At 36.3% G+C, this 72,089-nt stretch overlaps 3 protein-coding genes and 2 long non-coding RNA genes across 10 annotated transcripts; 1 reads left to right on the top strand and 4 right to left on the bottom strand.

Moving 5' to 3' along the window:
* Positions 1-34,240: 34,240 nt before the first annotated feature.
* Positions 34,241-35,386, bottom strand: LOC130712914 (protein FAR1-RELATED SEQUENCE 5-like). The gene has a single exon (XM_057562729.1). The coding sequence runs from the start codon at positions 35,384-35,386 to the stop codon at positions 34,241-34,243; it is 1,146 nt and encodes a 381-aa protein (XP_057418712.1).
* Positions 35,387-36,529: 1,143 nt separating this feature from the next.
* LOC130712017 (bifunctional dTDP-4-dehydrorhamnose 3,5-epimerase/dTDP-4-dehydrorhamnose reductase-like) lies at positions 36,530-38,040 on the bottom strand. Its single transcript, XM_057561836.1, has 2 exons — positions 37,488-38,040; positions 36,530-37,174 (listed from the first exon to the last, which is right to left on the bottom strand). The coding sequence occupies exons 1-2, from the start codon at positions 37,941-37,943 to the stop codon at positions 36,725-36,727; spliced, it is 906 nt and encodes a 301-aa protein (XP_057417819.1). The 5' UTR covers positions 37,944-38,040; the 3' UTR covers positions 36,530-36,724.
* Positions 38,041-56,010: 17,970 nt separating this feature from the next.
* LOC130711698 (uncharacterized) lies at positions 56,011-57,392 on the top strand. Its single transcript, XR_009010744.1, has 2 exons — positions 56,011-56,564; positions 57,007-57,392. It is a non-coding gene; the product is annotated as an uncharacterized LOC130711698 (long non-coding RNA).
* An 821-nt stretch (positions 57,393-58,213) lies between these two features.
* On the bottom strand, positions 58,214-63,454 carry LOC130711699 (uncharacterized). Of its 3 annotated transcripts, none has more exons than XR_009010746.1 (6): positions 63,335-63,454; positions 63,103-63,156; positions 62,803-62,996; positions 59,378-60,408; positions 58,514-58,981; positions 58,214-58,349 (listed from the first exon to the last, which is right to left on the bottom strand). It is a non-coding gene; the product is annotated as an uncharacterized LOC130711699 (long non-coding RNA). The 3 variants fall into 3 exon arrangements; XR_009010747.1 differs by having other exon boundaries at positions 59,378-59,791; positions 63,335-63,440; XR_009010745.1 differs by lacking the exons at positions 62,803-62,996; positions 63,103-63,156; positions 63,335-63,454 and having other exon boundaries at positions 59,378-62,489.
* Positions 63,455-63,772: 318 nt separating this feature from the next.
* LOC130712051 (uncharacterized) lies at positions 63,773-67,168 on the bottom strand. 4 transcript variants are annotated; one of them, XM_057561879.1, is made up of 6 exons: positions 66,750-67,168; positions 66,602-66,643; positions 65,720-65,863; positions 65,270-65,387; positions 64,996-65,149; positions 63,773-64,760 (listed from the first exon to the last, which is right to left on the bottom strand). In XM_057561879.1, exons 3-6 carry the CDS (start codon positions 65,746-65,748, stop codon positions 64,105-64,107), a joined length of 957 nt encoding a protein of 318 aa, XP_057417862.1. In that variant the 5' UTR covers positions 65,749-65,863; positions 66,602-66,643; positions 66,750-67,168; the 3' UTR covers positions 63,773-64,104. The 4 variants fall into 4 exon arrangements, with proteins under 4 accessions (XP_057417862.1, XP_057417865.1, XP_057417863.1 ...); XM_057561882.1 differs by having other exon boundaries at positions 65,008-65,149; XM_057561880.1 differs by lacking the exon at positions 66,602-66,643.
* Positions 67,169-72,089: the final 4,921 nt, after the last annotated feature.

Below are 72,089 nucleotides of genomic sequence, written 5' to 3'. Positions count from 1 at the left end.
AAAACAATCTCCCACTAATGGCAATCAAGCGGGGCGCTAGATCCGCCTATGACTATATTTTTTTTTTATGAATCACTTCACTATATGTTAATTCAATTCTTAGACATTAACACTTAAGCACAAAAATCAACTTTTGCTCCGTGACATTTTTTTGTTTTTTTATTTGGGCCGCAGGGACAAAAAACTGAGTTTTTTACCCACACAACCTGGGCAAAAATGGGAAGAAGAGATGAGAAGATGAGAAAGGGGACTTGTTGTTGTAATTATTACTCCTTGAGTAATAATTAATTATTACTCCTTGAGTAATAATTAATTATTACTCCTTGAGTAATAATTACATAGTGTTCTAAAATGACAAATGTGTTGCATTAAATGGATTTGAATGAAGTCCCACATAGAAAGTTGAGTAACTATTCAAAGCATTTATATATCATTAAATGCCAACCATTCAACAAAGAGACAAAGAGAGGATATAGTGTCACATGTGCATGGTTTGGTGGTCCCAAGCTTTTATGTCACTTGTTCCATTCACACGCCGGTGTCGCCAGAGGCGCTAGTGGCGGCTTGTAGACGGCACGACGCATCGACGGCGACGCGGTTGCCGTAACGTCCGTTTGTTTTTTGCTCGTTTTGAATTTGAACTTTGCGACTGTTGGGAACAAACATATCTGTTGGTAACAGACACAATATATGAAGGGTCGCAACCTTCTATATTGTTCTATTTTTTGCTTATAAATACAGTGCATGTTCAGAATTCCATACACAATCATATCCTCTGTTTTTTTCCATAAAACACTTCGCTGCATTTCGAACTTTCATTAGTCTTGTGCAAACTCGAAGCAAGGCTGATTATCCTGGGTATTCTTGCATCCAAACTCTAAGACGAAAAATCAGAGAGTGCTTGAAATACTTTAAGGAAAGTGATTTCATCACGATCAAGCCTATTCAATTTCGTAACACTTGTGAGGGAGAGGGGGAGAAAAAAGAAGCAAGGAGAGGGATATTTACAACAGAAAACAGAGCTATGCAAAGCCCTCAGCAGAACAAAATGAACCAGCTAAAATACAAAGCCATCAAATTATTTCCAAGCAAACCAGAGGCTGCGTTTTTCATTCCACTAGAGAGTAGGAAAACCCCTTTACCTTAGCTTTAAGCCAAGACCATGACTTAGTTTGAATCAATTCCACCACCTTCTGCAAATCAAGCGGTTCCCCTTTAAAAATCAAAGAATTCATGATCTGTGTATGTGTGTTTGCTAATTGGGGGTTATCTGGCATTTCTCATTTGACCCATGTCTCTTTCTTTTCTTTTCATTTTATCAATTTTTTTTAAACATCTTCAATAATTAATTTAATGGGCTTAAATTTTATAAAAAAAATTCTTAATAGCATACGATCATACATTATATTCAACCAATTCAAATGTTATTCATTAATTATCATTAATTTAGTTTAGAAACTTTAATATTAATAAAATGTGATATTAGTTTGAATCTCAAGTATATAATTTTTTAATGTGGTAAGACTATCTTTGGCATCTCTTTGTTATACACCATCTTTGAATTTTTGAAGTAAAGTTTAAGTTTAAATCAAATTATATATAAAACTGACTCTATATGCCTCCTCCGTACCACTTACGTTACAAGTCGTGTATCGCATACTCATACTCGTACCACGTATTGGAGCATATGGCGAACCTGATAACTATGGACTATACCTATATGCTTAAGTTAGGTATTTAATTGAGAATGAAACGTATTTGCCATTGCAACAGTCTATTCACGCCGCAATGTCCGTACCCGCAATTTAAAATTTTGAATCAAATGTCAGGTTGGGTGGTTAGGTTTATGTTTAACTGTTTAGCCTTGCCCAGACTCCATAAAAATCCTGGCTCCGCCACTGTATATAGTGAAGTGAGGCAACTTCGATTGCCTCTTGTGAGTCGAATCTCAAACACAAGCACAAGCACAAATATGAATCATTCACAATACTCAAAATCTCTAGATTCAATAACAAAAAAGAATAACAACATTATCTTTCAAGATCAAGAATTTATAGCAACATAATCATGGACACCAATAAAGCAATATGTCTTGGAACTTGTCTTCTTTCTTTCATCAGGTATTCATATTTTAGTCAAATACCCTCGCAAGTATGAGGAATAACATTTATGCATTGGGTAGCTCATATGGTTTAGCTAAGGGTAATTGCAGGTGAATGGTCAGGGTTCGAACCCTGAGAAAGTATAATTTGTACTAATTTACTAACTACTAGCATTTGCCTATAAAAAAAACTTAGAGAGTTTTCACAATTTTTACCAGAAACTCTATAAAGAATATAACAATCATTTAAGATAGCTTCCACCCACATATTATTATACATACTAGCTAGAATCTATAAATATATATATATATATACATATATATATATATATATATATAAAAGTTTTTACAACTTTAAGGGTAAGATAGTAATTTAATATATCAATGCACATGAGTGAATATTTTCTTATGGGCATATATGTAAATTTGGGAATATTTAATTATGAAATCAATCTTAATTGTTGATTGCTTCTAATCCTAACCGTTCATCATTTTCTTACAAAACCCTTTGAGTGGCCTTTTCACATTCTTGGCCGTTTTCTTTGTTGCTTTTATAACTCTTGAGTCTGAGTCTCTTCCTTTTTCTGCCATAAATTTATTAAGTTTTGACTCTTTCCATTCCTGTTTCAAATTTTTTTTTATCTTTCTCATCTTGATCTCCATAACTTCTATTCTTATGCAAGAAATCTCTCCATTCTGGATTCTCCAACAACACCGTTTCTGCACAAGATCTTTATCAGGTTAGAAAAATTTCTTCTTCATCTCTTCATCTTCTTCTTCATCAGCCACTTCTTCTTCATCATTTTTCACTCTTAAGGCGTCGATGTTCTTCTCCATCATCATTGTCAATCCGGTGAGGGTCCCTTTTTTTTCGTCTTTTTCTCCTATTTGATTTATTTATTTTATTTCACCATCATTTCTTCTTCACATTTCATTCTCAAGCTACATTCTTCTCAACGGGTCTTCTTTTTCGCATTCATCCTTCTCATTCCTCATCTTCTACTGCGGTAAGACTAAGTGTTTATCCATAATATGCATGTTATTATAATTCAATCGGTAAAAATTACCCATTTTATTGTACTTTCGTCATTGATGTCTGTTTTGTTCTTCGCTCGGGATTATTACCATTATTATGATCTTTTATTAACTTCTATTCCATTTTAAAAATATTTTTTCTTCGCTTCAAGTTGCAATATTAAACGGTTAAAGTCATCTCCTTTATAATTTCTCTAATTGTATTTCACTATTTTTCATGCACAATTTTATGATGTTGCTTCCCTAACCAAATGATTGTCTTTTCTTTTAATCTAATACAATAAAGCCTTTGTTCTCCTTTTACATTTAATTGATTTCGTTTCAATTTTTTCTTCTTTCAGATTTTGCCGATATTGTTTCCATTCTTCCAATGTACTATCTTAAAAATATGTAAGTTTCTTGCATGTTATGTACCGTTTATTGTTTCATTGTCAACTTAGTTGACTGAATGAGAGTTTTCTTTATCTTATTTCACAACTTTATGCGGTGTTGTCATTTTCATCTTTGTTCTTCTCTTTTAATACCTTAAGTTTAATTCAATTTACGTCATTTTTAGTTGTCACTTAGCCAATGTAGCACTAATTTTACATTTTTTTAATTTTAGATTTTTTCCTATCTTTTAATTACTCTATCAACTCTATTGAGTGGGTGTACGTCATTTCTGTTTATTTTCCTATTGAAATCAAATCCTTAATTTTTATGAAAAAATTGAAGGATTCATGACATTCAAATTAAATTATTTAATTCTTATTTTTTTTATTCTATAACTCAATCATAAGAATAAATTAAAAGTTATTTAAATACTTACTTCCGGTTTCAATTCAAATGAATTCCTCCATCTTTATAGTTTTAATAACTTTAAAAATCAACTTTTTTTTTATGGTTATTAATTTTGCTTGATGTTTCAGTTTCAATTTAAATGTTTGTTATGCAGTTTCATTTTTAATTTTTAGTTAAATAATATTAATATTAATATTGACCCAAAAAAAAACTTTCAAAAAAAATATGACCCATAAAAGCTAAAGGTGGTAAAAATAATATTAAATATGATATCAATGAAAAAAAAAACCTTCCCACCATCCTTTTTCCCCGCAACTTTATAAATATTAAATTAAATTGTTTTAATTTTATAAAAAAAATTATTATTTATCTAGAAATTTTTGTAAATGGGTTTATTACCATTTAGCTCATCACTATTTAGTTCATATGAGTCAGGGCATTCCATAGGACACATGGGGATTCCATAGGAGAAATTTAATTAGTTTTTATACAGAAAATTATTAATTAGTTAATAGTTAATATTAAAGTTAATCCTTAAAAGTTAAAGTAGTTTTAATACTAATATGATACCACTCCGAATATAAAATTTTCACTAACTCTCCCCACAACTATTTAAATTAGTAGCTTATACATTTCACATTGTCTATGTTGAGGTATTTGCATTGGATTAAGGCACGAACTTTTAGTTATTTTGCAGGTACATATACCTAAGTGTTTGATTCTGATGTACTATCTCAAAATGTCTAAATGTGCTATAAATTTCTCCTTGATTTTCTAATGATTTCCTCTTTGATTCCATCTCAGTTTATATTGGGTGGTTTCCATGTATAACTGAATCTTCTTAATTTGTCATGGTTACAAATACGGCTTTTGGGTTTTTTCACGGTAAAAGAAACTTTAAAATTTATGATTTCTTATACCTATCATAAATTTTATTCTTTTAATTCATTAACTTTTTGTAATATAAATAACAAAAATAACACATATACTGAGAAATAACAGGGTATTAAAAAAGTCAATATTATATGAGGTTATTGCTACAAAGGGGCCTCATTCATTTTCAAATATAAGAAAAGTATATGAAGTTACATATGATACATTCAAGGACGCGTGCTATGCGATAGAATTACTTGAAGACAATAAAGAATACATTGATGGAATAATAGAAGCTTGCATTGGAGTATTGCAAATAATCGTAAAAGAGTTTTTGTTATTTTGTTGTCTTTCAAGGGAAGAATTTGTTTGGAGGAAAACTTAAGAGTATGTAAGTGATGATACTTTGCATAGACAAAGACTTCTCATGTAATGTAGTGGTGAATACATTTTGAATCAAAGCTCATAAAAAAATATGGACAAAAACCACAAATAAATAAAATAATTGCGCTTCTACAAAATAAAAACAAACACATTCATCACAGAAAAAAAACTTCAAATTTTATGTTTGCTTATATTTAAAATTTATTCTTTTCTTTTAGTTCATAATTTTTCTTTCAATAAACAGAACAAAAAATAACATATTTAAATAAAAATACACATGATAAACAAAAATGAACACCCCGTGCACGGGTCACAAATACTAGTTAAGCCATATAACAACAATCAATTATTAATTTTTATTTTAATTTGATCTGATTGTTTTTTACTTCAACCTTTATATGGAAAACATAATAACTCCAATTTCACCTTTAGATATTAATAGAAAAACAATGGTATAGCATGAGTAATCATAACATGAACCTGGTTTCTCGTCCACCATTTTAATTGCAGTCATTTTTCAGTATGTTCCCAGCATCACCGCTCCATTATTTTTCCTCCAAAACAGATCAAACAAATTATTAGGCATATGAGCAAGTAAATGGCATCATTAGCCAATTTTTTTAAATTTTTCATAGAGCTCCAGCCTATTGGCAGCATTAGCCACAACTTTAGGATCGACATTATCACCAACGGAGGAGAGGAGAACCCTAAGAGCATAAACCTGAAATTGACAGAGGAGAGGAGAACCCTAATCGCACAAGCTGAAATCGACGGAGGAAGAACCCTAATCGCACAAGCTGAAATCGACGGAGGAGAGGAGAAGTGAGATCCAGAAAAGGAGGCTGGGGTGGAGGAGAGCGGTGCATGGAGGAGAGCAGCGCGGTGGAGGAGGGCGGCGCGGTGGAGGGTGGCGCGGTGGAGGAAGGCGACGGTGGCGCGTCAGTGGAGGAGAAAGAATCGAGTGGGGTGAAGAATGGGGGAGAAAGTATCGATTGAGTAATATATACGAGATTTAACGTCGGTTTTGACCGACGTTAGTATTTTTTAAAAATTTTATGAATTTAACGTCGTTTGTGACCAACGCCAGTCATTAATTTAATTTAATTTTAAATATGTCATATATTTAGCGGCGGTTATAACCGACGCCATTCATATCCAAACCGCCACAAAAACTTAGCGTCGCCCGTGCAACCGACGCCAAAGTTCAATTTAGCGGCGGTGGAGATTAACCGCCGCTAGACCGCCGCTGCTAGACCTCCGTTTTTTTGTAGTGAACAATAACCGTTTGTAAATGAGGTCACCTAAAGGCTTAAGGCGAGAGAGATAGGCAACACGTTTACCAGTGGACAATAAGCATCTGCCTTATCAAATGGGTAGAGATCTTGATCCAAACGCAACTAGTAAACTTCTTTACTGTTAGTGAGCAATAAGCTAGATGCCTTATCCAAATAGTCATTGCAATTTTTATTTAGCATGTTTTATATTGTCGCCCCTCACAATTTTCCCGATTCCACCCCTACTTTAGTAAGGTCCTTAATGGCTCATTCAATATACAACCTCTGCCTTCCCTTTTTGTAACATGCCAAGGCGACAAAGAAAGACCAAGGTAGCATATCAAATTTTCCTTTATACATTACTTGGATATGTTTATATGCTATATATTAGCTATTCTGTTGATTCTTTTCCAAACCTGTCGTTCCTCCTCCCTTTAATTAGTTTAGTTTGAACTCGTCCCAGCAACGAAAACCTTCTACAAAGGTGAGGCTCTGCCCTCCCACCAGAATCCTCTCAATTAGTAGCGGTTATCCGCACATGAGTGCTTCTTCTTTGGGTCCCTATGGCTAGTAGGGGTAGCATTGAATATTGGAGTGAGTCAATCCTTACTTTGGTTCTTTATAGCTGATAATAAAATGACATCCCTTGACCCAGAATGAGATTGGTTGGGAAGTGGAGCTTGGGCTCTCGAGTCTCGACAATCCCCATAACGCCATGGGGAAGGAGTCGTTAGCTAGTAAGAGGAAATTCTCTTGCTATATATTTCCAATTTTAATAAAAGATTGATCTCCTACATTATCTTTTTTTTTTTGGGTACATTTATCTCCTACATTATCACTAAAGAATAATCATTGTTAGCTAAGAAAGTATTTACTAACCGCCTATATAGGCTAGCTGTTGAAATATTTTACTGTTAAAGACAGCCACATCGTGGATAACATTTGTTTTTCAAATTTTTTTTACGAGAGATGTTACCGCCTCATTAACAATAAGGTAGTTGTTAAAGTCACCACATCTCATCTAATTCCAAGGGGTGGAATTAGATGAGAGGGAGGTGACTTTAACAATTACCTAACAATAATGAGTTAGTTCCTTCAATAATGCAAGATCATCAAGAGCTAGTTCCTTCAATAATCATTTTTTAGAACGGTTGGAATATAAGAGCTCTTAAAAAAAAAGTAATAGACTTGATTCTTTAGAAAGATTGATTAGAGTGTGTGACAAAGTTAGGCTAGCGCCTAGGGGCTTAAGAGTAATGGTACACACACATCTCACTTTCTCTTCCATCTCATTTTCACACATTTTTCTTCATATTTTTCTGCATTTCCTGTCACATCATAAATCATATCACTCATTTTTCTGTCATTTCAATCTTATCCCATAAGGTGGAGGTGGAATTGGTTTGTAAACTAAACATTATTATTCCTGTAATAAATTGGGTCATGGGAGATTAGATTGTTACCTTTGGAATATGCCTCCTAATATAAGGGTAATTTAATTCTAGAGGGCTCTCAACAAACTTGTGATGCATGATTTCCACCTAGTAGCCAACAAAAAGAAGCTAGGTTGATGTTGGCCAATAGTCAATATTCATTGACTTTGATTGACTTTGAATATGGGAGGAAGTAGTAATGCACGTCATAGCCATTTGCATTTGGTCCCTTCTGTGGTGTCTCCTCCCAGACGCAGGTATGGTGCCTCTACCTATTTGGACCAGTAAGAATGTGACATGTATTAAATGAGTTAACTTTTCTTTTTTTTCTGAAATGAATTAAAATAATAGGAAATGATTTTTAGAAAATATGGTTTTATAAAAATAAAATATTTATTAATTTGCTAACAGGTCCCTCAGTTAATTAGTTACCACAGTAAAAGTAATACCCTCATTTGAATTGATATGACTATTGATGTTCCCTCTGTTTTGATAACTGGTACACTTCAATATTTTCATCATTTCTCAACACCATCTTCATCCTTCCCAAAGCAGAACATTCCAGAGAAAGAGAAGTGTGAGAGACTGAGTGGCGGAGATGACGAGAGTGATCGACGGTGGAACGCGACGACGAGGACCGACGGTGGAACGCGACGACGTGAGAGAAGAAGGCGCCAGCGATCTTCGCGACTTCAACATCACGGTATGTTCTTCATCTTTTCTTTTCGTAGTTTTGATCTTCAAGTATTCTCTTCTGGGGTTTAGATCTTAATGAAAGAATGATTTTTTTCTCAGGGTTTGTGTTCTGATATCGTTCTCATATCTTTGTTTGAGTTAAAGTTTTGATGTTTTGATGTTTACGGTTATTTTTCATAACTTGTAATTACAATGATTCCGAATAGGCTGTAGATTTGAAAATCAACCTTGTATATCACATGCATGTCATTCCCCTTTCTTTGTCTGCATTAAAGGTTTGATTTTTATGTTATTTATGGTTTGTAGATTTGTTATGGAACCTTGTTTATCACATGAGTGTTCTTTTTTTGGTGGGATTGAACCATATTTTTATGTTGATATTGAATTTTAAACGTCTGTGTTCACATTCTTAATCTGTGCTTTGAACTGATTATTTGTGTTTTTGAAGAGATGAGTCAAACAAGTGCTTATGGCCCTTACACACCTGGTTTCAATACTGTGATAAAGTTAAACCTGGTAATTTTTAGCTCCTTCCATTTGTGTTGGTATAGTTATACGGTTTAAACATCAATTTTAATAAGTTTTATTGGAAAAACATTAGGATGACGTGGAAGTTCCATTAGAGTTTATTGCACAATACAAATCTATGCTGGGAAATCATGTTGTTGTTAGGGATCCTGTATGGGGGGAGTGATGACCCGAGGTTTATTCTATCTTTGTCGAGTCATTTTTCTTTCTTTCTTTTCCGTTTTGAGTCCTTTATTGAGTTGTTGGTCAAGTTAAGTCCTATTTTAGTTCATAATTGCATCTGCATTAGTTTAGTTTTTTTTAGTCTTTTTATTAGTTTCTATTAGTTTTAGTTTGGGATTAATTCTTTTGGTCAGACTTAAACTGAAACTTTGTGAAATTATGAGTGTTGATGAGCTTTTGGGGGTTTTTGTTTGCTGGATTGAATGTGGGATTGAGGAAATATCCATTAATGAGAAGTTTTCAGAAGTTACATGGTTGTTATCATAGAGTTTTTGAGATGCTTTTCAGGTTTGATAGACTCTTGATGGCTAATGATGATGGTTGAAGGCAAAATAATGAGCAATGATGATTGTGGAAAAGGAGGTTACAAAGCTGCTGAAAAACTGCTGAAGACCACGCATGTGCGCCCCTCAGGCCACGCACATGTGTGGTGGTTCTGTATGAGGAAGGGGCTGGAACGTGAAGACCACGCATGTGCGTGGTGGAGACCCCGTACATGCGTGGTAAACAGACTTAAAAGCTGCAAATTGACAGATTGGCCACGCATGTGCGTGGTGGAGACCTCGCACATGCGTGGTAAACAGACTTAAAAGCTGAAAATTGACAGATTGGCCACGCATGTGCGTGGTGGAGACCCCGCACATGCGTGGCGGGCCGCTGGAAAGTCTATAAATTAGGATTTTGTGATTTCTTTTAGGCATCTTGGTATTTTCTGAGCAAAACTTAGAGTTCTAGTTTCTTGGAGCTTGTGGGAGGCTTCTTGGCACTCTTGATTCAGGTTTTTGCTCTCTTAATTTGCATTATGAATTCCATAGCCATGCTTGGCTAGTTTCCTTTGTACTTTGGGTGAAGTGAATCTTAGCTTTGATTATGTTTTGAACTTCTGAGTTTCTTATATGAATAAAGTTTCCTTTCTATGTATCTCTTCTCTGTTTCAATATTCTCTTGAATGCATGCAAGTGTTTGGCTTTCTCCTTGCACAACGGTAGTTGGTTAGGATTAAGGGACCATGAGATTAGATTGATTTGTTTACTACCACTTAGGTATAAGGGTGAGAACTCTTTGTGTTGGCCTGAACTTATAAACTTCACTCTTCAATTGAATTGACTAGGCACTAAGGAATTAGGTTTGGCAAATGAAATTGAATGTTTTACTTGATTAAGGAATTAACAAGTAGAGGTAGAGGCTACATCACCATGGATAAGGATTCTAAACTTCATATAAGAACTTGACTTGAGAAAAATAATTGGACTAAGTGGAGATTTGCCCAGGGTACTTCTTTTCTGAATTATAATTTTAGCTTTTATTCACAAGTGTTTTTCACACAACCAAACTTCAAACATATATTGATTTTCCTTTTACAATTCTGAACATTAAAAGTCTTTGAACAATTTGATAAACAACTATCTCTGTGGTTCGAGATCTTTATATTACTTCGGGCAATCCGTGCCCTTGCGGAATTGCTATCAAGTTTTTGGCGCCGTTGTCGGGGATAGTTGAGTTTTATCAAACATTCTTGGATTGTTTTTGTTTAGAATCTTTGTTACTTGCTTGCTTGAATCTCTGTTGGGTGAATAGGTGCTATTAACTGTTTGTTAGTTTATGCGAGGTTCAGTTGATCCTAAGTCATTACTATTTGATCCAGAGATTGATCGTACTTTCCATCGCAGACTTGCACAACAGAGGAGACGCACTCAGGCTATTAACATGGCCGCTGAAGAAACACCAACTGAGATGGAAGCAAGGCTTCGTGCTGAGATCAGTGCTCAAGTTGCTGCCCAAACTGAAAGAGATAGGCAACTTCGAGAAGAGCATGAGGCTCAAAGGTCCTTGAGGGACATCACTGCACCTCGTGTGGACTACAACTTCGAGGGGAGCATTGTTGTACCTCAAGATGCTCCTCCAGACTTCCAAATCCCACCACACTTCATCACTTTGGTCAGTCAACACCAGTTTGGTGGGAGTGCAAATGAAGATGTTCATGGACACTTGGAGCGCTTTACCAGACATTGCTCCACACTGAGAAGGAATGTCAACCTGGACACTATCAGGTTAATGTTGTTTCCTTTTTCTTTTAGGGACACTGCTGAAGAATGGTTGAGGACACAACCATTGAGGAGTATTACTTCTTGGGATGATTTAGCTGAGAAATTCACAACTAAGTTCTTCCCCTACAACCGCATAAGGAAGTTGAAGCAAGAGATCAATTCCTTCATCCAGCTGGACTCTGAGAATCTCTATGAGACATGGGAGAGGTTCAAAAGACTCTTGATGAAATGCCCAGGCCACAACATCTCCACTGCTGACCAAGTGGAGAAGTTCTATGCAGCTCTCAATGACTACACCAGAGACAAGTTGGACACAGCTGCAAGCGGAGCCTTTGATGCTCTACCAACCCAACCAGCACTTGACATCATAAACAATTTGGCTGCTAGAGCTGCGCACTCAAACAATGACAGACAAAACCGGAAGGGAGTTTATGAGGTTGAGACTCTTGATGCAGTTCTTGCATCCAACAAAAAGCTTGCACAGAAGGTGGATGCCATGGTAAAGAGGCTCGAAGGTGGACAAAGGAATGCTGATGATGCTGAATTTGATGAAGAGGTGAAGGCCATGGGGAGTTATCAAAATGATCCCTACTCCAACACTTATAACCCAGGTTGGAGAAATCATCCTAACTTCTCTTTGAGGGACCAAAACAACTCAGGAGATGCTGGTGGTTCAAAGCAATTTCCAAATCAGAGGCAATACCAACTGAATCAAAGGCCTCCACCACCTCAAAATCAGGGGAATGGTAAGAAGAGTTTGGAGGAGATTGTAGCTGATTTGGCACTTACTAATCAAAGTTTCATGAATGAGACCAGGGGTTTCATGAATTAAACTAGAACCAGCTTCAAGAATCATTAGTCCTCCATAAAAAATTTGGAGACTCAAGTTGGCCAAATTGCTAAGGCCATTGCTGAAAGGTTCCCAGGTACGTTCCCCAGTGACACTCTCATTAATCCTAAGGACTCTAAATCTGAAAATTATTCTGCTGTCACTCTTAGGAGTGGCAAAACTTTGAATGAAATTGAGGAGTTAGTTGAAAAGAAGAGTGTAGAACTTGAGAAAGTGGTTGAGAAAGAAAAAGAGGGAACAAAAAGTGATGAAGCTGTAAAAAACAAAGAGAGTAAGGATTCTTTTCCTGAGAAAATAACTTTCAAGGTACCATTTCCTAAGGCTTTAGTGAAGAAAAATCTGGAGAAACAATTTTCAAAGTTCTTAGAAATTTTTAAAAAGTTGCAAATCAATATTCCTTTTTCTGAAGCCTTAGAGCAAATGCCAACCTATACAAAGTTCATGAAGGATATTGTATCTGGTAGGAAGAGATTGAGTGAGGTTAATGAAACAATTATGATGACAGAGGAGTGTAGTGCAATTGTCAAGAGAAAACTCCCCCAAAAGTTGAAAGATCCTGGGAGTTTTACCATTCCTGTTGACATTGAAGGTTTGCCTGGGGCTAAGGCCTTATGTGACTTGGGGGCTAGCATCAATCTGATGCCGCTCTCCATGTTTAAAAAGTTGAATATGGGTGAGGCCACTCCTACCTTGATGTATTTGCAATTGGCGGACAGGTCCATTAAGCACCCATATGGGATTGTTGAAGATGTTTTGGTAAGGGTGGACAAATTTATCTTTCCTGTTGATTTTGTGATTCTGGACATTGAAGAGGACTCTAGAGTTCCTCTAATTTTGGGGAGACCTTTCTTGGCAACCGGTAATGCAAAAATCAATGTTGTCAAGGGTTTTTTGTCCTTGAAAGTTGGTGATGAAAAGGTAAAGTTTTCTGTTTTTAGAACATTGAAGCATCCTAACTGTGAGGATGTGTTTAGCTGTGAAGTGATTGATGAATCTGTTTGTGAAGAGTTTGCTAAGATTTCAGGAAAGGCGGCCTCAAAAGTAAAAAAGGACAACTATGAGTTGAACCCAACTCTCATAAAGCTTGTAGGCGAGCACCAATATGGAGGTTCAGCCACAGAGAATTTTCACGCTCATATGGTACGGTTTCATCAGTTCAGTAGCACGGTAAGGATAAAAGATGTATCCGATGATGCCTTTAGGCTGAGGTTGTTCCCATACTCCTTGAAGGGTGACGCTAAGGTTTGGTTTCAATCTCAACCTCAAGGAAGTATTGTTACTTGGGAAGACCTTGTGGAAAAGTTTGGTGCACAATTCCTACCTTGCTCATGCAAAAGTTTGAGAAAGTGTGATTCTAATCCTTCTTAGCTGAAAAGGAGGGAAGTCTATCAAAGACTTTAAAATTGAGCTTCTTGGGAGACAACCCAAGTCCAGGTTTGCTTTTCTTGAATTTGAGTTTGCTTTAGTTTTGTGTTCCTCTATAAAAAAAAAAACATTTTCTTTTTAGGTAGTTAGTGCATCGAGTCTTTTGCATGTTTTGCTTTTTACCTTCGAGTCAGTATGAATATCCTTGGGTTTCTTGCTGCTATGTTGAACATGCTTAAGTGGTTTCACCCTTGACTTAGCTGTTTCTTATTGAAAGTTGATGATACTTCCATGTTTTTATCTTGTGGTCTTTGTACATGCTATTGTGATTGGAAGGTGAGGTAGCTTGATCTTACTTGCTTGAGTTCATAAGAAAGGGTGTTTCACTTCAACACCCTATTGTTTTTGTTGAGTTCTGAGTGTCTCAAAGTTTATTCCTAACATGTTTGCACACATTTAGCTCTGTTTTGAAATGCATATTGGTTGTTGCTTAGTGCTTGAATTGTTGAAGAGACTTGGTAGGACATTCTTTCTGGCCTCAAAATTTTGTTGAAATTGCACTTTTTCCCCTAGTTGCCCAAGTTGAGCCTTATAATTGAATCATTTTCCTTGGTCCCCAAACTATGGTGAATTGTGTTGTTGGTGAGTGTCTTATGGTTTTGTTTGAGCAGGTAAAATTATAAAAGGACTTTCTTCCTAACAAAGAAAAGAAGAAAAAAAAAGCTAGATGAAATGTCAAAAGAAGGGCAATTGCCTTGACAATTGAAAAAAAAAAAGAATTATGAAAAGAAGGAAGGAGTCCCAAAGTCTTAACATTCTGCTCGGGTTGTATTGAATAAAGAAGTCACTCACCCCAAAGTGTCTTGAGAGCCCCTTGTGTTATCCTTTTTCTTGGTTTCTCTACCTTTACCCTAGCCAAAGTTAAAACCATTTTCAGTCTCTCTCTGATTCTTGCTACTTTGCAACTAACTTTGATTTGATTGATTACCAGGGCTGAAGTTTTGTGCTTATATGTTAGAGCACCAAAATGTGAGGAAAGTGCTTGATATGTGAGGAAGTTGATGAGCTCTTGCTTGGAAGTCTTGCTTACTCTTGCTGACTTCTCATCTTTAGTTGTGTGCATTTGACCTTTCTTTTGTTTTATGAAGTATCTTGTTTTGAAAAGCTTAAGCAGCTGAAGAAGGGGTGATTTATTCTGTGCTTGAGGACAAGCTACCTTGAGTTTACGCTTGAGGACAAGCTGCCGTTGAGTATAGTGGTGTGATGACCCGAGGTTTATTCTATCTTTGTCGAGTCATTTTTCTTTCTTTATTTTCCGTTTTGAGTCCTTTATTGAGTTGTTGGTCAAGTTAAGTCCCTTTTTAGTTCATAATTGCATCTGCATTAGTTTAGTTTTTTTTAGTCTTTTTATTAGTTTCTAATAGTTTTAGTTTGGGATTAATTCTTTTGGTCAGACTTAAACTGAAACTTTGTGAAATTATGAGTGTTGATGAGCTTTTGGGGGTTTTTGTTTGCTGGATTGAATGTGGGATTGAGGAAATATCCATTAATGAGAAGTTTTCAGAAGTTACATGGTTGTTATTGATGACCCGGGTTTATATGATGTTTTTAGGGTTTTTACTTGTAGGTTTTCAGTCTTTTTCTTGTGTCTCATGTAGTGTTTCATGCATTCTCATGCATTTTTATCTTTTCTTGAGTCTTTGTTTTGTTTTGGTAATTTTGTAGTCTTATAGGAAATTTTCTTGCATTTTAAGTTAAGTTTAGGACTTGCATGATTTTCTTTTGTTTTATGAAGGACCTCTTGTGCTAATGAGCTCTTTGAGCTTCTAGATTCTTCCATGACTTGTTGGTTAGGTTTGGAGAGCAGAAACTGAAGGTAATAGAAGGCCAAGAAGCATGGAATTGAAGGAGGACTTAAAGAGGATTGAAAAAGGAGTTACAGAAGCCAAAGAGTCTTTTCTAAGCGAGCTGGAGCGCCTAGGCGTTGGCAGGCGCTGGGTAGGCGCCAATTAGCTCCAGAGAGCATGTTTTCAGGATGGAATTGGCGCTCAGGCGCTCTGAATTGGCGCCTGAGCGCCCAGAACAGCCCAGACTCGGGAATTTTTCCTATAAATAGGATTTTAGTCATTTTCTTTGGTAATCTTGGATACTTTGTAAAATTCAGAGGTAGAGGATCATCTAGGAGATTGAGAGAGGGCTTCCAAGCTTGTAATTCAGGTTCTTACATGCTTGGCTAATCTCTCTTCTTATGCTTTGGTTTTCATGTAAGACTTTTCATCTTTAAGTTATAATCTTAAGTTCTTTCCCACATGTTCTCCTTCTTCCCTTGAATCCCATTTTCTGAATTTCAATCTAAGCTTGTATGCATGCTTGCTTTTTGCTTTTCTATAATCAGAACGGAAGTTTGTTATAGATTAGGGAACCGATTTGGGATTACCCCTTCTATGCTTGCTACTAGGAATAAAGGAAGGGTTGGGGTTTGATGGCTTGAATTTGCATGATCTAAAACCTCATATAAATGACTAAGTACACAAGGAATTGGGCTTAGCTTTTAGTATGAGAGAATTGCTTATGTGAGGAATCAATAAGTGAGTAACTAGGCTATATCATCAAGGAGAGATTCATGAGTTCATGTGCTTAGAATGATGTGCTTAATTTGACTAGTTGAACAAGAACCCAAAGCATGTTATTTTCTGAGTTTATGTTTATTTTCCCTTTTTACTACTTCGACGTTTCTTCATTTCAATAATACAAACCTTCATACTCAAGGCTTGAACTGAATTCATTCACTCACAATCCCTGTGGTTCGATATTTAAAACCGGGTGGATTCCGTACACTTGCGGATTTACCAACAAGTTTTTGGCGCTGTTGCCGTGGATTGTTTGTGATTTTTGGTTTGAGTTACGAGTTTGAAGTATAGTCTACCTAAGACTTAAACTTAGGGCTGAATAGGAGACAACCCATGTTTTTTTTTCTGTTTTACGTTTTGTCTTCTGTTTTGTTTTTCAGGAAATAAAAACCATTGGAGAACACTTGGAAGCACTTAATCACTTGAAAGGAGGTTCTTTTCTTACTCTGAGTTTTAGTCCATGCATTTTTAACATATTTTTCTTTTATAGATTTTGTTTAACTTTTTTATCATGCATTTTGTTTTTATAGAGTCTTTCATACCTTGGTCTTTTTACCCTTTACTCAAATGACATGTTCCCAAGTCTTGCTCACTCACATGATGCTGGTTTTGAAAATGTTTTTAAGTGAATACTTTGTGCTTTCTTTTGGGGAGTGATTGTATGTTTGGGAAAGAGAGGGAGAGACTTCGGTCTTCTAAGTGTTGTCTTGAGGATAGAGTTGATGTGAGTCCACAAGGGTTCATCTTTGACCCTTCACTATATAATTTCCCTGGAGTATCCTGACTCACTTGCACTTCTTGGTTCTGTGTTTCATTTCATGGGTCCTTGAGTGTAGCTTTAGGAGACTTGCATTCTTGAGACTGGTAGGTTTTCTTGTACTTCAGAAATTGTTTTATAACATCTTTGTCCCTAGTTGACCCTTTTGAGCCTTATGGAGATTTCTTTGTTACCTTTGTTATTTGGGCTAGTTGTTTGGTTGGAAAAATGGGGAGTTGTGGTTCTTAACTCTCAATGGAGTTAGTTTATAGAAAATGCAATTGTCTCTTGCCCCAAAGAAAAAATTAAAAAAATTCAAAAGATGAACTCCATGGCCGGATGGAGTTCCAAAAAAAAGACAAAAGAAAAAAATGAACTCCATGGAATGGGTGGAGTTCCAAAAAAAAAGAAAAAATTCTGAAACAAAAGGGGGTTGAGAGACTTGTGTGCTAAGTATCAATTGCTTTAAGCTCCGGTTTTCATGAAGGACCACACTCAAATTTTGTGCAGCCTTAGTCTTCCTTAGGGACCACCTACCTTGTGCTTTACCTATCCAACATCATAACCCTTTTGAAGTCTCAATGAATAATGCACTGTCAACTTTAGTTGCTCTTGAGGAAATGATTCTCAGAACCTATGAACTTGCTTGTGTGCTCAGTGCACTAAATTATTGTCTCATGCTAGGATGTTAGTTCTAAATGCTTCTCAAAGTGGACTCTAATTCTTCTTTATCTAAGAGTAGCATGAAGTTGATTGTTGAATCTTTCTCTTGGAACTAACTGCATTTACTTGATCCCCCGGTTTTCTAAAAATGTATTCCTCTTTTGGCATATGTGTTGGGAGTAATTCTTTGTGCTTGAGGGCAAGCTAATCTTAGTGACGCTCGAGGGCGAGCTGTCGTTGAGTATAGTGGTGTGATGACCCGGGTTTATATGATGTTTTTAGGGTTTTTACTTGTAGGTTTTGAGTCTTTTTCTTGTGTCTCATGTAGTGTTTCATGCATTCTCATGCATTTTTATCTTTTCTTGAGTCTTTGTTTTGTTTTGGTAATTTTGTAGTCTTATAGGGAGTTTTCTTGCATTTTAAGTTAAGTTTAGGACTTGCATGATTTTCTTTTGTTTTATGAAGGACCTCTTGTGCTAATGAGCTCTTTGAGCTTCTAGATTCTTCCTTGACTTGTTGGTTAGGTTTGGAGAGCAGAAACTGAAGGTAATAGAAGGCCAAGAAGCATGGAATTGAAGGAGGACTTAAAGAGGATTGAAAGAGGAGTTACATAAGCCAAAGAGTCTTTTCTAAGCGAGCTGGAGCGCCTAGGCGTTGGCAGGCGCTGGGTAGGCGCCAATTAGCTCGAGAGAGCATGTTTTCAGGATGGAATTGGCGCTCAGGCGCTCTGAATTGGCGCCTGAGCGCCCAGAACAGCCCAGACTCGGGAATTTTGCCTATAAATAGGATTTTAGTCATTTTCTTTGGTAATCTTGGATACTTTGTAAAATTCAGAGGTAGAGGATCATCTAGGAGATTGAGAGAGGGCTTCCAAGCTTGTAATTCAGGTTCTTAGCCAAGCATGGCAGCTAATCTCTCTTCTTATGCTTTGGTTTTCATGTAAGACTTTTCATCTTTAAGTTATAATCTTAAGTTCTTTCCCACATGTTCTCCTTCTTCCCTTGAATCCCATTTTCTGAATTTCAACCTGAGCTTGTATGCATGCTTGCTTTTTGCTTTTCTATAATCAGAACGGAAGTTTGTTATAGATTAGGGAACCGATTTGGGATTACCCCTTATATGCTTGCTACTAGGAATAGAGGAAGGGTTGGGGTTTGATGGCCTGAATTTGCATGATCTAAAACCCCATATAAATGACTAAGTACACAAGGAATTGAGCTTAGCTTTTAGTATGAGAGAATTGCTTATGTGAGGAATCAATAAGTGAGTAACTAGGCTATATCATCAAGGAGAGATTCATGAGTTCATGTGCTTAGAATGATGTGCTTAATTTGACTAGTTGAACAAGAACCCAAAGCATGTTATTTTCTGAGTTTATGTTTATTTTCCCTTTTTACTACTTCGACGTTTCTTCATTTCAATAATACAAACCTTCATACTCAAGGCTTGAACCGAATTCATTCACTCACAATCCCTGTGGTTCGATATTTAAAACCGGGTGGATTCCGTACACTTGCGGATTTACCAACAGTTATCATAGAGTTTTTGAGATGCTTTTCAGGTTTGACAGACTCTTGATGGCTAATGATGATGGTTGAAGGCAAAATAATGAGCAATGATGATTGTGGAAAAGGAGGTTACAAAGCTGTTGAAAAACTGCTGAAGACCAAGCATGTGCGCCCCTCAGGCCACGCACATGCGTGGTGGTTCTGTATGAGGAAGGGGCTGGAACGTGAAGACCACGCATGTGCGTGGTGGAGACCCCGCACATGCGTGGTAAACAAACTTAAAAGCTGCAAATTGACAGATTGGCCACGCATGTGCGTGGTGGAGACCCCGCACATGCGTGGTAAACAGACTTAAAAGCTGAAAATAGACAGATTGGCCACGCATGTGCGTGGTGGAGACCCCGCACATGCGTGGCGGGCCGCTGGAAAGTCTATAAATTAGGATTTTGTGATTTCTTTTAGGCATCTTGGTATTTTCTGAGCAAAACTTAGAGTTCTAGTTTCTTGGAGCTTGTGGGAGGCTTTTTGGCACTCTTGATTCAGGTTTTTGCTCTCTTAATTTGCATTATGAATTCCATAGCCATGCTTGGCTAGTTTCCTTTGTACTTTGGGTGAAGTGAACCTTAGCTTTGATTATGTTTTGAACTTCTGAGTTTCTTATATGAATAAAGTTTCCTTTCAATGTATCTCTTCTGTGTTTCAATATTCTCTTGAATGCATGCAAGTGTTTGGCTTTCTCCTTGCACAACGGTAGTTGGTTAGGATTAAGGGACCATGAGATTAGATTGATTTGTTTACTACCACTTAGGTATAAGGGTGGGAACTCTTTGTGTTGGCCTGAACTTCTAAACTTCACTCTTCAATTGAATTGACTAGGCACTAAGGAATTAGGTTTGGCAAATGAAATTGAATGTTTTACTTGATTAAGGAATTAACAAGTAGAGGTAGAGGCTACATCACCATGGATAAGGATTCTAAACTTCATATAAGAACTTGATTTGAGAAACATAATTGTACTAAGTGGAGCTTTGCCCAGTGTACTTATTTTCTGAATTATAATTTTAGCTTTTATTCACAAGTGTTTTTCACACAACCAAACTTCAAACATATATTGCTTTTCCTTTTACAATTCTGAACATTAAAAGTCTTTGAACAATTTGATAAACAACTATCTCTGTGGTTCGATATCTTTATATTACTTCGGGAAATCCGTGCACTTGCGGAATTGCTATCAGGGAGTTCACCTTTCAGTTGGTTGTGGGTAATAATGGAGGTTTGCTCATTGATGCTGTGGACAAGTTTGTAAAAAGGTATGATTTGAAACGAAATCATTGGGTAGAGTTCTCCTATTGTGGAAAGAACAAGTTTTCTATCAGGATATTTGATAGAATGATGAATCAAATAAGCTATGGTGCTGGCCCTTCTGTAAGGCAACCTGATGTTGGGAGTTCATTTAAGAATGGTGAAGAGGTGGTTGTTTCTGATGTTGGTGATAAGGATGAAGTTGGTGGGGAAGTTCCAGTGGCTGATGTCGGTGGTAAGGTTGAAGTTGGTGGGGAAGTTGCAGTTCCAGTGGCTGATATTGGTGATAAGGATGAAGATGGTGTGGAAGTTCCAATTCCAGTGGCTGATGTTGGTTGGGAGATTCCAGTAGCTGATGTTGGTGGGCAGTTTATGGATGTGGATAACATTGAAGAGAATGATGTAATTATGATATCAAGTGATGATGAGGAGGATGATGGAATTGTGCAATTAAGTGATGAGGAGGAGGATGATGGAATTATACAATTGAGTGATGGTGAGGAGGATGATGGTGTGGAGAGGGTTATTCATAATTTTGATAAGGTCATTAGTAGCTTTGATTCTGGTGGAGGCCAGACAATGGTAAGTACTTGTTTTTAAATTGTAGTGCTACTTGTTTTTAAAATTTCATTTGCTGTATGTGATATCTTACAATCTAATACAACGTTTATTTTTTATTTTCAGGCATTGCCTAAGTTGTATGTGGTGAATCATATTAGGGCAAACTGGGAGAATATCGTTCTACAAACCCCTAGGGGTAGAACTTATAGTTGTCTGCTGAAAAGAAGGAATCCAAGGAAGATTGATACTCCAATCCACATTGCAAAGGATTGGTATAAATATGTGAAGGATCATGAGTTGAAGTATAGGGATATTGTGCACTTTAGGCCAGTTAGCACTCACAACAATTTGGTTAATGTTACCATTACCCGTGGGCAGCCGTAGTGAGTTTGATGTTTTGTTGATTTCCTATTAATGTTTTCAGTTTGGACCTTGTATGTTTTGTCTTTGTTTTGTGCAACTTTTGGACTGGCTTGATGCCCCTGGCTTGTTAGACCTTTTTGGATATGTTTTGTGCAACTTGGTGTTTTATGGATCTTAGTTAATCAATGACTTTATATGTTATTAAGGTTTCAATTATTTACTTATTAGTATATTTCTGTAGTGTATAATATATGGCATCTCAATCATTCTCTTCGACACAAAGAAGAAATGGGATTGCTGATGGAAGGCTCTGTACTTGCGGCCTTACCCCAGCCCTAAAGACTTCATGGTCTAGTAGTAGTTATGGATGAAGATATTTTCAATGTCCTTTGAAGGTAAATAGGGAGTTTTTTGAAGGTGCGAAAAACACTAGAAAGGGGGGGTTTGAATAGAGTTTTTGAATAAATGGTAAAGCACGCAGGTATTTTATCCTGGTTCACTTGAGATAAAAGCTCAAGCTAATCCAGTCCACCTGTGAAGGTGATTTCTTCCTTCTTCTGATGAAGGCAATCCACTAAAATCAATGAGTGTTACAACTGCACTTTGCAACCTGCTAAGTGACTAACAATACACTGATTTTCACACTAGTATCCTCTTAAGAAGCTGATCTACCGATCCTCTTAAGACTAGCTAAATACTGAATCAACCTTGATTCAGTCCTCTCAAGATCCGACCAACCTTGGTCTCTTGATGAACTTTACAATGTGATGTAAAAGGTTTCGGGTTTACAATAACTGCTTCTAACAAGCGAATAGTAAACTCAGAAGTTTAAGAACAGTGAAGAAATAATGCTAAGAGAATGGTTCGTATGTGTTGAATATTTTCAACAAAGTTTCTTGGCTTCTTTCTTCTTTGAGTAAAGTACACTCACCCCCCTTAAGGTTTGTTAGAATTACACTCCACCCCATTCTTATCTAAAATCTACATCCCACCCCATTTTATATAGAGGCAAATTTAGTGACGAAAAATATTTTTCATTAATAACTAGTTATTATTTAAATTGTTAATCAATAATTTCAAAAAAAAAATCAATATAATCCAATAAATTTAAAAATGAAAACATCACAATCCTCCTCATTCTCTCAATCGCGTTTTTCCTCCGTAAATTCATAATGCAAATTATGCAATAGCACACCTGCCCGATTTACAAACCATATCTCGAACATAGTGAAACATGCTTGTGTTTTCATATTTGGTAATAATTCAATTTTAATCAAAATAATCTCTTTATACCTCCAATTTTCAAAATTGGGTTGTAGGCCAAAAAAGCAACACAAATGGGTGAAGAAAATAGAGAAACAAAATTATGAAAATATGAAGTGGATCTGAGGTTATTAGAGCCCAACGAGGCGGTGGAGCATCGTTTTTAACAAAATCCAACAATATCTAAGACCAACAGAGCGTTCGCTCACAACTTAAAGGGGTGAAATTCACAAGAAGTAGTTGAACAAGTGGCTTTAGGGATGTGCGATTCACGTTCTGGGGTTCAGGTCGCAACAAAACTTTGAGGCATGGAGGTGCCATGGGATTTCACATTGTGGGACAGTGGAGCCGTGTTAAAGGGAGTAAAGGCTTGGTGGTGGCCGTTTGTGGTGAGAAATATGATTTGGAGATAGATGGGACGTGGACTTAACAGACAGAGTGGATGGTTTTTTTAAATTTAATTCAGTAAAGTTATTTTCATAAATTAATGTATGATAGTGTATATGCATTAAATTTATTTAAATTTTTACTAATTAGTAATTAGTTTTTAGTAGTGAGGAATTTGTTTTCGTCACTAAAATTTGCTTTTATAAAAAATGGGGTGGAGTGTAGATTTTTAAAAAGAATGGGGTGGAGTGTCATTCTTGCAAATCTTGAGGGGGGTGAGTGTATTTTACTCTTCTTCTTTCTTCAGCCTTTATATACTCCAAGACTTGTGATGTAGCCGTTGCTAGGGTTTTATCCGTTGGAGTGGCAGTTCTGTGATATCAGACTGCTAGGCTGTACAAGGTAGGTGGCGGACAGACTGAGACATGTACGACGTTGTACTGTGAAAGCGACCTGTCCTTTCACCAGTTGACTTGAGATTAAGGAGCTTCAGATGAACGTTGGTGAAGCTTCTGATCATCGTCAGATTGAAGCTTGGATTCTTCTGACCATGCAACTTCTGCTTCTGAACACGTTCCTCAGAACTTCTTATCGTCAGAGCTAGAATAGCTTGGGTCTTCAGAACCAACTTCTTGCAAGTCTTCAGAACTTGAGTCTTCTGCTTCTGGACCGTTCCACAGGAACATCTGGTCTTCAGAACTTCTGACTTGAGTTCTTCAGATCTTCTTGAGAGCTTCCATCTTCAGAGCTTCTGAAGTATTTGCCACTGTTCAGAACGAACATGGTAGGTTAATGAGCTCTCTTTTTAGTAACCCTTGGTTCTTCTTCTTCTGAACGAATAGGCTTGGGTCAGATTCAGAACCTGTTTGTCACAACTTAAAAAGACAAACGTTAGGGTACCACAATTGTTCATCATCACAAACCTTAATTGTAATCATCAAAACATAGAGACGCAACCACTGATCAAACCTTGATCTTACATTTTTGTTATGTATTCAGTTGACAACAAGGAATTTATAACTTATGAACTTAAATATACTCAGGCTTATGGGTATTATGATTGGCTTGATCCCCCTGTGCATGGGCAAGTTGTTGAAGCCCCCATGACTGCTGCTGTGACTCCTGGTCAAGTTGATGATTGCTTTGAAGGATTAAAGAGGGCAGAAGCTTTGATCTCTGACTACAAGAGAAGGGAACAAATGTATTTCATCGTTGTTGTTGTCTCTTTGGTAGTTGCTGTGCTACTTATTTTGTTTAAGTGATTTACACAAGCTTTGGATATGTAAAACCTTTTATGAGAAGTGGTCACATGTATGTGTACTCTTTTTGAATTATTAACTCTTTTATGAGAAGTGCTCACATGAGTCCTCTTTTTAAAATATTAACTTATCTAAATTTACACTTTTTAGTCTACATAGTAATTTAATGAAACTGTGTAAGTAGATGATGAGAAACCTCCAAAAATGACTATGATAAAACCATGACAAAAGAGCATACAAAAGAACCAAGAACATTTTCTCTATTAAGTGAAAACTGGTCCAAATAAAATAGTGAGTAAGTAGTGCTCTTGTCAAACTTGACTATGATTTACTATGACAAAAGATGTTACTATCGCTATGAAACATGTTTTCAACTGTTTTTAAGTGAAAATGGGTCCAAATAAGGTTGCTCTTGCCTAAGTAAGGTTGATCTTTCTATTGCTATGAATCATGTTTCTATTTTCAATAGAAAATGGTCTAAATATAATACTAAGTTGCGCACTTGTGTTCTTGTTTAAGCTATAGCTATTATTGCATTTGAAGAAAACATGATCTAATAAACATGATATAAGACAACCAACGCATAAAAATTTATAAAATTTGGCAACTAGTACCTTAACCTGATCAACAAAATTTGGCAACTAGAAGTGCCCTGAAAAAGGATTCAATGCGTCCACGCTTGCGCATTCACAAAGATAAAGCACGGAATAAAAAACATAGATTGTGTCTAACAATAACCAAGATTACAAAATCAACAAGTTTTTGGCACCCCTTTCTTCTTGTTTCCAGCTTCTGATATCCTGTTGTAGACACCAATGATTTTGATAGCATAACTCCTTGAACCAAATTATGTGAATGGAGAACAAGGTCCACAGCAAGTTTCAATCTTGTGAAGTTATCAACCTCTATCTTGTATCCATTTATCCCCATCTGGTTCATCCAAGTTGCAACAAAAACTCCACAGTCGTTTCTACATGACAGAAAACAATTTTCAATCAGTAAGTTAGGTGGTTTCAAAAGTATAAAAGAATTAAATTGTTATATGTAACTTACGAATCTTTATTTTGAACCATAAGCCCTTCTGGGATAACCATTTTGAATTCAGACACAATAGGCTTAGGGCTATCATCGATGAGATAAAATGACTGGTCTTGCAGAAGTTCTTCCAAATAAATACACTACGAGCAACAAGTTTTCTGTTAGTAACAAAATTAATAACACAAATCATGTAATCAAAAAAGTAAATTCATTATAAGGTTATACCAGTAGTTTGGTACGCCTAATTCTGGCAAGCATCCTGCCTTCTTCCGGATAGCTGTCGAGATACACTACTTGCTCATTCTTAAAGTCCAGGACTATAAGGTACCAGTGCTTATTGTCGTCGCTAACAGGAATAAATATCTGGCAGAAAGCAACCATGTAGATAAAGCTCAAACAAGCTACATTTTGAATGAAATAATATGTTACACAATTATTGAGTTACCTTTTCAAGAAGGTCTACTTTCCCCATGAAATTTTCCTTAATTAAAATCTTCATAGAATTAGGGTTTGTAGTCCATGACAATATAGCTTGCTACAGTGGAAAAGAACAACTTCAGTGAACTTTATATTTCATTTTAATTAAACAGAACTTGCCATTAAGAATGAGCAGATGATATTACCAAAACATTTGTTGGGAAAAACCATATGGGTGGATTTTGATTAAAAGACCTCTCCTTCTTGGTCAACAAGGAAGCGAGCAAATTAAGCAAATCTGTCACCAACTCTCCTTTTGGTTTCAGGCACTAGAGCACACCACGGGTTCCATCCGAGAAAGGGATTTCAGGCTTCACCAAGGCCTCTTTCCTGCCATGAACATAACATGCATATTAAATTAGCTATTCTACTGAGTATCAAAAAATAATTTAACTACGTAAATAAAAACTCAAACATTTTACCAAGCCATGTCCTCTTTATTGACCTTCTTAAAGATATAAGATGCCACAGCCGTCTCAGCATAAGATAGTTGGAATGTGTTCTCATTCTTGAATATCTTGTTCAGGAACTACAAGATACACATGTATGACAGTCAATTTAACAAGTAAAGTTCTTAATTAATGGGTCAAAATTTTGAAAAAACATAACTTACCGGTGGAACATAATGAGGGGTAACTATTTTCAGGTTTTTGGGGGATTGAAAGTCAGCATTGGTAATTTGGTTTCCTGGATTTGTGTCCTGTGACGTAACAGGTGGGCTGAAAAGCTTCCTAACAAGTGAACTGTGATTTTCTGTAGATGTTGGTGCGATCTCAACGGTTTCAGTTTGGATTTCAGTATTTGGTGTTGGTAGGTCAGCAATAGGTGTTGGGAGTTCAACCGTTGGTGCAACAAACTTTTGCATGATTTTCTCTATCGCTTCAGGTATTGGTTCAACTGATGAAGATGGATCTAACTGTGTTCCTTCTGTGGGAAGAATCTGGACACATTTGGACTTTATCATTGTCTGTGTCAACCACCCAATACTAGCCATAATAGCTTCCATGTTTGCCTCCAACGTATTAAATTTCTCTTCATTAACCACTCCCTACATTGTAAAATATAAAAAAAAAATTAAACCTTGGCTATAGGTTTCACAGCTGTAATTTAAGCAGGGATTCAAGGGTTTCCTAATTTGAATCCATTATATCAAGTTTAATTTGGCATACTACTATGGTAAGCAAGGGAATAAGATATGGAAAATTCAACTGAAGCGATTTAAGTGAAAAGTAATTCATTTTACTTCAAAACATACCTTTTTTTTCTTGTCATCTTCTTGTTGATCACCATAATATGGAAGATTCATGTTCAGCTGCAGCCCAGAATCTTGATTACTGCAAATAAGATATGAATGTCAAAAACCTACGAAACCTAATAAATAAACACGACATAATAGAAACAGAGCTTTAGATGAGTAACACTGATTACCTCGAAGATATGAGTACCAAAGAAGGGTTAGCGTTCTGATTTGGGACGGTGAAATCCAAGTCCGGCGAATTGACGGAGATGCAATCCACTTCTCGACGATTTCGCTTCCGGTGGCTTCGTCGAACAACTGGGGCTCCTTTCGTTTTCATGGTAGACATCAATCAGATGATTTTGGACCGTAAATCTTCCACTGCTTGTTAGACTCTGAATCCCATTCATAATTGAAGCAATTTTATAGTACTAGGGGGAATTGATTGAAACCCTAAACCCCTTTACGAGTTTTGAGGCTGGAAGCTCAAACAACAAAGCTGCAATCAATTTTCCTCATTACTCCCCCTCTCATAACCCTATCAAGCATGCGACCTCTCCATATTCCAATTTTGGAGCCACCGAAAGTGCTTAACTTCACCATCTCCTCACCTTCCATTTTCGAAGCTTTATGGCACCATGGTTAGGAAGTTAAATGTTTTTTAATTTTTTATATTTAACTTATTTTAGAAATAATATTTATAAATAGGTATAAAAATTATTTATTAACATTATTTATTAATAAATACTATATAAATAATATTTAATGGTACAAGCTTAAGTTTGACCTAATATGGAGAGCGGCGGAGCCATAAGAGACTCGGCAAAGCTTAAGACGGATAAAGGCCTAAAATGAAGCTTCGGTCTTACTTAAGCTTAAGTTTGACCTAATATGGAGAGCGGCGGAGCAATAAGAGTCTCGGCAAAGCTTAAGACGGATAAAAGCCTAAAATGAAGCTTCGGTCTTACTTAAGCTTTAAGTTTGACCGTTTGACCTAATATGGAGAGCGGCGGAGCCATAAGAGACTCGGCAAAGCTTAAGATGGATAAAGGCCTAATATGAAGCTTTGGTCTTACTTAAGCTTAAGTTTGACCTAATATGGACAGCGGCGGAGCAATAAGAGTCTCGGCAAAGCTTAAGACGGATAAAGGCCTAAAATGAAGCTTCGGTCTTACTTAAGCTTTAAGTTTGACCTAATATGGAGAGCGGCGGAGCCATAAGAGACCCGGCAAAGCTTAAGACGGATAAAGGCCTAAAATGAAGCTTCGGTCTTACTTAAGCTTTAAGTTTGACCTAATATGGAGAGCTGTAACGCCCCAATTTCTCAACTGAGGAGTCACATTAGTTACCTAACAAAATCTAAGGACTATTTCGTAATCCTAAGAAAACACAATATATTTTTTTTTCCTTTTCGAAACACTGAACATAATTGAATACATAACAGACTTTATTCAACAACCCGTTCCCGACATATAATAATAGTGTCATACAATATCGTAAGCAGGTTTCCAAAATAAGTACGCTCACTGGAACAGTGGCGAAGATAAAGTTTAAACAACAGAGTTTTCAGATGGGGAAAGAAACTCGGACATAGTCCACCAAAAGGAAGAAGCAACTGCTTCATCCACCTTTACACGACCGCCCACGGTCACGGTCTCTAACTCGAACGGCTAAGCTTCAGCGGAAGGCTCTCCATCGCCTAATAGCGTTAAGCGCCCAAACAACAAGTAGCAAATAGAAAGGGTTAACTCCATACTATTACCATGTATGAAAGAGAAAATCATGCTATTCAAATTTAACTACCTATCATGGTAAATAAACCAACAACATAACTAAACTCATTTATCAACAACCTAACATATAACATCAATTCAGATATCGACAACCTAACATATAACATCAATTCAAATATCGACAACCTAACTTATAACATCAATTCAGATATCGACAACCTAACATATAACATCAATTCAGATATCAATAAACTAATAACTAAAATCCAACAACATAGGGTAGGTGTTAGTTCCCTATAATGCAACTATATGCTTCTACCAAAATGGATCGATCAGCAACGTCTCTCAAGACGGGACGATCACGTGGGACAATCACCACCACACCGCCACTTAACGCCACTACGGACGGGACAATCACGTGGGACAATCACCACCACACTGCCACTTTAGGACATCTCGAAAGATGGGACGATCACGTGGGACAATCACCACCACACCGCCACTTTATAACGCCTTAAAAGACGGGACAATCACGTGGGACAATCACCACCACATTGCCACTTCAAGTTCAAGCCCTAAATGCCAAGTCAATCAACAACTCCCAAATCCAATAACCAAGTCAAGTATCAACAATAACCATGCCATATCCACTAGAAAGCAGTAATGACAGAAACCAGTAAACGGCCGAAGCCTCTCAGAAAACGGAGACACACGTCTCAATAAGTTTACTCGGCCGAAGCCTTCAGAAAACATTTGGCACAAGCCTCAGAAACAGTCAACATAAGCAAGCATAATAATCATAATCATCTGCCAATCAATATAAACATCTTCATCTCAAACACAGGCAGTGCGATAAAAGCAGGCAAGACTCAAAGACACTCTAAAACTGAGTTACCCTTACCTTCGTGAGTAGAAGTTGGGCATGGAAGTTGTGAACCTAGAACAAGGAAACACAATCATCAACACAAGCCCTACTAGAAGTAACACTATCTAATAATGCTAATCGAAACCGGAAAGAAAGCTTTTAAAGCTTCAGAGTTCCTCTTAAGGCATGAATTGACAACAGAACTTCGTTCGCTAAAACGAGCATAACTCGAGCTACAGAACTCGGAATGACACGAAACCAGCGCCAAAATTTCGACAATCGAAAGAGCTACGCAATGGTTCAGGTCATAGAGACCCAAAAATTATTTTTGGACACGGTATCCTAAGCAATAGGTTTCGGCCACTCTAAAAAATAGGGTTCCCGAACTTTTTCTTCGATCTAAATCGATTCCTAGGTATTCTTAGGCGATATCTAGGCCAGGGAAACTCTCAGAAAAATTATCGAATCGAAAACTGTCGCAGGGGTATTTTGGTCAATATTTTTAGCTCGGAAACTCAAAATCAGAATTTCGAAAAATAAATTAGATGGGGTTGATACCAACGACGATTATGACGACTAATCTTACTATCGCTAAACTCAGTCGAGGGTTTTAAGCCCAAAGGTTGGAACTTTAGCCAAACATGGGTATTATGAGCAGAATTGAAATTCGGCGGCAATTCGGCGAGAATCGGCGAAATGAAATCCGCTAAACATGCTCAGGGGCACGCAGGGAATAAGTTTAGATAGAAAGATGAAGTTATCTAGATAGTTTTGTAAAAACCTCAAAACTTAGAGCACAAAAAAGCATAGAGAAAAGCGGCAGAATTTACGATCAGAAGTGATGATTAGCATCAGTACCTTGAGACCTACGCGTAGCAACGAACTATGGAACGATCAGGCAAGAATCGGCGAAAAACTCTTCTCCTCCTTCTCCTCTTGTGGCCGCGGGTTGTGTGTGTGTGTTTTGTGAGGTTTTTGTTTCAAGCTTCACATATTTATAGGGAATGAAATGGAAGATATTTATCAAAGATCGGATAAGTATGAATAGATATTTATCAAGATTGGATAAGTATGAATAGATATTTATCAAAGATTGGATAAGTATGAATAGATATTTATCAAAGATTGGATAAGGTTGAATAGATATTTTGTAAACCGGTACAGATTAGTTTAGATATCGGAGGATTTAACTTATAGAGTTAAGATAAAAATATAAGAGCGATCCCGATTTCTTCCTACTGATTCCAACGTATTTTAGACACGATATTCTTCCCGATGAATCTTCTAATTCTTCGAAGAAATATCAGTATGATTTTTGGTTTTCGAGGCTTGTTTTTAATGTTTACCGGCTTAAAATGCACTTTATGCACTTTATGATTTTGACCTCGGATGCAGAAACTTCCTTCTGAAGAAAGATTTGGAACGTCGATTAGAGTGGGCGTACGCGTGTGGAATCTTCATTTGAAGCTCTGAATAGAAAAAGTCTTCATCGTCGGTTGATTCTAGGGTTTTGAAATACCAGGGTTTCGGTTTCGGCAAACTTCCGATGATTGGAATCGGACGTTCGTAGATCCTAGAGTTTCGCCTCGAAACGGTTGTGATATATGGAAAAAGAGAAGTTCTAACATTTCTCTGAAATTTTTTTGGAACTTTTCCCATAGTGTTCCAAGGGTGGAACTTTTTGGAAATTTTATTCCTATAGTGTTCCAAGGGTGGAACATCTTTGAAATTTATTCTTTTCCTAAGGTTCTTGTCCTAGGTTTAAGCGAATACTGCTTGCGTCATAAGTTCCGTCGGTTCGAATCTTGTCCTTTCACCAATTTATTCCAAGCTAAAAACTTGGGTCTTACAAGAGCGGCGGAGCCATAAGAGACTCGGCAAAGCTTAAGACGGATAAAGGCCTAAAATGAAGCTTCGGTCTTACTTAAGCTTTAAGTTTGACCTAATATGGAGAGCGGCGGAGCCATAAGAGACTCGGCAAAGCTTAAGACGGATAAAGGCCTAAAATGAAGCTTCGGTCTTACTTAAGCTTTAAGTTTGACCTAATATGGAGAGCGGCGGAGCCATAAGAGACTCGGCAAAGCTTAAGACGGATAAAGGCCTAAAATGAAGCTTCGGTCTTACTTAAGCTTTAAGTTTGACCTAATATGGAGAGCGGCGGAGCCATAAGAGTCTCGGCAAAGCTTAAGACGGATAAAGGCCTAATATGAAGCTTCGGTCTTACTTAAGCTTTAAGTTTGACCTAATATGCAAAGCGGCGGAGCAACAAGAGTCTCGGCAAAGCTTAAGACGGATAAAGGCCTAATATGAAGCTTCGCACGAGCTTAAGTTTAAGTTTATTAATCTTAACTCAATTAAATACTCGCATGAACTCAATTAAATATTTATGGTTACAATTTCATATCAATAATTACTTCTAGCTTAGTGGTTAGTAGCATCCTATATTTCCCAGATGTCCTAGGTTCGGATACTCCTATAATCAGTTTTTAATTATTTTTTTATTTGGTTATCCACTCAATAGCAACCAAACCGCATTAACCGTATTAAATATACTATTTAACTGTTTGTTAGTAATAATGAGTGGTATCCCAGTGGTTAATATCCTCCAGTTGGTTCTACATGTCCCGGGTTCAAATCTCATGTTCTTCTTTTTTTAACCCATTTTGTACAGATTATTGCAAACAAACTATAACATTGGTCTTTTTTATACAAGTACTGGATTGCATAAATATGGCACAAAGATGGTACCTGAATATTTTAAACTAAGCATTGTCCAAATATGAAAGAACTCAAAAACTATGAATTAATAATTCGGCAATAAAATTCATTGGTCCAACATTCAATCATAATAAGTTCAAGACTTCATAAACAAAAAATACTTCAAAATCAGCCAGGACTTCAATAACATAGCCATATTAGTTCCCAGCAAAAATTACATGAAAAAAAAACAGGTCCATTAATGGTTTAAGCAACACAATGCAATAGCAATTCCAAGCAAAATTCAGAGCCACATCCAATATTCAGTCTTCTACTGAGTGCCATAAGCCGATTGTTGGTATGAAGCAAAAGGATGGAAAGATTGTAAAATCTGGCTCGCAGGGAATTGGGGAAACAAATTGAACCCACTAGGGAAACTCATTGGAGGGGCTTCAATATCAGCTTGAGGTTGCTCAATAGTTGGTGACACCATAGCTTGGGAACTTCCAGTGTTGCGTTTAACATCCTTTTGGGTTCTTCTATCTCCCACATAAAATTCACAGCCAAATATAAACCATAAACAACAATTTTACAACAGAACATGCCACTCAAATTAATACAACATAGTAAATATGACATATAACATGCCTTTCTTTTGGCTTTGACTGTACTCATTGAACTGGGCCCTCCATTATCTCCTCCTAATGATGGCACAGGCTGTATACAATTTAAAATATTAATGTCATACACATGGTAATTGGCTGCAAAATAATCCAATACAAAAATTATACAAACAACTTACAGTATCAGCAGTGTTATCACCATCAATTTCATTAGATGAATCTTCATCTTCTTCATCATCTGCAAAACTTTCTCCAACTTCATTACCCTCAAATAATGTAGGACATGTCCTGATTGTGTGGCCACCCTTTCTGCAATTAGAGCATAGCCTTTTCGTCTTCTTATACTTCTTCTTCCGTGGAGCGCCCTTTGTTTTGACAACAGCTGGGTCACCAATGACAAATAAATTGGTTGCAGCAGAATTGGGATGGCGACGTTTCTGAAATTTCATGACAAGCTTGTATATGTCCTCGATAACATTTGAGAAATCAGAAGAGTCATCAGCACCATATTCACTCAGAAAGTTGCATGCAGCAGAAATTGCACCTCTACGCAGCATTTTCATTCTATCAGTATCAACCTCCATAGCAGGGATAAATTGTAATGAATCAGCCTTTGCAGTCTTCAACCACCTTTTAGAAACAAGACTAGCAGGGAATTCATTCATGTTCTTAGTTCTCATAGCACATATAATGTGAGAACAAGGTATGCCAACATATTCAGAAAACCCACAATCACAATCAAACATGTTCTGATTCTTGTCATAAATGACCAAGAACTGAGTGTTTGGATGACGACAAATGCTAAACTTTATCATCACTGTGGTACCAATCTCTAATCGTTCAACAAGATTAAGGTTAAGTGCTCGTTGAATCATATGTCTCACTTCCCTAAACATATTCAATGTCAACAACTTTGTTGCTCCTTGTTCAAAGTGACTCAAAGCAGTAATCAAGACAGGCTCACCATAACTTGACTTGAAATCAGAGACTAACTCATTATGCCTATACTCCTCCACAGCTCTCTCAAAGTTATAAATGAAATCAAGGATGCTATTTTTGCACTGCACATACCTCTTAATAAATGAGTTAATGCCTTCACATAGAGAGGTAGTCCTGATACCGGCAAAAAATTTCTCTCGCATAAACACAGTTGCCCACATCTGCCTAGTTTCATACGTCTGTTTAATCCATTTTTCCTCACCAATACCATACTTTTCAATCACTTGCAGCCATTTAGTTTCAAAACGTTATGGAGTGAAATTCCCATAAATCAAAGTCTTAAATTCATTCAAGAATCTGGAATCTTAATTTTCTCAAGACAGTTTTGCTGAATATGCCATCCACAAAGCCTATGAGTAGCATTAGGAAACACAACCTTTACTGCTTCACGCATAGATTTGTCTCCATCAGTCACAACAGCTTTGGGTTGCTTTCCAAACATAGCTTCATCCAAGGCTTTCAGGACCAATTTGTAAGTCTCAATGGTCTCATCACAAACCAAGGCACATGCAAAAATTGTAGTCTCCTTGTGATGATTGTAGCCAGAAAAGATAAGAACCGATTTGTTGTACTTGTTCTTCTTGTAGGTGCTGTCAAAAACAATGACATCTCCAAACGCTTGGTAATCAAGGCGACTTGTTCCATCGCACCAAAATAAGTTTTCAAGATTTTCTTCACCTGATCTTGTGAATTTGAAAAAAAACATGGGATCCTTCTCCCCCTTACGCTGCAAATAACTCAATGCACTGGCTGCATCTCCAACACCTAAACTTATCCTTTTCTTCTTATCAACATGATTATATAAGTCCTTTTTCAGAAAACCCACCGATTCATGCCCACCTTTCTGACCCATCAAAATCCCCATTATGTTGCAACTTCTCACCCCATACAGCTTTAGACTGTCTACTTGAGCCTTGTCACCATCAGTCAATCCCCTGAATGAGGGCATTAAATGAACGTGGGATGCAGGTGTCAACCCATGATTGTGTTCTGGTTCAAATAGCACAACCTTCCACTTGCTTGAGTCTGCATGAAAACGGACACGGAACTTTGCTGGGCAAGCCACTCTGGTAATAGGCTTTGCTTCTTTGACTCGGCTAACCTTATTCACATGCTTCTCATGTCTCTCACCTTCCGTATTACACACCAGTTGACGACTAATAATATTACCCTTTCGATCACGACGGACATCATCTTTCCTTGCACCAAAACCTTTGAAATGGGCATAGTGTTGGTAAAATTCAACAGCATCCTTCTCAGAACAAAACACCAGCTCCCTTATCTCATCAGCTGTCAAGTCAGGAATTAATTTGCAACGATCTGGATTAGAATTCTCATTATTGCCATCATCAGCCACAGCCACAGAATCATCATCCTCACTCATACCTCCATAATTAGAAAGGTCAATAGAGAAATATTCATTCACATCTGCCATGGCAGCAAACCTATGCAACGAAACCAATAAATAAGTACAACACAAAGATTTTAAGTAAACAAAACCTTATTTTCGAAAACAACGAAATCAATTTTGTAAACCTTAAACTAAAAAAATTTCATTCCGATTTTTTAAACCCTAAACCCACCGATTCAAAAGCCTAAACCCAAAAGCACAATACCCAAAATGCGATTTAAACCCTAAACCCAGATTCAAAACCCACAAATATAAGAACACCTTAATTTGAAATCAAACAACAGCAACGAATAATAGATTAGGAAAATGCGATTTTAGAACCAAAACACACTAAACCCAGATTCAGAAACGGACCGTGCTATTTGATGAAGAAGCTGGAACGTGAAGAAGGTCGAACGACAATGAAGAAGCTGGAACGTGAAGAAGCTGATGACGACAATGGTCCTCGTGTGCGAAAAACGAACGATGAAGAAGCTGGAAGGTGAAGAAGCTGATACTATTTAGGGTTCAAGGAAGAAGAAGAAGAAAATGGGTTGAACTCATAATACGAATAAGCTTGGTAAAAATTCTCAATGATGGTTAAAAGATAATATACAACTTTCAAACAATTGCTAAAAGGCCCCTCTGAAAATAAAATATAAAACATTTTTGATTTTCTAAAAATCAATTCAAATTTGAACAGAAAAAGAAAATTTGAAAATACTAATACACATGGCAGCATATTATTTGCTAAAAGGGTTGGAGGCACCACACCCTTAAAAATAGGAAGGCACCACAGAATTTGCCTTTGCATTTTCCACCCACTTAACATTGAATATTTGAATTCATAGGTATGGGAACAACATTGATGAAATCCCCTTCCAAACGATCATAAGTTTACTACCATCTAACTGTATTGTCATATATTTCTCAACCCCTTTGTTCGCACCTATGTAAGGAAATGTTAATAGGCTTAGGAATCTTAAATACAATAGTCATATAGTAGAAATGATTTTTTTATAATATTTTATTTGTGCGGCACGATAAACCTGGTAAATATTGAATATAAATATATTTGGACGGTTTGACTGAATGAATTGAGTTAAATTGGAATGGGAATTGACTGAATACCATTGGAATGTAAGAGATTCTCAATTCTGCTGTTCTGACCAATCTACCCAAACATAATTGACCAAACAAACTAATGTCATAAGAAACTCAAAAATAAACATGCTCTAGTTTATTCTTGGACCCAATCAATACAAATACAACATGAAAATAAATTACAACTACAAAACATCCATGCAAACTGAAATATATCAATGAGGATATATAATAATAGTATATCGATGGTAAAACTGGGAAAACCTTCATCCTTAGAACTTAAGCCTTAACCTTCTGGTTTGGCTTGAAGACATACTTAATGAGTGACTCCTTAATGGGCAACAATTCTGGAAACTCCTTGCTCAATTTCCCTGCATCAAGCTCATTGTTGCTCCGGGGAGCAACAATGACCTTGGCCTGTTCCTCAAGGGTGAAATTCTTCCAGGTGAAGTTTGAGTCAATATACTCCTTGTACATTGCTAAGATCTCATTGTGGCTCACCACTCCAGGGTTTGTGAAGTTCCAGATCCCAGTGAGATTCCTCTTCGCCATCTCAATCGAGATGGGAAGAAGCTCGTCCAGGATTGTCATTGAATTTGGAATGTCCACCACCTTCTCGTAGCGAGAGATCTTCGTGATGAAATTGCGCGGGTTTGATAAATCTGATGAGATCGGCATCCTCACTCGCAAGGTACACACATTATCATAATTCCTCAGTAGATCTTCAACCTGTAGATGAAACAGAGTAATCGAACGATTCAGATTCTCAAATCTGAATCAAAATTTCCTGTTTAACATTGTGATTGAAAATTGAAATCGAAATCAACACACTGAAATCTGTTTGATTCATTCATCATATTGTGTATATCGATTTGATCCAATTAGTACTAGTAATTTCTATACAAAACAGATCTGAAGTTACAGATCAATCGAAGTAAACAATTTCACAAATCTGCATTTCGATTTGTGAACAATCGCATCGAAATCAATGATTCAAAGCATGAGATTCGATTGCGAAAGAGAGAGTGAGAGATTAACCAACCATGGCTTTGGTTTTGGAGTAGAACGAACCGATGAAATTAGGAGAATCCTCTTCCTTGAATCCGATACCAGATCCGAGGGGATGACCGGAATCGTACTCGAAGATGCAGCCGGTGGCGAAGTTGACGACGATGATTCCGCGCTCACGGCACACATCAGCAAGCGTGAGCGTGCCAACCACGTTGGCGCGGATGGTCTCGACCTTGTTAGTCTCACACCAGTCCACGTTGGGGCGACCAGTGACACCGGCGGCGTTGAACACGTGAGTTGGCTTCACCTCCGCGATGTCAGTTTCCAGGGAGGCGCGGTTCTCGAGGCGGCCGGAGCCGTATTCGAAATCGATCCCCTGGGCTCGGCATAGGCTTCCCAGCAGGCCGCCAATCCATCCGGTGCGGCCGTAGATGAGGAACTTGAGAGGCTTCTCGCCGGAAGCACCACCGTTGGCTGGGAACCCCATCGGAGAAGAGGGAGAGAAAATTAGTAGATCTCTGCCTCAACTCCTCTCAGAAATGGAGTTACTGGTGGTTGCTGTTACTGTGCTTTTGCTTCCGATTGAACTCCATATATATATGGCGTTTACATACAATACAATATTCGTTTTTTTAATTTTTTGCAAATTAATTAATGATGATTGTGATATTGCGTACGACGTTACGACATCATATCTGTGTAGAGCTGAAAGCTCGGGTTGGCCCAGCTCAAAGGAGATTGTTCGCTACGTGTCAATATATGTTTGGAAACGATTTGATTGGGCCAGTTCAATTGTCAGGCTAATATTTTTATGGTTGGTTAAGCTCAGCCCTTAACTCTGCCCACAAAAAAAACGCAGGCCTTAACAGGCTGGGGGGCACAAGGGAGCAGCCCATACTCACTTTTAAAAAATACTAGGATTATCCCTGTGCGATGCACGGTTTGATCAATCTACGGATCAATCTACGGATTGATACTACTATTTAACATTAAATTAGGTCCCGTTTGGAAGAGCTTATTTGAGCTTATCTGATAGCATAAGCTTTTATGCCAGTGTTTGGGAGAGCTTATGCAAACATTTATGAGACTTATTTTCATAAGCTACTTATGATAGCTTATGAAAAAGAGCTTATGCTTATATATAGCTTATTTTCGATTTATTTCAATGAATATTTTTAAAATAGTGAATGAATAAACACTTATGTCATAAGCACTTATGACCATAAACATTTAATTAAGCTGTGTTTCCAAACGGAGCCTTGATTGATATCGCACACTTTTATATAACTACTAATATCAATTGAATGTCATATATATATATATATATATATATATATATATATATGTTTATTTCATTTCATTTTCATACATAAAAATGTTTTATAACTTCCGCAAAAGTTGGTATCAGAGCCTTTTCCCGTGAGGGAAGGGTTATGGGATCAGTAGTTAGTTTGTTGGATTCAATCTTTTGATTTTTCTACAACTTTATTTCTTCTTATTGTTTTTCATTAATCACCTTGTTATTATCTTCAAGTCCTTAAGACTTAGTGTGAGGTATCCCTGGAGTCTAGTGGTCCTGGCAGTAAAGCCTGAGAGGTAGTGAGACCGTTGGTTTAGCTAGATTGGGAAGAAACATTATCCTTCTTAAGTCACTTAGGTAGATAACATGGCTAGATTAATCAAAACTCTAAGCGAAATGAGTTTAGGAAAAAACAAACAGATCATGATTCCATCAACATCCAACTCTGGTTCTAGTAACCAAGATCAAGAATTATCTAGGGTAGCCCAACAAGAGTTAGAAATAGCTTCAATAGAAAGAGCACTTCAAAACTGGTCAATCCCTATAGTAAAGAAAAAAGAAATTTATAAGCAACATACTTTATTCAATAGATCAGATGACTCTATTTTTACGATAGAATGTTGTCAACATAGTTCTGATCATACAAGTACTATAAAATTATTAAATGAAGATGTTTTAGATCAACACATTAAAGATGGTTTTAATTTCATTCATGTAGGTTTAATACAAGTAGCTGCAAAACCTAACTTTCGATTAGGAATCAATTCTCCAATAATAGTAATGTTAAGAGATATGAGGCTATTAAAGCCACAAGATTCATTAATTGCAGTCTTAGAATCAAATCTTCATGATGGTCCTGTCTTCTTTAACTGTTATCCAAATTATGCTATGAATCTTCAAAATAGTTGGACCAAAAATGCCATACAATTAGATTTATTAGCAAATGATGATATATTTGAAGAAGAAAGTGATCCTTTCTCGATAATATATAGAGTATATTATAAAGTCTCAAAAATTAATTATAATTTTAAAGCCTTAAGATCATCACCAAAACAAGAAACCATCATGTTAGAAGCAAACCTTAAAAGATCTTCAGTACAAGTTCCAAAGAAACTTACTCACGACGAAGTAATGAGTAAAGTTCCCGAGGAATGGGTATTCAAGAATTCCCTACCCCAACCAAAAGTTCATAATACTCAAGTAAGAGAATTGTTTCAAGAAGGAGCAAATCTCACTTTAAGAATGAATAGATCAAACTCATTTAGTATTAGATCTCCTCAACAGTTATACAGAGTGGATCTTCCAAGATCTTCTGTATCATCAAAGCTTAAAGGAATAGATACAACATCTAGTCCTAGTATAGCAACACATGTATATCAAGACGAAGAATCTAGTAACTATTCTCCAACCCCATCTCAAATCAACATGATAAGCAGGGTAAAATCTAGTTTTGAAATAGACAAAGATTTCATTAGAAAGGATTTTATGGCTGAAAATAATAAAGATAAAAGATTATGGTACTTCAAAAATTTTAGTAAACAAGAGACTGAAACTTTTAGAACCTTATATTATGGAGAAATGGAGGTATCTGAAACAAACATCTATTTCTTTGATTGGTTTGAAAGTTATTGTATCAAAAATTCCCTTAGTTACCCTTTCCAAAAGAATATAAACCCAATTACAAAAATAGATACTACCTGGAAAACTCCTGATAATAATACTATTACCTCAGAATACCCTCCACAAACTGGAGTAAAATTAGCAATAAAAGATGGTCAAGAAATCGAAGCATCTCCCTATAAGGCAGAAGCTAACAAAATTCATCAACAATTAAATTTTACTAATACTATGTTAACAGTTATGTCAAAACACCTTTAGTGGAACTAGCCTCGACGAGTGGAATATCGATGGCTTTAGTGAACAAAATATACTAGATATTACTGATCAAATGATTATGGCCGCTACGGCCTATAAAGTCCATAACAACATAGATAGAAATGCAGCATTAATGATTACTCATGGTTTCACGGGTCAACTACGTGGCTGGTGGGATAATATCATGACTCCTGAAGATAAATCAACCATATTAGATAAAAGAAAAGAAAATGGAGAAGAAGATGTTGTAGCAACATTAATATATACCATTATACTTCATTTCATAGGAGATCCTAGCATATTTAGAGAAAGAGCTTCAAGCCAGCTCTCTAATCTCTATTGTCCTACCATGTCTGATTACAGATGGTACAAGGACACCTTCTTCTCAAAAGTAACCTTAAGAGAAGATGGCAATAGCGCCTTTTGGAAGGAGCGCTTTATTGCAGGATTACCTAGATTAATGCAGTCAAAAGTATTAAGTAATTTATCACTTTTCAACCAAGGAAATCCAGTAAACTTTAGTTCCCTATCATTTGGACAACTTCATAATACTGTAGTATATACAGGAATACAAGTATGTACTGACTTTAAACTTCAAAACAAAATGCAAAAAGATATGCAAATTTCAAGAAAAGAAGTAGGTAGCTTTTGTGAGCAATATGGAGTAGAACCTTTACAAGCTCCTAGTTCAAAAGCTAGAAGAATCAATAGATCCAAAACAAAGCCTTCTCAGGGCTATAAAAAGAGAAAACCATTTCAAAAGAAATCATATGAACAAAATCCTTCAACTCAAAAACCTATAAACAAAAAAGCTGTAAATCCTAATAAAAAGAAAAATGTCTGCTGGAAATGTGGAAAGCCAGGGCATTATGCAAACAAATTCAAAACACAACAAAAAATAAATGAGTTAGATTTAGACCAAAAACTCAAAGACAGTCTAATCAGTGTTCTCATTAATAATGAAGATCCTCACTACTCATCAGAAAATGAATATGAAGGAGATGAAGACCAAGATGTAAATCTGGTCGAATACTCATCTGACTCTCATTCTTCTTCAGAAGAAGAAAGAGAATGTGTCAAAGATAGTTCAGGATTCTGTGATTGTGCAGGATGCCTAGAACAAAATGTCAACATGCTAACACAAGACCAAACTATGAGTTTGATCTCTATAATAGATAAAATGGAAGACTCTCCTTTAAGAGACGAATTCCTACAACAACTAAATCTTTTAGTCAAAAAGGAAGAAACTTTGAAGAAAGATATAAGTCCTCCAATAAATAGCATGAATGAAATCTTTAACAGATTTCGACCTAAGCCAACAATAACTTTATCAGATCTTCAAGAAGAAGTGAAAATATTGAAAGAAGAAATTAATCAACTAAAGCAAAATGATCTTAGCTTAGAATTTAGATTAATGGAACTAGCTGGAATAAAGATTATTGAAACCCAAGAAACTTTAGCTAGCACTTCAGGAATAAAACAAGTTAATGATAAAAAAGATGAAGATAATAATAATCAAGAACCAAACGAAAATTACCTTAATCTCCTTAATTTAGTTATAACTCATAAATGGCATTCTGAGATAACCTTAGTCATTAATGATTTTCGAATCAATATAGTAGCCCTAATTGATAGTGGCGCAGATATCAATTGCATTCAAGAAGGGTTAATCCCTACTCAGTTTTATGAAAAAACTAAGGAAGGAGTTAATAGTGCAAATGGATCCAAAATGAACATTCAATACAAACTATCAAATGCCAAGATTTGTAAAAACCAAATCTGTTTTAAATCTTCATTTGTACTAGTCAAAAACATGACAGAAAAAGTCATTTTAGGAACTCCGTTCATTTGCCTATTATACTCTATCGATAAAATAGATGAAAAAGGAATAGTTACACAAGTCTTAGGAAAGACTATTACTTTTCCATTTATAAAACCTCCTCATGTGAAAGAGTTAAATTTATTAAAAGAAATCTCAACCTCCAAAATAAATATGATCTCTAGGAAAAAGAATCATATCAATTCTTTACAAAAAGAAATTAAATATTACAAAATAGAGGAGCAACTCAAGAGATCTAATATTCAAAAGATTATTAAGGATTTTCAAGAGCGAATAGAAAAGGATCTATGTGATCTAAATCCCATGGCCTTTCATCATAGAAAGATACATACCATAGCATTACCATATATAGACGGGTTTAATGAAAAAGATATCCCTACAAGAGCCCGGCCCATTCAAATGAATGAACAATATTTAAAATATTGTAGAGAAGAAATAGGAGAATATCTCAATAAGGGTCTGATTCGCCACTCCAAATCTCCTTGGAGTTGCACAGGGTTTTATGTCATGAATGCTTCTGAGTTAGAAAGAGGAGCTCCTAGACTAGTCATTAATTACAAACCCTTAAACAAAGTATTAAAATGGATAAGATATCCATTACCTAATAAAAAAGATCTCATTAAAAGATTACATAAAGCAACAATATTCTCAAAATTTGATATGAAATCAGGATATTATCAAATTTCGGTGAGGGAGGAAGATAGATATAAAACCGCCTTTGTCGTCCCTTTTGGCCATTATGAATGGAATGTCATGCCACAAGGCTTGAAAAATGCACCTAGTGAGTACCAAAACATCATGAATGATATATTTTATCCATATATGGATTTCACCATTGTATATCTAGATGATGTCTTAGTATTCTCGAAAGGTATAGATCAGCACGTTCAACACTTAGAAAAATTTATAGAAATCATTAAGAAAAATGGATTAGTAGTTTCAGCAAAAAAGATGAAAATCTTTGAAACTAAAACTAGATTTTTAGGTTATGAAATTCATCAAGGGCAAATTACCCCAATACAAAGATCATTAGAATTTGCAAAAAAATTTCCAGACGAATTAAAAGAGAAAACTCAATTACAGAGATTTCTAGGTTGTGTTAATTATGTAGCAGACTTTATCCCTAACATAAGGATAATTTGTGCCCCTTTGTTCAAAAGACTTAGAAAAAACTCCCCACCATGGTCTGAAGAAATGAGCCATAGTGTCCGGGAAGTTAAAAAATTAGTCCAGAGTCTACCCTGTTTAGGAATACCAGACCCAGAAGCTTCATTAATCATAGAAACTGATGCCTCAGAGCTAGGGTATGGCGGTATACTTAAACAAGTAAAATCCCAGACTTCAAAAGAACAAATTGTTAGGTACCATTCAGGTATTTGGCACCCAGCACAACAAAAGTATTCTACAGTCAAAAAAGAGATTCTTTCAATAGTTTTATGTGTTCAAAAATTTCAAGATGATGTTTTTAACAAGAGATTCTTGATAAAAACTGATTGTAAAGCTGCACCTTCAGTTTTACAAAAGGATGTTCAAAACCTAGTTTCAAAACATATTTTCGCTAGATGGCAATCATTACTTTCTTGCTTTGATTTTGAAATAACTCATATCAAAGGAGACAATAACTCTCTTCCAGATTTTCTGACAAGAGAATTTTTACAGGGAAAGAATGAGTGAAAAACCAAAGTCCAAAGATCAATATGGACCCCCACTGGGTTCAACATCATCAAGTTCAAAGGCACTAGTAGTAACCCCTCTTAAGAGTGCTGGATCATCCGCACCAGCTACACCCTCAAAATCCTCTCAAAGACTTACTACCTCACAAATTGTCAAAACACCTCCTCAAAATCAAAAAGCTCCATTAGTCCCACTGACTAATAAATATACTGTATTAGCTCAACCCTCTTCAAAATCTCCTGTCAAACCTGAGTCAACAGAATATTTAGAAAAGCCAGAAGGCTTTCCCTCTCTCATCATAGAAAAAGAATATTTCCATTTATATCCAAAAGAGATAGCTACCCAGTTATTTCCTCCCAACTTTCAATATGTCCCAAGACACCCCAAAAAGACCCGACTTTTTTATGAGTTTATCCTCGTTGATTATGACTCAATAGAGGTTACTCATACTCCTGACAAACAAGGAGAGATAGCCTTTTCAAAAATCAAAATCATCAAAGTCCTTTCAGCACAAGATTGGAATGCCCCTCTTCATTACTTCAAAAACTTTTCTAGACAGTTTGACCCCCTAGTTATAATTACTATGACTACACAGATGCCTGGTATAACGCCCTGTATCTTAGACCCTTTCAACACTCTTGGTTTATATGGTTTCAAAAAGGGATTTCCCTGAAATTTCCACAATGGTTCAAAGTCTGGTTCTATCAAGTTGGTTTGGATGAATCAATTTTCCCTGAAGAAGTTAAGCCCTTATTCAAATATTTTGTTCAAAGGACCAGCTTTGTTATGGAGGAACAGCTCCTTATGTTTGCAGCTTCCCAAGCCATCTCATGGATATTAACTTGGGACTGGAGATCTGTCCAAATCCTTGATGATATAGAATTATACCAACTTTATAGAATCTTCAGGATAAAATGGTGGGCAAAGTTCAATATTTCTTTAATACAGCAAACTAAAATTGAAGCATGGATAAAAACCTATCATCTTACTCAAAAGAGCAAGAAGCAATTATCCGCTTCACATGCCCCCTGTCTCTCTCAAGAAGCCTCATTCCTTCAAGAAAATTCAAAAATAATGGCAGAACTAGCCTCGGCCAGCTCGCCAGTAGAATTTCAAAAAGATTAGACATGATATCAGGAAGTCAGAAATCAGATTCATCAGTTGAAGACACTTCATTAGTCAAGATGGAAAATCACCTTCAAGATAATGAGGATGACTGTTTTGGAATCAGTTATCATTCATTCACCTAATCGACTACTGGACAAAAGATCAACATCAAAACTCTTCATTATGGCAGACAGAGAATCTGCTACTTTTATCATAATCTACTGCTTTTATCATGTAACCCTAGTTGCTTTTGTAAACCATAGTTACTTTCTAAAAAGTAATCATGGTCAGAATAACCCTAGTTGCTTTCAAAAAACCAGAGTTACTTTTACAAGTAATCATGGTTAGTTTAATGTGTATAAATAAGTATCATAGAGCTGATGAGAGGGCATCGGGTTTTTCCCTACCTCTCTTTCTCTCTCTCTCTCTCTCTCCCTCTCTAAGTTTGTAATAGCAGAAGTTCATCTTTGAATAAAAGCTTGTGTCTGTAAGTACTCTCTATGTTTATTTCATTTCATTTTCATACATAAAAATGTTTATAAAAATGGTTTATAACAATGTTTTATAACTTCCGGAAGTTATAAAACATTTTTATGTATGAAAATGAAATGAAATAAACATAGAGAGTACTTACAGACACAAGCTTTTATTCAAAGATGAACTTCTGCTATTACAAACTTAGAGAGGGAGAGAGAGAGAGAGAGAAAGAGAGGTAGGGAAAAACCCGATGCCCTCTCATCAGCTCTATGATACTTATTTATACACATTAAACTAACAATGATTACTTGTAAAAGTAACTCTGGTTTTTTGAAAGCAACTAGGGTTATTCTGACCATGATTACTTTTTAGAAAGTAACTATGGTTTACAAAAGCAACTAGGGTTACATGATAAAAGCAGTAGATTATGATAAAAGTAGCAGATTCTCTGTCTGCCATAATGAAGAGTTTTGATGTTGATCTTTTGTCCAGTAGTCGATTAGGTGAATGAATGATAACTAATTCCAAAACAGTCATCCTCATTATCTTGAAGGTGATTTTCCATCTTGACTGATGAAGTGTCTTCAACTGATGAATCTGATTTCTTACTTCCTGATATCATGTCTAATCTTTTTGAAATTCTACTGGCGAGCTGGCCGAGGCTAGTTCTGCCATTATTTTTGAATTTTCTTGAAGGAATGAGGCTTCTTGAGAGAGACCGGGGGCAGGTGAAGCGGATAATTGCTTCTTGCTCTTTTGAGTAAGATGATAGGTTTTTATCCATGCTTCAATTTTAGTTTGCTGTATTAAAGAAATATTGAACTTTGCCCACCATTTTATCCTAAAGATTCTATAAAGTTGGTATAATTCTGTATCATCAAGGATTTGGACAGATCTCCAGTCCCAAGTTAATATCCATGAGATGGCTTGGGAAGCTGCAAACATAAGGAGCTGTTCCTCCATAACAAAGCTGGTCCTTTGAACAAAATATTTGAATAAGGGCTTAACTTCTTCAGGGAAAATTGATTCATCCAAACCAACTTGATAGAACCAGACTTTGAACCATTGTGGAAATTTCAGGGAAATCCCTTTTTGAAACCATATAAACCAAGAGTGTTGAAAGGGTCTAAGATACAGGGCGTTATACCAGGCATCTGTGTAGTCATAGTAATTATAACTAGGGGGGTCAAACTGTCTAGAAAAGTTTTTGAAGTAATGAAGAGGGGCATTCCAATCTTGTGCTGAAAGGACTTTGATGATTTTGATTTTTGAAAAGGCTATCTCTCCTTGTTTGTCAGGAGTATGAGTAACCTCTATTGAGTCATAATCAACGAGGATAAACTCATAAAAAAGTCGGGTCTTTTTGGGGTGTCCTGGGACATATTGAAAGTTGGGAGGAAATAACTGGGTAGCTATCTCTTTTGGATATAAATGGAAATATTCTTTTTCTATGATGAGAGAGGGCAAGCCTTCTGGCTTTTCTAAATATTCTGTTGACTCAGGTTTGACAGGAGATTTTGAAGAGGGTTGAGCTAATACAGTATATTTATTAGTCAGTGGGACTAATGGAGCTTTTTGATTTTGAGGAGGTGTTTTGACACTTTGTGAGGTAGTAAGTCTTTGAGAGGATTTTGAGGGGGTGGCTGGTGCGGATGATCCAGCACTCTTAAGAGGGGTTACTACTAGTGCCTTTGAACTTGATGATGTTGAACCCAGTGGGGGTCCATATTGATCTTTGGACTTTGGTTTTTCACTCATTCTTTCCCTGTAAAAATTCTCTTGTCAGAAAATCTGGAAGAGAGTTATTGTCTCCTTTGATATGAGTTATTTCAAAATCAAAGCAAGAAAGTAATGATTGCCATCTAGCGAAAATATGTTTTGAAACTAGGTTTTGAACATCCTTTTGTAAAACTGAAGGTGCAGCTTTACAATCAGTTTTTATCAAGAATCTCTTGTTAAAAACATCATCTTGAAATTTTTGAACACATAAAACTATTGAAAGAATCTCTTTTTTGACTGTAGAATACTTTTGTTGTGCTGGGTGCCAAATACCTGAATGGTACCTAACAATTTGTTCTTTTGAAGTCTGGGATTTTACTTGTTTAAGTATACCACCATACCCTAGCTCTGAGGCATCAGTTTGAACATGAATAGGCAGCGCATCCGTTTTTCTCGCTCCTTAGCACAAGCACTGACGTAAGCCCGTGAAGGAACGCACTATTCTTCTTGGTTATGCCCGATCCTGCAAGACCCGACTTTTTTATGAGTTTATCCTCGTTGATTCTGACTCAATAGAGGTTACTCATACTCCTGACAAACAAGGAGAGGTAGCCTTTTCAAAAATCAAAATCATCAAAGCCTGATGGGGAAGTAGAAACATGTTAATTAAATTAGACATAAGTTGTCTATCTGCTTTGTTCTTACTTACTTAAGCACTGTTGAAATGGTTAGAGACTGGTAGTACACATCAAAACTAAGCTAAACCTGCTTGTTTAAAGTTCTTTCCTCAAGGATTATCATTATTCAGAACTATGACCAGATCTGCAGCGGAGGTATAAGGCAGTAAGTCCCTGTGTGGCAGTAAGTCTATATTGGGCCATACTACAGATTTGGTATGTTATTTTTGAATAATTTTAAAGTCCTTGTTTAGTTTTGTATGTGGTGGCTTTAGTCTAATCCAGATCTATACTGCTTAACTATTAAGAACAATTCAGAACCTAACTTATACTTCTAATTTATTTATCTGTTTCTATAGAACCAGGTGATGGCGATGATACTTACGGGTTAGGAAGGTTTGAAATTCTGATCATGCTTCGTTCTTTTTCTTCCAAGCTTTCATTCAAATCTTCCCAACCCTCTTCCTCTTCTATAGATTATCATCATCAATCTAATCAATTAAGATCAAAAAATGTTTTCAAAGAAGAAATTCATTTTGAGGACATCAATCAGGATCTCGATAACTGGGAAATTCCAAAAATTTCTCGTACTGAAATCTATAAACCAAATGGATCTTTTTTCAAAAGGTCAGATTTCATCATCAAAACTGTTGAACAAACTTATAAACTCAGAACAGATGATGAAGAAATCTACTTGCTTTCTGAAAAAAGCATCAAAGATCATATCAATAAAAACTTTAATTATCTACATATTGGTAGTGTTCAAGTAGGTCTAAAGCCTATGACTAGAAAATCTCTGGATATTGCTGTCCTTCTTTGTCTTAGGGATATTAGACATAATCGGTTCCATGATTCCCTCTTAGGCACGGTAGAAACTAGCCTAAGCAATGGACCAATCTTTTTCAATTGTTTCCCTGACCTAACGGTCAGCCTGGATGATAAAAACATCCTAGACATTCTCTTCCTGAATATTAAGCTTCATGGCCTTGATATGAAGGATGATTCTGTCCCGATCTCTTTAATCTATAGGGTTCAATACAAAGTAATGAACTCTATTAAATCTTATTTTTTACGAACCAATTGTGAAAAATCTGGGGAAACCACCCTTTTCCTTACTGACTATGACAAGGCCAATGTTATTGTTCCTAAAACTATCCAATGGAGCGATATCACCCTTCCTGAAAAATGGTCTTTAGAAAAGGCTGCTCCAGCCCAACCTGTTGATACCCCTGAATTCCGTGAAATCATACAACATCAATCTGGCCAAGTTGACCTTATCTTCAATAGAAGAAATTCTTTCTCTAGATCTGTTAGGACATCCTCTAACGATTTCCAATCTGCTATGTCCAGAAGATCTTTTTCTATGTCTAGGACCACTTCAGCCCGAAGAAACCAACCTGAGTCAAGTGCTCGTCCTTCACTCTCTCATGATGGATCAACTATCCATCTAGCAGGGTATGTCAATTCCACTCCTGTCAGGACTACTTACGACAAAGGTGATGAAGATCAAAGATCCACCTTGTCTCCAACCTATTATTCTCTAGAAACCCCTGGAGAAACTTCTGACTTTATAGGAGCTATCAGTGTTGAATTTGTCATTGACAAAGAAAGCATCTGAACAGACTTTTACTCTGATCGTTGGACTCAGCAAAGAGAATGGTTCTTTGCGAATTACGAAGGAAAAAGAAGAAAGAAAATTCAGCATCAATTCTATGGGTTCCTTGAACTTGTTCAGCAAAACATCTTCTTCTTTGACTGGTTCCATGCTTATACCATTAAGAAGAAAATTCCTTATCCTTACCAAGTTGATGTCATCACTTGGCAGCTTAAAGATGGCAAAGAAACTCTTTCAAATCTCCCTCCTAAGACCCCTTTCTTTCTCAAAGGAACTCAATCCACACCTGGTTTAGCTTCTCCTTTCAAAACCAGAGAAGGGGAAGGAGAGGTCACCAGCAAAGACATTAAAGACCGCATGGAACAGGCCAATTTTACTAACAAATATCTTCAAACCCTTGGAGAGTCTCAGACGAAAGACTCATATTCTGGGAAAGGAAAAGTTAAGATTGAACCTTCTTCTCCTGATATCTCAAAAAATTGTCAGCTTGAAAAACCTTTATTTAAACCTTTCCAAATTAGCAACCGCTCCAGACAATCTTCTCAGTCTCTTCATGCCAAGAGAGAAACTGACAATGAACTTCTTCAAAAAGTGGTCGAGCAACTTAGGCTCCTCAATCAAGTTGTTTCTGAAACTCCAGCTGCTTCTGATCCAGTTACCAACACTCCCTTAATCCGAAGGAATCCTTCATTAAACAACATTGAGGAAGGAGAATCTGATGCTCAGTCTGTTAAAAGTATTCCTTATGTTAACCCTGTCATTCACAATTCTAAGAATCAGTGGAGAAAAGAGACCAAACTTTATTATCCTAGAGCCACTGCTCCTGATCTTCTATTAGAAGAAAAAGATTCTTCAAATTTCAAAAGCTTTAGCGCTAACAATGTCTATGAATGGAACATTGATGGTGAAAATGAATATGGCATCATCAAAATCCTCCAAAACATGACCATGGTTGCTACTGCTTATGAAACATCCAACAATTGTCCTGAATCTCTTATTGTTGAAATCTTAGTTGCCGGCTTCTGCGGCCAACTCAAAAGATGGTGGGATAATTATCTTACGGAAGATGAGAAGAACCTTATCTTAACTGCCATCAAGACTGATGAAGATAGTAATCCCATTATTGAAGATGGCAAATTCGTTTCTGATGCTGTAAACTCCTTAATCTTCACTATAGCCCAACATTTTGTTGGAGATCCTTCTCTTATCAAAGATAGATCTGGTGATCTTCTGTCTAATCTCAAGTGTAAGTCTTTAGGCGATTTCAGGTGGTATAAAGACACCTTCTTAACCAGAGTTTACACCAGAGAAGATAGTCAACAGGCCTTTTGGAAAGAGAAATTCCTCGCAGGCCTTCCTAAATCTTTTGGCGATAAAGTTCGTGAAAAACTTAGAAGCCAAAATCCTGGGGGAGAAATCCCTTATCAAACACTTAGTTATGGACAACTCATAGCTGTTATTCAAAGAGTTGCTCTTAAAATCTGTCAAGATGACAAAATCCAACAGCAACTCACCAAGGAGAAATCTCAGAATCGCAGGGATTTGGGTACCTTCTGCGAACAGTTTGGTATTCAACCTTGTCCTGAGAAACCTAAACCCAAACCTAGTAAGCAGGATACTCCTAAACAGCAATGGAGAAGAAGATCTAGCAGGGATTATGATCATAAGAAAACTAAGCCTAGATCAAAGCCCCAATCTCATAAAACTCCTCCTGAAAATAGACCCTCTCAAGTACAAGGAAAAGATGTTACCTGCTATAATTGTGGCAAGCCGGGCCATATTAGTAGATATTGCAGGCTCAAAAGGAAAATCTCTGAGCTTCATCTTGAACCAGAGATTGAAGACAAGATCAATAATCTTCTAATCCAAACTTCTGATGAAGAGGAATCTGCTCCCTCTGACTCTGAAGTATCTGAAGACCTAAATCAAATCCAGAATGACGAGGATCTTCAATCGTCATCTTCTATCAATGTCTTGACCAACGAACAAGATTTACTCTTCAGGGCTATCAACTCTATTCCTGATCCTGAAGAAAAGAGAATCTACTTGGAACGTCTCAGATCTACTCTTGAGGACAAGCCTTCCAAAAACCCCATTGCTACCAATAAATTCAATCTCAAGGACACTTTCAAGCGTCTTGAAAAATCCAGTGTCAAGCCTGTCACTATTCAGGACCTTCAATCTGAAGTAAATACCCTCAAAGCTGAGGTTAAAAACCTCAAACAAATCCAGACCAGTCAGCAAGTTATCTTGGATAAACTGGCTGAAGAAGAACCTGAGGGAGATGATCCTCCAATTTCCAATGATTTTCTTGGATTAATTAATTATGTCACCATTCAAAAGTTTAATATCAATATTAAGATCATTATAGGTGATTTTATTTTAGAAACTCCAGCTCTCTTTGACACTGGTGCTGATTCCAGTTGTATTTCTGAGGGACTCATTCCCACCAGATATTTTGAAAAAACAACTGAGAAGCTCAGTGCAGCAGAAGGTTCTAAACTAATAATCAAATATAAGATCCCTTCGGCAATTATTAAAAACAATAATCTTGAAATTGAAACTTCCTTTCTGCTAGTCAGAAATATAAACAATAAGGTGATTATTGGGACACCTTTCGTGAAAAAGCTCTTCCCTTACACCACTGATGAGAAGGGCATCACTGTTCAGTATCTTGGACAGCCAATTACATTTAAATTCTCCAAACCTCCCTTTGTTAAGAGTCTGAATATCATATCTCACAAGGAAAAGCAAATCAATTTCCTCAAAGAAGAGATATCTTACAAAAATGTTGAAGTTCAATTACAGCAATCTTTAGTTAGATCAAGGATTGAAAATATTTTGAAAGATATTCAATCCAGTATATGTTCTGACTTACCTAATGCTTTTTGGGAAAGGAAACGTCATATGGTTGATCTTCCTTATGAAAAAGGTTTTTCTGATAAACAAATCCCAACTAAAGCAAGGCCTATCCAAATGAATGAAGAACTTCTCCAATTCTGCCAAAAAGAAATCAATGATCTTCTGAAGAAAAACTTGATTCGAAAAAGTAAGAGTCCCTGGTCCTGCGCGGCCTTTTATGTCAATAAACAGGATGAAATAGAACGAGGAACTCCTAGGCTTGTTATCAATTACAAGCCTCTCAATCAAGCTCTTTGTTGGATTAGATATCCAATTCCTAACAAAAAGGATCTCTTAGCCAGATTGCATGATGCTAAGATATTTTCAAAATTTGACATGAAATCTGGATTCTGGCAAATTCAATTACAGGAGAAAGATAGGTATAAAACCGCTTTTACTGTCCCTTTTGGACAATATGAGTGGAATGTTATGCCTTTTGGTTTAAAAAATGCTCCTTCTGAATTCCAGAGGATCATGAATGAAATCTTTAATCCTTATTCTAAATTTACAATTGTTTATATTTATGATGTTCTGATCTTTTCCCAATCCATAGAACAACATTTCAAGCATCTCAACATATTCATTTCTATCATCAAGAGAAATGGCCTGGCAATATCCAAATCAAAAGTCAGTCTATTCCAAACCAATATCAGATTCCTTGGTCATAATATCCATCAAGGAACTATCATCCCCATCAACAGAGCTATTGAGTTCACTGACAAATTCCCTGATCAAATCATAGATAAAACCCAATTGCAGAGATTCTTGGGATGTCTTAATTATGTTGCTGACTTCTGTCCTCAACTTAGCACTATAATCAAACCCCTTCATGATAGACTCAAGAAGGATCCCCCACCTTGGTCTGATGTTCATACCAATGTGGTTAAACAGATTAAACTTCGTGTCAAGAATCTTCCATGTCTTTATCTTCCCAATCCTCAAGCTTTCAAAATTGTTGAAACCGATGCTTCAGATATTGGCTTTGGCGGTATTTTGAAACAAAAAGTCTCTGGCAAAGAGCAAATCATAGCTTTTACTTCAAAACATTGGAATCCTGCTCAGCAGAATTACTCTACTATTAAAAAGGAAGTTTTAGCAATTGTTTTATCTATTTCCAAATTCCAATCAGATTTGATAAACCAAAAATTCTTGGTCCGTGTGGACTGTAAATCGGCGAAAGAGATTTTGCAAAAAGATGTCAAAAACCTAGCTTCAAAACATATCTTTGCCCGATGGCCAGCTATTTTAAGCGTTTTTGACTTTGAAATAGAATATATAAAAGGATCTGCAAATTCACTTCCTGATTTTCTTACTCGTGAGTATCTGCAGGGAAGATCCTAATATGGCCTCCAGAGGCTCTTCCTCCTCCCGGGGAAGAGGCAGGAGTAGTAAAAGCAAAGGTATTGTAATCTCTGATTCTCTAATCTTATCTGGGCCCACTGCCCATCAGTCTGGACCCACTGTCCAAAAATCTGAGCCTACTACTCAAACCCAATCTCCTCAACCAAAGCAAACCAAAGCAGATTATGCTTTACCTATTCAAACACTTCTTACCCTCCAACAATCAGGCCTGAATGAAGTACCTCAAGGCCTTATCAATCTCCCAAAAAAGACTTGGGCCAGCATCGCAGATGATGATGACCAAGATCTCCCATCCCTCCAATCTATCATTGACAAAAATAAAAATCTAGCTACTCGTTACGAGAAAAAACCCATTGTTGCCCAACCTAGTCAGCAAAATCAGAACTCTGGTTACCTAACCAAACCAATCTCCAGATTCCAAACTTTTATAGAACCAGAATGGTGGGACAACTCAGGGGGAGTTAAACTTGCCAACAAAAATGGTATCAAACTCTTCCCAAATCATCTTGACACCATTCATCCAAATAAAACCCAAAAATTCTATGAGTTCATACTTGTAGATACAAACAGTGTAGAGATTAAGCATTTTAGGGACAAAAATGACAGCTCCCTAATTACTCACTCTACTCTCCAAATTCTTCGTGTCCTTCGTCCCACTAACTTTGGACCCACTCCCGATAGCTACAAAAAAATTTCCCAGAACTTTGACCCAGTAGGCTTTAACTATTGGGATTATATTAGGGCTTGGGATAATGTTATTCTTGGCTTTCAGAATAAAAATCTGAAACATTCTTGGCTCATATATTTTAAATGGACCAACAAATATTCCTTCCCAAATTGGTTCCTGTCCTGGTGGAATTTCTTTGGACCAACAAATGAAATCTTTCCCTCTGAAGTTCTTGAGGGTTACAATCACTTTTTAAAACATTGGAATAAAGAGTTAAACAATTACCCTAATTGTTTAAATTATTATACCATCTTCTCCCTTTCATGGGTTTTTTCTTGGCGCTATGGTCTTAAGACAAAAACCCAACCAATCCTCTATAAACAAGCACTAATCAAATGGTGGAAAATATTTGATGCTTCCAAAGCTTTCAAAGAAAATGTGAATCAATGGTTCAAGACAAACCAGAACTGCCTTAAGCATGCTAGTCCGCAATCCAGTCTCTTGCTCAATCAGAAGGCCAACATCACAGCGGCCCTTGCAGGAGCTTCAACGGAGGAAGACTTGCTCAAAAATCTCCAATCTGCCCTTCAATTATTGAAGGAACCAAGAGAGCAGGCCTCATCTTCAAAGGCCCCACAACATAAAATCTCTTCGCAATCCTCTTTCGGGTCAGATTTTGTCCTGGAATCTTCAGAATCAAGTGATGATGACCTCTGCTGAGATTTGTCGTCTTGTAATAATTCAATTTCAATTATTGTATTTCACTGTAGCAACAGTAAACTTTATACTGTAGCAAATAGTACCAGTCAAATAGTACCGGAATCGGAACTATTCTACCGGAACTATTCAAAACAGTGTTCAAATTTTTTCTTTAAATAGGCTTCCTCTCAACTCATTTGAGGCAGAGTTTGGATACACCTAGTTAGAGAAACACTGAGAGAAAGAGAGAACTTGAGTAAGCACTGCTTTTCTTTTCTTTCTTCAATTTTTCTTTATCAATTCGGTAATTTTTCAGTTTCTGTAATATTTCAATCTTTATCTTCATGAATTTCTAATGGAAGGTTATACCTCCTAGTTAAATTTCTGTCTTTTAAATTTATCAAACGTTAAAGCCCCTGCAAGGTGGCCTCCTACTTCTCTTAATCTTTTCTATCTTCTCTCCCTCTTGCTTCCGAGCCCCTCTTGGCAACCTATATATATATATATATATATATATATATATATATATATATATATATATATATATATATATATAAGTTACCTATGGTGCGAGAAAAATGTTCTTAATCGTAATAAATCATGCTCATTAAATTTAATTATGAATGATTATGATTAAATTACATAATGAGGGGGATTCCGTTTACACCTGTGTGAGTCTAAAACTCTCACACTAATTATTGTCCATTGATCAAATTTAAATCTAATGGTCCCAAATAATTTTAATTAGTAGGTCATGTGATTTTCTTTTACTCTCCCCCCTTTTCAATTGCAGTTACCTCTATCCTCCCACCACTGCTCAACCCATTCTCTGCATCAAAACAGTTACGTAGCTTGCTATGTGTGGACTCCTCTGATGCATGGGTACGTGGATTTGGGCTGCGTACCCGTACCGGGTACGTACCCGGTACGAATACGCGACGGGTACGCGTACGGTACGTACCCGGTACAAAAAAAAAAGAGGTTCCGGGCCAAAACGACATCGTTTTGGCCATTAAAAAAAAAAAAAAAACAGATCAAATCGCGTTTCAACAGAGAGAAAGGAAAACAGAAGGGTTTTGAAAGAGAAGAGGGTCCACGCCTCCACGGAACCAGAGATAGGAAGCCCGCCGCCGGCCACCACCGTCCTCTCCAGCTGCGCCTCCGCCGTCCTCTCCACCGCCGGCCACCACCGCAGGTACCCCGCGCAGCCACGCTCCTCCACATCATTTTTCTGTTGCTTTTTTCCTTTCATTTGTTCTTCCTCTGCTTTGTTGAATTTGGTTGAATGGTTGATGGCCTGGTCAATTTTGATTCTGTGTATTGCTTGCATAGTGGTTGAAGCTTGTCAATTTTTTGGTGGGTCTTGCATACAAGCATTTTTCTGTTTAGAAAGTCCCATTTTGTGCAAGTTTTTAAAGCTTGATTGGATAAATTGGATTCCCTTGTTCTTTGTTAGTATTATGTCTTGGATGTTATTTTAATTAGTTATATATTTTTTTTTTGCATAATTTATTTATATTTAAATATTATGTATAAATATATATATATATATATATATATCTAACGTACCCGTACCCCTATTTTTTAAAAATCGCGTACCGCGTACCCAATACCGTACCCGTACCCGTGCAACACAGGTGGACTCCTTGCTGATGAACTGGTTCAGATGGCTTCTATTTGTTCGCTTTCTTATCCCATGGGATGCGTGGTTGAGTGAAAGCGGGGCTATCACAGTTGCTTCTGGAATTCTATTTTGTTGCTTTGACAGCTTGTAACGAAGGATAGTTGGCTCTTGATCCGCGGCTTAGCAACGAAGGACAGCTTGGAATTCTATTTTGTGTTGCCTCTGTTTTATTGCTTTGCACTATCTGTTATTTCTCTTTCTCTTTGATTTTTGTACCATTTAATTGTTAGAGTTCAATCTCAGATTAAAAGAATGAATGGTGGGAGTTCAAATGAGGAACGGGTCAATGATAAAAACACAAAATCATGGAATAAAGTTGTAATTTCCAACCTCCAAAAAGATTTTCCGTGGAAAACAACTTGGGTGCCCCATCAGGGATATGTTTTCCTCTACCAAAATGATGGAAGTGAAGAAGGCCAGCAAAATGGGTCAATTCTTTTAGGGATTTGATTTTAGTGCTACTCCTATTCGTTTTCTCACCACTTAATTTTACCGTACTTATAAGTGTAGAAATCAATTATGCACAGTTCTTATAAGGGGATACAAATTTACATTCGCACATTAAAAGTGTGGAAAGAGATGACATGAGAATGACATGAATATCTATATATTAAGATGACATTAACATTTCCATCCTTTTTATTGTTTGGAGGATGAATAAAATAGATTATTGTCCTAGCTGGTTCAGTTTGCAATGTTAACATTTGGATTGTTATGTGACCCTTAAAGATTGAGCATCAAAAGTACATAAGACTTCATTATATAGCTTTCACATGGTAGAATCCAATCATATATAACCATTCATCATGTATGCCACAAAAATATGTGAAGCTGTACTACATATTATGATAGAAGTGCTGAGTGAATTAGGAATTGAATCCTTCTTTGAACCTGTGTTGGCAACTCTACCTCAAGCTTATGAAAGAAAACATTTGAAGCTGTTTGATCATCATGTTAGACTTTATAAGCCACAAAAAATATAGCATCACGTGGCATGCAATAAGTAAGGAAAATGAAAAAAATTCTGCTCTGCTGATATTAGATATCTCTAGAGGAGGAGTGGTCAAGAGCTTTAATTCCACAACTCTTCAAATTAAATTCGAAATCATAGCAAAATATTGAATCCCAGAAATATTAAAGAATGAGTTACAAGAGTTAAAAAGGACATATTATAAATATTGTCTTGATTGAAATGAAGTTGTCCAGTAAACTAGTCTTGTAAAAATGACACAGTACAGCAATATATCATCTTCACAATCTTCATATGACATTCCTGGCCATCCTCAATATTGAGACCTACAAGTAATACTAGAAAGTTAGATTAATGTTTCACAATGATAAGTGTAAATTCTATAAATAAAATGCAATTAGTCATTTAATCTTGAAATAGGCTAAAATATAGATATACAAGTATAACTGTATAACTCATCTTAATTGAAAAATAAGACAACATCACTTACATGCTAAGTTGACTTTTTGCAAGTTGTTTGATAGTGACCATATTCTCCGCAAGATTTGCATGCTCTTCTTTTGACCGACGTCTTGTTCAATGACACCTCAAGACCACTCTTATACCTTCCTGCTGAAGGCGTTTTGTCAGAATCCTTCCTTTTTCTACCTTTTGTTTGTGATATATGTGGGTCATTCAGAGTACAATTTGCAGCATCATCCCTGTCAAGCATAAAATCTTGCTGGTTTGGTGGAGCTTCATTGGCATCAGGTGTTTCATCTTCCTTTGTAACAGCTATTTTGTAAATACGATCAAGCTCTGGTATAAAATACTTGTATGCATCTTTTGATCTTTTTGCCAAGTCAGAAAAATTTTCAAATTGATGCTGCACATGCATACTTCTTAAAACATCTGATTCATAACTTTGAATATCAATATCATCAACCTTAATACACATATTGGCTTCCTTTGTCCACCGCTGCATAATATATTGACTTGGAATTTGAATAATATTCTTTGCTTGAAAAATTACCAAGATATGCCTACACAGTATTCCCATAAACTCATAGAGTTTACAATCACATTTAGCATTCTTTGATTCCAAATCTACATCAACAATGAATGCATCTCGAGCATTAAAACAATTAGAAACTCGATACTTTAGTTGCAAATCAATTTTCTCAATTCTCTCCTTTGTAAACTAGCTAACACTAGCAAGCTCATTATGAAACTTTTGAAAGACATTTCTGGTATACACAGATGCAGCATGCTCAAGATTTTTTGCAGCATCATTCATTTTTCTGTGACACCTCAGATAAGACACACTTTTAGGACTAGCCATGACATGATTATGATTATCACTAAAGGACCTTACCTTCCATATGTCTCGATTCTTTTCCTTTGACACAGTAAGTGATGCTTGACATCCCATACGTAAGGTTGAACATTTTCTCTTGATTTGTACTGTATCACCATTTTTTTTTTTTTTTCAGTTTTTGGCTTGTGCTCACCTTCTCTAACACATACGAAAATGCAATAATTCTTTTTTCCAGAGCGAGTGCGAATCCCAAACCCTTTTATCTTAGCAAATGATTTATAAAATTCTTCAGCTTTTTCTAACGAGTCAAATTCCATTCCAACATAAGGCTGAGCATTCACCTCTTCAATGACAGAGCTTTGTTGCGTGTCAACAAAGTCAGGATAACTTACTAATTTATCATCTGAAATGAGGTTAGGATCGGTACTCACATGAGAAAAATTGATAGAGTCCATATCCATAGTACATTACCTGAAACCATAAGTTAAAAAAAATAAATTAGATGCCTATAGCAATTGTTTTCTTCCATCAAATATAATAATTAAAATATAACACACACGCGGATGATTTATCATCCAGAAATGTATAAATACATCAAATATAGCAATGACACAATTGTGATGATTTTCTTCCATAACGTATTATATACAACTAGTAAGTAGCCCGTGCAAATGCACGGGTAATTTTAAAACTATTTTTAATAGTTTTATTTTTAATACTTTTTTAAGTAATTGTAAAAAAGTTTTAAATATTTGAAATATGCCATAATATTTAGGCGAGTGTTATAGTGATATATCAAAGTAAATAAAAATAATCAAATGTAAAATTAAAATTGATCATAGGACTAAAATTGTTTATCTGAGTTTACTTGATACCAAACCAAATAATGTAATTAAGTTTTTATAACAACATAAATAGCTATACATGCAACATATGCTAAAGTCTCAATGCAATCAAGATCTTATTTCACGTCTCTATCTTAACATGTTTCAACTCCTTAGTTGAGAAGCTTGTGCTGTAGAATTTTGCGCTATGTCGGAACAACCAAGATTTCAATGTGATATTCTTTTCATTTGAGTAACGTCCTGCTGAAATAATAATTGAAGTTCATTTTCACTTGTAATAGAAATACCACAGGAAAGTACAAATCATATACTGTCAAGAGATTTTTTTTTTCTTATCATCATTATATTGAGATATACAAATCATATAATGTGATAGTATTTTGCACTTAACAGAAAAACAAGTATCAATCTTTTGAATCATCAAGAATAAACAAATGATAATGCCAAAACATTTTCAAGATTTCAAATCTGCAGCATTCTGCTTTAGTCTTGCATTCATGAAATAATAAAATCTAAGCAGGCCATCAAGAAATTCAACGGAAACATGGACTAAGAAAGTTTTAAAAGTGGCATTAGAACAACAAAGAAGCATAGTTTCTATGTATTCTGATAACAAAACTCTCACTTCACTATACCATGGATCGTTTTTTTTTGAAAGCCAAATTGAATAAAAGAATGGTGGCACTTAAGGGGTGCCACAACCCACAGTACAAAGAAGCATAGCATAACAAAGAAGAAAAGAAAAAGAACTAAAAACCGCAGCAAAGAGGAAACATTGCAGCAGCAATTATACCCAAAGACCATCTCAGCAAGTGGGCTCAATGCTAATTTCAATTTCGCAGGGAGCTACCACATGGCACAACAACAATAAGGAATGGAGTATTAAGGTAAATGGAGAAACACCAGTGAGCTTCACATGGATTGTCAGGGAATTACTTTCAGATCCACCTTTGCACATTATCTTAACTGGGAACAACAACAGCAAAGCACTGACAGAAAAACCTGAGCTCAACAGCCTTCCACACATTACCAAAGAAGATCAACATCATGGTCAGCAATCAGCCAAACACTGTGATCAAACATCACCCACTCCCAGACAAATGTGAGGATTTGAGGACCAGTCCCAAGAAGAATAAATGAAATTCTTATTCTTACATTTCAGCCATTTCCAAGACCTGAATTTAATTAAGTCCATTACCCTCTCTACATTAACAGCTTTGAGGACCAGTACCATGGATCGTGATTTTCCCAACCAAGAATCACAGACTAACTTACACAGACATAATCACAGAGAGAAAAAGTTCAGGGAAAGAACCTCAGAAACATGACTTGACCCAGGAATTCAAAATTCGAAATTGAAAAATTGAAAAATTTCAAATCTAACGGAAGAACCAAGAAAAGAGAAGGGGTGAAATGTATTTGGACCGAGATGTGCTTCTGAACCTCATGAGTCCTTCTCTGCGATATCTGGAATCTCATATTGCATAATTAAAATCCATTGTTGAGAGAATTGATTTCTGAAATTGGCACTGTAAAAGGTTTCGAATGGTGTAGAGTGAGGGAACTGAAAAAGATTTGGGGCTGATTGATGGAATCGCTATTAGAGGGATTTGAAATTGAAGAAAGTAGGGATAAGGATTTGAATTAAGAAGAGATGAGTAAAATTAGGGATTTCAGATTTGGAGATTTGGAAGAGTGAAAGAGATGAGGTTGGTTGAGAAGCATGAAACAGAGTACTGAACAAAGGAAAGCTAGATGCAAGTTATGCGCGTGATAGACACGTCCCACGAGAATATGAGAGAGAATGAGTAAATTCTATTAAAAGGATGACGTGGCATTTTCTGATGGAGTGTGTGTGTTTTGAGTGCCTCACTCTCCAGAATGAGGTCTCAAAATTATAGATAACAGAGTGGATTGGTAGATGAATATGTTACGTTGTGGCCCTTGTGGGTAGTTCTTGTGCATATAGGATTTTAGAAAACAATGAGAAATTAAATATTCAAGAGAAGGTGATATGAAACTTGAACCTTGAAGTGACGAGAACAAAACACATACAGGCGAGAGAGAGAGAGAGAGACAACGGTGACTTTTGGGAGATTGGGGCTAGGTTAAATTCAGTGGTGGTGCAGAGAATTGGTTGAGCAGTGGTGGGAGGATAGAGGTAACTGCAATTGAAAAGGGGGAAGAGTAAAAGAAAATCACGTGACCTACTAATTAAAATTATTTGGGACCATTAGATTTAAATTTGATCAATGGACAATAATTAGTGTGAGAGTTTTAGACTCACACAGGTGTAAACGGAGTACCCCTCTTATATAATAGTAACATGACACCTTTAAAATATCATGTAAATTTTTTTAAAAGTCACATGACTTAATCTTTGTAATAGTCCTGATTTATTGCAACAATTCACATTTTTGCATATTTACAGAGATTTAAGATAATGATCATTATTTCCTTAATAAACATAATTAATATTGGGAGAATTAACAATTCAGTTCTTAACCATCAAATATATTTACCAAATCCATCCTATTTCAGCTGGTAACTCCCATGGTTTTACTGAAGAAAATTGGGTGCTTGTAATTTCGATCAGCAAATAGGTATGATTACTATAACTATAATTATTATACTTACAGTAATCAACTCTCCTGCGGGACCGTGGTGAATTGGAATTTGTTGATGAACATCTATTTCTAACTCTCTTTGTGGTTTTTCCTGGCATTGAAATGTAGTAACCAACTCTCCTGCGGGACCGTGGTGCATTTGAATCCGTGGTGCATCTGAATTTGTTGATGAACCTCTATTTCTAACTCTCTTTGTGGTTCTTCCTGATAATGCAGTAAACAATTTAAAAATTAACCTATAGATTTTATTTATGTCATTATAGCTATAAATTAAAACTTGAATGATAAATCTAAATCCCTAGGAGGTAACCTGATTTTTTGTTGGCTAACTGGCCGTATAAACAGTCTAGTTGATTGGTAACCTCTGTATAAATAAGAAGAAACAACAAAATATTAGACACATACATATACATTGATTTATGCTAAAATTTAATTTGAAACTTGAAGTGCTAGCTGAAAGATATTCTACTTGTCTTCAACAAATTAAATAAGGTACTACACTGTAGGAGAACTCATAGAGGAAAAAAAGAAATCAAACAAACCTCTCAATTTTGAAAACATCTCAGAAAGGGTACCCACGAATGGTGAAGGGAAGTGGATTCAGATAAGATTTTATGTGGGGAATTAATGGACAGAAATGGTTGGCATCACAACACTTATATACAAATCAGTGGTTAGGCCTTAAGAAATAGCACAATGTGGGCTAATAGATAGGTAGGGATATAAAATTATGTAGGTTTTTCTTTTTTGGTATTGTAGGAATGAGCTGGAAATGAATTACACAATTGTACGATTAAGTTATAGGTGTGGTCATTATGAATAGATAGCACAATGCTATGCTATAAATGCAGAAATTGAGCAACAGATTTTGTGAATCAAGTACATGTGGAGGCAATATCTATGGTCATTACTATTATAAATGAGCGTGAATAAACAATAGCTTAATCAATGACATAACTTATAAAAGGTAGAGAGACTGATGATTTAAACTGGAAGCTGAACATAAACTTTTGAACATGGAAGTTATTTAATTAATACATATGGTTGCATTACAGCATTTTCAGGATACATCCAATGCAAACTACATATACCTAAGTACACAACATCAAATTGGAGTGTGTAACTATGCTGGTAGCACAGTGGCAAGTTCTAATTCACCCATCAAAAAGACCTAATAGTAGTAGATGATAATAGTAGCAAAATAGAAAGCCCTTGGTGGCAGTTGTCTTAGAAGACAATCTTCATCTTTTATAGCAAGAGAGGACAACTAACGTCCTCCATCTTCCATGTAGATAATAAGCTAAGATATGCATCAAGCACCAACATCATCCTCATCATCTGATATGACAATTATGTGAGAATCATCAACCATCTTGTTCAGAACTTCTTCAACTTCAACGTGGGAAACTTCAATCTTCAGATTCTTCTTAGTAGAATTCATAGTCAAGGGGGCCTCTATGCTTTCTTCTCCAAACAATGGCATAGATTTCAGACCAGAGTTGCAATTAGCTCCCTCATGAGGGACTGCGCCAGCATCAGCAGTTGCCTCAATCTTAACTGCAAACAGACCTTTGCTGTTCTTGGTAGTCAATTCAACTCCAAACATAGGTGTTTTAGGTTCATGAACCACACCAGAAGTTATGCCGGTCTCTACTGCAGAATTCACAGTGCCTTTAGCATCGGTTTGAGATTGAATGGCATCTGGCATATTACCTTCCCCATTAGCATCACGGGCCATATTAGAGAGAGGACTGATCTTTGCAAAAGTACCATCATCCCTACCAGCAAGTCCAGCATCATCTTCTTCATCTGGTTCAAAGTCTATCAGCAACTTCTTGCGTAAATGGTGAGGTCCTTTGTCCTTTGCATTGCTACCAGCCAATGCACTTTTTTCACCAGTCACATTAAGGCTAATCTCACCATCCTCTCCAGTTATGTCCAGCTCACTAAAGGGGGAGAGAACTTTGCCTGCAGTTGAAGTGGAAATATATATATATCAGTGTAGTTAAATGAATGTAAAAGTTTTCATATTCAATGGATAAAATTGAAACCTCTATAATCATCTAAAATGAAATAAATCCTAGCTATATCATGTAAAATTATAGAATAATAAATTGGATTAGATGAACAATGGGAAGTGAAAATATAAAACCCTATTTGGGAGTAACTAAGACATCATGTTCATGGAACATTGCAATGATACCAAGGTTAGTACATATCCTAAGAATTTGGAAGCAATCATCTCGGTCATGCTTAACCCTAGAATTGTTGCACACTTTGAATAGCATTTCTTTGCCAGCTAGGCGTTCTTCAATGTCATATGGGTAATCACCATCATGAATGACTTTCTTCTCAATCTATTACATAAGGAGGCCAAAGTTAGTAATGAACAGTAACATATGTATTGGCTTAACTCATATCAAATATCCTAACAAAATAATATCAGCCCTTAGAGGTCTACATGTGTGTTAGCTTACTTCAATAGTGTTCAGAATCTTTTCACATGAAAAGCCAGCTAAAAGCTCTGCCTCAAGATCAAATAGCAAGAAGACAGCACTATCTTGCCCATCAAAAACCTCCACTTTAAATCGAAACCTGTTTAGTATAACAATAGCACAATGTCAGTAGTTTTTGATGCTCAATTGAGAAGCATTAATAAGTGTTTGTCAATGAGAAGGAAACTAACTGAAACATGTTCACCATAAACATATAATGAGCAATAGCTGTGTAAACATTACACAATAAATCAGTATGACAACTCAAGAAACTAATTATTGGTTTAATCACAATACCAGTTTGATAGTTGCATTCACCACAAATAGCCAAAATCTCAGCTGAATTCTTGAAAGAAAATACATTCAACAGAATCATGGGAGCTTCTTCAATTACAACCCTTGATCTATTATTTTCAACCACGCATATATTACCTTATCTTTAGGAGCCTTTCCAATAGCATTTCCTAATATTACACGAGCACCCTTGAGATTCAATTGACGTATTTCAAATTGGGCTGCTAGAAGCCACATCCTAGCGAATGAGAATTTTTGTGAGGTATCAAGTTAAGACACTCCCTGAAGAAATGGAAGCCGCAAAGAGAAGAGTTAGTTTCAATACTCAACTGAATATGATAAATTCACTTGTGTTAATACTTAATACTAATATAGTAACGGATGCTGACAGAAAATATAAAAAACAGGTAGTAAAAGAAAAACTGAATGATAGCAGAATTCAGAGGAAAGAAATTACAGATAAACAAAGGATTAAGCGATGAATCAAGTGTATGACTCACAAAGATCCAAACTTTGAAAGAAAAAAGAGTTAGATCAGATCACAATCACAGCTTGAATTGAAAAAGTTTTGAAATTGAACAAAAAGAGCATGTGAGAATATTTGAACGGCTTAGTTAGTGAAACAAAATAAAGAAAGTGAGGAACAAAATAAAGTGGAAGAAATGGAAGATCTGCAATTGCCATAAAGTCCAAAAATAAATGCTTAGTAAGAGATGATTACAGTAGCAGTAGCATATGTTGGTTCAAAACCTTCTAAAGTATCAAATTCTCCTCAACTGGACAGAGAGACAGAGAAAGAAAGAAGGAAAATAGTAAATGACAGGGTATTGGCATGGTGGATATCAACTTCAAGCAGTTTAAGGGATTCCTTGAAAGACCTTCCCATGGAAGAAGAAGCTATGTACATAACCCCACACCCATATGACAAAAAACTTCAATTAAAAGCTAATGACAACAATCTAAAACCAATGTCAAAACAGAACAGAACTTGGAAGAAGCAACTTATGAACATCAAGGTACCTGTTTGTTACATTTATACCAACAAATGGAGCCTTGGAAATACTGCGAATCAAATCAAACAACAAATAACTGGCTGTAATCACACTTCAAACAGGTTGTAAATGAGTAAATTTACATTAGATCATAGCATAGGTGATAGGCAAACAACCTGTAAAGCTTGCTCCACAGCTGTTTGGTAACGTAGATGCAGGTCAATAGTAGCTGCGTCATGTGAACAGTAGATAGGATAGGTCAGAGATAACGATGGAGTAGAGAGAGTAACGACGCCAGAATTCGCGGGTTGAAGATGGAAGTACTAGGTTATCCTAACTGTAGGTGAGGAGAACGAAGGAATCCAGCACATAGGGATCGGGCATCGATGCACAAACGCTGGTACAGCTGGTCGGTGAGAGGGGGAAGCTCCTACACACGGCGCTCCTTCATTGATGCAGTGGCGACGACGGCGGCCGGATAACACGTGAAGTGGCAAGGAGGTTATGAGTATCCTAATTCCTAACCCTACATGAACAGTAACCTATCATTGAACCAAAGGAGCTCAAATAAGAAATAGGCCCAACAATCAAGCATCTGCAACCAAAAAAAATTGGGGCACATGAACAGTGCAATTGGACCTTGCATTTTAAGTTAGTAGATTCGGACCACATCAAAGGAGTTAAGGCTTTGTTTGGTTTGGAGAAACGAAAGGTGAAGGAAAAATAACAAGAAATTCGGGAAATGAATTTGGACCACACCTTAGTCCAAATTCAATCATGGTTACTGTTTTTTCTTTCCTTTCCCTCTGTTTTCCTCCAAACCAAATAAAGCGTTTGTTTGCAATAACCGAAGGGAGATAAGACCTCAATAGAAACAGAAGTTATCGCGATTAAAACAGTTGTTGCGATTAAAATCCGACCATTGAAATCACATGCAATAAGCTTCTAAATGGCCAATGAAATAGAGGCGTACATGTAGGTCTCGAAGTTGACCTTCACTACGCCCTTAGGTGGTCTAGCTCATGAGGAAAGAAGCTTCCTCATCGCTGGCCAAACAAGAGGGTTCACAACTCCGACAAAGGGTGCAACACCAAACACAATAGCAGGTTTTTGACCAAAAAACATGTTGTTTTGGTCCTCTCAAGAGCTATAGAACCGTGAGATAAAGAGTCTTACACTAAGAACATCACCCATGGTTAAAAAATATGCAGGAACTCCTGTGTAGATCATTTTGGTAAATATGATGAGAATTGAAGTAAATAATATCTAGGTGAGGAGCTAAAACCCAAACGGTGCTAGTAATTAGAGGGATAAATATTTGCACCATAGTAAAATTACGAGTCATGATTCATCAACATTAAAAAATGTGCATCGCATTGGGAACATACAAGTTGTACTCATTTGCTTTAAAACTATACATTGGTTGGGTTGGGTTGAGTGTATTGGTCTGAATCAATCAATTGTTCGTTTGGTTGGGTTGGATTGATTGAATAACTAAATTAAAATAATTAAAAATCAGAAATATTTAAAAAAATATTAAAAATTCAAAAAATAAAATAGAAAAATTGGTAAATCAAATATAATACCAAAAAACATACAAAAGTGCTCAAAAATACTATTAAATAACATGAAATTGTACCACATAAAGGACAAATAACCAAGCCACTTACTTGATGTCTAGCTTGCCAACTGGTAGACGACAAGTACAACAATTAAGTCAAGTTAATCAATTGCATTACAACTTAGAACCTAGATGTTTCCATTCTCCAACATGTCAAATAACCAGTGGCGGAGCCAAGGCCCAGCAAGGTTGAGCACTTGCCCAGGCTCCTTAGCCAAAAAAAAAAATTCTTTGGGTCGTACGCCCTTTTTTGGATTTTTTTTTCCTGAAGTGGGAAAAAAATTGACTCAAACACAGACCCTGAGATGATGAGCTGAGCGACGGATCCATGTTCCCACACCTTTTATTTTTGTTTTGATCAAGGTATCCCCACATCCGACAGCCGTGAGACTAATCCCTCGCCCCGCGGTCAGCGCACTAAGCAGTAGGGGGCTGACCAATGAGTTTTTTCTATTCGCAAGAGCTGGGAATCGAACCCCGAACTACTTGCCTAATACACTTTTCAACTTATTCTCCTGATGATTTTTTTCGGATAATCTTTTGTTCACACCTTATTTTTGAGGTATGAAGAGGTAGAAGAAGAGAGATAGGAAGAAATGAGAGAGAATGTAAAGATGTGATAGATGATTTGATGGATAAGGATTAGAGAAATAGATAGAAAATGAAAGTGAAAAAGTGACAGAGGTGTATGAATCATAATTTTATCTTTCTCCATTATAAGTGTGTTTGAGACTTTGAGTAAAGAATTTATAAATGCTTTGGATAATAATATTTATTGCATAAGCACTTATTTTTAAGCTAATTTGAACACAAAATAAGTTGAAAATATGTGACATGTAATTATATTCATAAACAACTACCTACCAAAAAAATATTCATAAACAATTAACCACAAGGGGTGGCACAACTGGTGAATGTGCATTTTCTTTAGGGATTTCGCCTAGGCTTCTAGCCCTAGTTCGATACATTTGTGGTTAGAGACATCACTACCGTATCCCGAGCAAGATTAGTCACGTGGAGCTCCTTTTCCCCGTAGAGCTCCTTTTCCCCGTAGAGACTGGTTATATTCATAAGCAACTTATAAAAAATAAGGTATTTACATTTGGGCTAATATAAGTTCTCAAAAACACTTGATAAGGTGTAATAAAAAGAAAACACTTGATAATGGTTTGTTTTTGCACATCAGAAAGATAAATTACACCTTTAGAGATTGATGCATGGACTTTCCCCTTTCCAATCCATATGCCCCTGAACTCATACCACTTTAACTATCTTTCGAGTGCATAAGGGTATTACTACAGTATAAGCTCAAATAAACTCTTTTATAAGGAGCATAAATATTATTAAAAAAATAAGATTTGAAATCGTGTGAAAGATAAATGGTCAAGTGATGTTTAAATTGAAGATTGTTTGAACCTTGCAATTGGGAATCTGGGAAGCGATTAGGTGAGTTGCTTCTACAATGCTCGGTGCTCCCTGAATTTGCTACCATTGTGCAGTGTTGTTCTCACGGTAAAACATTCATTTTGTTTGTGCCTACTTCTTTTGATGAGCTACTGTATCTTGTTTCAATTTTCAGAGGAAAAAAAGTGTTTTTTCCTTTCTTTTGGTGAAAAAACTGAAACTGGGTTAATGATAAAATTGATAGTTGAAATTAAGTTTGATGAGGTTAAATTTTCTGGAGGTTTGTTTTCAATTTTTGTGTTGGGGAGCTTGCTAGGTTTCAGACTTTAATTTTTTAGTGTTGGAGAGCATTTGAATTTTATTGCCGCATTCAACTTTTACAGCAAAGAAGTCTCACAAAGGGCATTTTCCTCGTGCTTGCATACTATTGGTACGTTCCATTTCTCTTCATTCAAGCTCTCAATTTTGAATTTATTCGTAACACTATTGGCATGTGTCATTTTACATGATGTGTATCTTGTAACGCCCTGACTTTCGGGGGTCACCATAGTAACCTGATAAAGTAAATATGCAATGATTTCCAAATTGAATTCATAAAAGCTAATATATTTTTTTCTTTTCAAAGTGTTTCCAAAACATGTCGAGCATACTCTCAAGTACAAATAGATTTACATCAAGCCTTGAATAAGGCGAGAACCCGAAACCTCAAATATAAATCCCTAAAATCATTACGCAAGCTTAAACCAATAACGGTAAGCTCTCTAACCCAAGGCTTTAGCCCTACACCCGACTCTATTCTTCGAGTCTTCCATAGTTCTTCAAGTCCTCATCTCCAATCGCACAAAGGTTAAGCTCCATCGAAGATTCCCCATCGCCTAATAGCGTTAAGCGCCCAAAAAACAAGTAACAAGCAGAAATGGTTAACTCCATACAATTACCGCATACGAAAGAGAAAAACATGCTATTCAAATTTAATTACCTAGCATGGTAAATGAACTAGAAACTTAAATTAACTCAGATATCAACAAAACCAACAATATAACTCAAACAATGACGTCTCGCAAGACAGGACAATCTCGTGGGACAAACCCACTTCATCACCACTTTATGTAATACACAACATCCCGAAAGATAAGCCAACAATGCAATCCAAGATAGATATCAACAAAATCAGCAACATGGAATTAAATCAGATATAAACAGAATCAACAACATATAATTAAATCAGATGTAAACAAGATCAACAACATATAATTAAATCAGATGTAAACAAGATCAACAACATATAACTAAATCAGATATAAACAGGATCAACAACATATAATTAAATCAGATATAAACAGGATCAACAACATATAATTAAATCAGATATAACAAGATCAACAACATATAATTAAATCATATATAAACATGATAAACAACATATAATTAAATCAGATATAAACAGGATCAACAACATATAATTAAATCAGATATAAACAGGATCAACAACATATAATTAAATCATATATAAACAAGATCAACTCAGATATCAACAACTTAACAACATAGATTAACTCAGATATCAACCAAATCAACAGAAGCAAATATTATTGCCCTATAATGCAACTATATGCTGCAACCAAAATGGATTGATCAGTAATGTCTCGCAAGACGGGACATACGTGGAACGATAACCACTAAACTGCCACATAATAACGCCCTTGATAGACGGGAAAGACGGTGAGCGATGACTCCTGAGTGACACTTAATAACGCCCCTGATAGGCGGGACAATCGTGTGTAATGAAACCACTACACTGCCACTTGATGACGTCCCTGAAAGACAGGACATACGAAGAACAATGACTTCTGAATGCCACTTAATAACGCCTTGAAAGACGGGACAGTCATGTGAAAACATCCACTCCACTGCCACTTGAGAACAAATCAATATAGTATCAACAATTTCAAATTCAATAATCAAGTTAGGATAATCACATGTTCTTCATATTATCAACAAGCATAAATCAATTCAAATGCATACCAACTCAGTTCAATATTTCAACATAACGACAATCAAAGTATCAATAATAACCAATGGGCGAAGCCCCAGAAAACGGAGACGCACGTCTCTATTGTTTAACAATGGCTGAAGCCTCATAAAACATTTGACACAAGCCTCAAAACAATCAACATAAGCAAGTATACAACATATCAAAACATTACAACATTCCAATCAATTGCCAATCAACTTAAACACATTCATCTCAAACGCATGCAGTGCAATTTGTAAGACCCAAGATTTTAAGCTTAGAATAAGTGGAAGAGATTTCCATTTACGATTAGGCTTGATGTATCGTGAAAGGAAACCTGAACAAGAGTTTACCAAATGAAATAAATTTATGAAGGAGAAAGTTCAGGAAAAGTCAAAGGATCGTATCGAAGTCGATAAAAGTTATAGCACGATCGTTATACGCTTAAACCTAGGTCAGAAACCCTAATATATAGCT

The sequence above is a fragment of the Lotus japonicus genome, chromosome 4 (genome assembly GCF_012489685.1).
Source record: "Lotus japonicus ecotype B-129 chromosome 4, LjGifu_v1.2".
Classification (NCBI taxonomy): Eukaryota; Viridiplantae; Streptophyta; class Magnoliopsida; order Fabales; family Fabaceae; genus Lotus; species Lotus japonicus.
The sequence above is the reverse complement of the archived record's forward strand: the minus strand, read 5'-3'. Positions and strand labels throughout refer to the sequence as shown.

Excerpts from the sequence above, each read along its gene's own strand:
- LOC130712914 (XM_057562729.1), bottom strand. The coding sequence starts at position 35,386 with ATGGCAGATGTGAATGAATATTTCTCTATTGACCTTTCTAATTATGGA.
- LOC130712017 (XM_057561836.1), bottom strand. The coding sequence starts at position 37,943 with ATGGGGTTCCCAGCCAACGGTGGTGCTTCCGGCGAGAAGCCTCTCAAG. Across the intron at positions 37,175-37,487 it reads ACTCCAAAACCAAAGCCATG|GTTGAAGATCTACTGAGGAA; the intron begins GTTGGTTAATCT and ends TTTCATCTACAG.
- LOC130712051 (XM_057561879.1), bottom strand. The coding sequence starts at position 65,748 with ATGCTATTGGAAAGGCTCCTAAAGATAAG. Across the intron at positions 65,150-65,269 it reads AGATTCTGAACACTATTGAA|ATTGAGAAGAAAGTCATTCA; the intron begins GTAAGCTAACAC and ends CTTATGTAATAG. Across the intron at positions 64,761-64,995 it reads TAGGATATGTACTAACCTTG|GCAAAGTTCTCTCCCCCTTT; the intron begins GTATCATTGCAA and ends CTTCAACTGCAG.